General features: G+C 43.2%; 4 protein-coding genes across 6 annotated transcripts in view; 1 reads left to right on the top strand and 3 right to left on the bottom strand.

Moving 5' to 3' along the window:
- Positions 1–27844: 27844 nt before the first annotated feature.
- Positions 27845–28545, bottom strand: LOC143140930 (achaete-scute homolog 1b-like). Its single transcript, XM_076302094.1, has one exon. It carries the CDS (start codon positions 28445–28447, stop codon positions 27845–27847), a length of 603 nt encoding a protein of 200 aa, XP_076158209.1. The 5' UTR covers positions 28448–28545.
- Positions 28546–34812: 6267 nt separating this feature from the next.
- Positions 34813–38838, top strand: irf7 (interferon regulatory factor 7). Its single transcript, XM_076270214.1, has 9 exons — positions 34813–34973; positions 35233–35395; positions 35496–35676; positions 35763–35851; positions 36024–36075; positions 36234–36374; positions 37058–37444; positions 37702–37817; positions 38032–38838. Exons 1-9 carry the CDS (start codon positions 34930–34932, stop codon positions 38176–38178), a joined length of 1320 nt encoding a protein of 439 aa, XP_076126329.1. The 5' UTR covers positions 34813–34929; the 3' UTR covers positions 38179–38838.
- Positions 38839–38842: 4 nt separating this feature from the next.
- phrf1 (PHD and ring finger domains 1) lies at positions 38843–60362 on the bottom strand. Of its 3 annotated transcripts, none has more exons than XM_076270186.1 (18): positions 60286–60362; positions 59100–59248; positions 58803–58925; positions 57650–57837; positions 57241–57324; positions 55471–55604; positions 54192–54283; positions 53418–53614; positions 52739–52874; positions 51819–51943; positions 50462–50655; positions 50057–50179; positions 49093–49247; positions 45504–48809; positions 45105–45181; positions 42753–42881; positions 41711–41839; positions 38843–41139 (listed from the first exon to the last, which is right to left on the bottom strand). In XM_076270186.1, the coding sequence occupies exons 2-18, from the start codon at positions 59188–59190 to the stop codon at positions 40969–40971; spliced, it is 5454 nt and encodes a 1817-aa protein (XP_076126301.1). In that variant the 5' UTR covers positions 59191–59248; positions 60286–60362; the 3' UTR covers positions 38843–40968. The 3 variants fall into 3 exon arrangements, with proteins under 3 accessions (XP_076126301.1, XP_076126309.1, XP_076126317.1); XM_076270194.1 differs by lacking the exon at positions 60286–60362 and adding an exon at positions 60017–60208; XM_076270202.1 differs by lacking the exon at positions 60286–60362 and having other exon boundaries at positions 59100–59995.
- Positions 60363–64486: 4124 nt separating this feature from the next.
- The window catches only part of rassf7a (Ras association domain family member 7a), a 34980-nt gene continuing 27629 nt past the window's right edge, over positions 64487–71837 (bottom strand). Inside the window, exons 3-7 of the mRNA XM_076270224.1 lie at positions 71013–71183; positions 69200–70158; positions 67107–67290; positions 66232–66339; positions 64487–64772 (exon numbers count right to left, since the gene is read on the bottom strand). Of these exons, the coding sequence (XP_076126339.1) occupies positions 64741–64772; positions 66232–66339; positions 67107–67290; positions 69200–70158; positions 71013–71115 (1386 nt within the window). The 5' untranslated portion in view covers positions 71116–71183 and the 3' untranslated portion in view covers positions 64487–64740. The remainder of the gene's footprint in view (positions 64773–66231; positions 66340–67106; positions 67291–69199; positions 70159–71012; positions 71184–71837) is intronic.

Below are 71837 nucleotides of genomic sequence, written 5' to 3' on the forward strand. Positions count from 1 at the left end.
TAAGGGCCGATGTTAAGCACGATTTCAACAGTACCCCCAGTGCCGTCTCTGGATCCTATGGCCTTGCGGGGCTTATTGGTTAAATGAACAGCAGACCATAAACCACATTGAGCAAACTACAGTACACCTAATAATGACCATACTAGCACCAATCAGGAGCAGGAGCAAGGCTATAGGTGAATAAATGCAGTGAAGGAATAGGGTTACATTTCATTCACTGGCTAATAATCCTCATCAGCCTTAGACATTGTCAGTCTTCTGCATGCGTGAGTATGCTCAGAGAGGGATCACAACAGAACTCAAAAGGACAGAAAGACAAACCAAAAACGCACACATGAATGGGGACAACAGCACTCGTCTGAAAGGAGAAGGCTGTGCCTCGCTGAGTATTAAAGGAAAACCCATAAAGGAGGCAATAGCCACAGAAGACAAACAAGGGGTCAAGCCGATGAAACCCAACGTCACCAAAGACATCCGACTCCACAGACCTGTGTGTGGTGTGTGTGTGTGTGTGTGTGTGAGTGTGTGTGTGTGTGTGTGTGTGCAGAGTGGCTTGCCTCATGAAGAACCAAAAGCAGCCAGAGAGCAAAGTGCACGCCAAGTGCGCGCGCGCGCACACACACACACGCACACACACACACACACACACACACACACACACACACACACACACACACACACACACACACACAGGGCAGCGCTGTGTTTACACTCGCCCCTAAAGGTGTCTGTCGCCCACATCGTTGGGGCAATTTGCCTCTTAAGGGCTCGACTGACAGTTGCAAACTGTTGCGAGACAGTTTTTTTTATACTTTTTACGACGCCCAGCGAGTGCCTAAAGTGCCTAAGGTCACAACTGCTTGTTTTTTTATTGTTTTCCTCACGGATGACTTCCACTTATTCATTCACTCATTCTCTCACTCACTCATCAGTTCTCCAGTCGGTGGGCCGTGGGCGCTGGGAGAATGCCAGGCTGGCAGTGGTCTGAGATATACGATAGACATGCAAATGATATTCACGCACTGGCACGCCACCTCTCTTCATTCATCCCTATCCCCTGCCTCTCTCTCTTTCTCTCTCTCTCTCTCTCTCTCTCTCTTTCTCTTTCTCTCGTTCTCTCTGTCCTTTACGTCTTCCCACATTTAGCACAATGGAACGTCCCTACCTGCATAGCATTTGGCATGGCGGCTAAGATGAAGGGAATGTGGTGATCACCTATAATTACAATGACTGTCTGAGTGAGTAACAGCTTTTTAGCTGACACCTTAGTCATCTCCAGTCTGCTAAGCTGGTGGGTATGGAGGAGACAGTTATATGGTGTAGTTGGTCCATTTATGTTTTGCATTTGTTTTATTTTGGTGGATATATGCATTTGCATGTATGTGTGTGTTCATGCACGGATGTGTGTGTGTGTGTGTGTGTGTGTTTGTGTGTGTGTGTGTGTGTGTGTGAAAGGAATGAATGAAAGAGAGAGAGAGAGAGAGAGAGAGAGAGAGAGAGAGAGAGAAATGGTGGTTGGTGAGATGCCTGTAGTCTGTCAGAGAGTGAAGATATTCTCTGGAAGACAGCGAAAATATGCTGGGGCCGCCCGGCTCTCTGCTCAAAGGGCTTGAGCCTTTGTCCAACAATAACCCTCTCTTCATTACTGTCGCACTGAGCAGATGGTCTCTTTCACAATAGGGATACAGACACACACACACACACACACACATACACACACACACACACCCTAACACACATACACACCCTAACACAGAGACACACACACAAACATATGCACACACAGAGACCCACACAAAAAAAGACATGCACACAAACACACACACACATAAACACACACACAAATATACACACAGAGCCACAAACACTCTAATACTCACATTCACACATAAAACAAACAGTCATATGCACACACACACACATATTCATACACTCACCCATCCACACACACACACACACACACACACAAATATGTGCCTCTATCCTGTGGCAAGTTCATAATGAATTCGACTGTGTGCATCTCATTCAGCTTGGCCAATGCATTAGCATAACTAGCCTCTTTGGCATTGATCCAGGGGATCGGAGCGCAAGATTATGAAATGTTAAGCAAACGCAGCGCTGGCTAATTGAAAGAACTCCCTGACAAACACAGACTTGTGTTCTGATCTCCAAACGCTCATTCATCTCAGAGCTTGTGCCTCCAACAGCTACTCAAATCACACCTACACACTCAAATCACACCCACAACACACAAACACAATTCATATCTGTCGCCTCAGGTGCAGGACGTGTCATTAACTCAAACGGTTTCACGCCACGTATTCCTTAATTGAAATAGGGTAAATATTAGCTCATTTTTAATACAGGGATTTCTTCTGAGTTACGCTATGCAAACAACAGCACCAATGAAATCTGAGGAAAAATTCCCCATGCAAAGAATAATGGAAGCTAGAAATTCCCCTTGCCAGGGAACCTCCCTTCAACGGGCCTTGAGTCAAAAGTTCAACCTCTGCTCAAAGACAAACTATAGTAGCTTGAGCTGACCACTAAGGAGCTACAGCCAGATATATGTGATTTAAAATGGCCATTTAAACATAATAAACATAATACAAAAATAATGCACAATGTGCACACTATAATAGCCCTTTAATATGAGATTAAAATAAAATAAAACAAAAACAATCTTTGTAATCATAGTTTTGGTCTATTATACAGTTTGTGTGTGTGTGTGTGTGTGTGTGGTATATTATATTACTGTAACAGCTCGGACCTGACAGATACTGACATTCTTCCAGTCCTTCATATTTTTTCCTCAGTGAGTTGTTGGTGTTTTTACATGACTTTTACAGTTTTTATCCCTTTCTCAAACCTGAAAGATTTTATGTGTTCTCTTTACAGCAGCACGTGCACTCTGATGCCTCTGGCTATGCCTTTGAACAGGAGGGTGAAAACTGTGCCCTCCTGGGATCCCTGCAGCAGACCAAACTGACAGGTTTAGGAGATCAACTCCTACAACTCTAAGCTAAAGGAAAAAACATTTGGCTTTTGGCCTCACTGTGATGACACGTGAGCTGGAGAGAAAAATGTACTACTGTTTGAAAGAGAGAAAAGAGGAGGAAAACACATCAAAACTATTGCAAAGAATTGATTGATTTTTCTCCTTCCTGTCCACAAAACACCACAAATCCTTTGCAGTGGAGACAGATCATTTCTAAGACGTGGGTAACAAGGCAGAGACAATATATGACAGAAGCAGGAATACCTTTGTGTTTCTAGGCTACAGGCTTTGCAACCAGCTGCAAACACCTGCATTGTTGGAGAGTCACAGCTTTCTGATTGTCTTTAAACAAACAACATTTAAACATTCAAAACCTATAAAGAACTACAGAACACTGTCCTCACAAACATGTACAACCAAAGCATGTGCACACACACACACACACACACACACACACACACACACACACACTCATGAACCGACACACAAAGAACAAACACATCACTACCCCTATACGCTCACCCCAGCATTTGTGACACAAGACTTTATCTAACTGAAAATCAGAGGCGGAGATATGGAGGCTTAAGACATGCACCCCTTCTGTGGGCAATCAGGGCCTTATCTGTGGCGGGCAGTGTGTGGGGTGGCCTCAGAGATGCCTGTCCATATCTTATTGGTTTAACACTGAGCACACTGACACACACACAGACCCACAAGCAATCGGTTCCGCTTTACTTTATGGTATTGCTGTTTACCCTTCTTCTGCTATCACAAAGGACCATTAAAAACACTTACATCCTTATAAACACACACACACACACCAGTAGGACATTGTGAGTGTGTGTGGGCATGATTTTATACAAATTTTAGCGAATGTAATTCAGACAATAGGTAGCTGATGTTGTTATGTATGTGTGTGTGTGTATGTGTGTGTGAGAGAGAGAGTTTATTCAATTGTATTTGACATGGATATAAATGTGGCAGAAGTAGTCAAAATGGCTATTTTGCATCTGTTGTCCATGGACCGATGTTAAAAGGTCAGATACACCTAAAAACACATCATGGTAAAAGTAGATGGTAAAAGAATGGTAAACATGTGTGTGTGAGTGTGTGTGTGTCTGTGTCGCTAACCCTCTCAGGAATGTCCTCACAATTGTGTTATCGGCACAACTGCTCAACAAAAAAACCCCCAGAAATTTTAATTATGTGAAATCAAATTACATCCACATTACCTTCTCATTGTGATGTACGGTACGTGTCACAAAGGGAAGATCAATGATGAGGGAAAGTTGTTGCGGACAAACAACCAGGCTGAGGTCTGAAAGAAGAGGAGGCCTGACTGATCAGCAGGTCAGGGCAGCATGCCCCACTGAGTGCCAGTATTGTCCAGCCACTGACACTAATTGGAAGGGCAAACTCATACGGCTCCAGTAGCACCCTGCTCTGCTGCTGCTCTGCCGCTGTCTGACTGCTGCCACTGATGGAGCACAGGGACTCCGGCCATGCAACAAGGTTTTACACACACACACACACACACACACACACACATACACACACACCTCCACACACACACACACACACACACACACACACACACACACACACACACACACACACACACAGACACATACACACACACACACACACACACACACACACACACACACACACACACACACACACACACACAGACACATACACACACACACACACACACACACACACACACACATACACACACACACACACACACACACACATACACACACACACACATACACACACACACAGACACATACACACACACACACACACACACACACACACACACACACACACACACACACACACACACACATACACATACACATACACACACACACGAACATGGATACGGACACAGACACAAACAGACACATACACACACACACACATTAGTTTACACAGACACATACAGAGACAGACAAATAGACACAGACACACACACACACACACACACACACACACACACACACACACACACACACACACACACACACGTGCGGTATGAATGTTCCTATTTTCACTTGAGCCAGCGGCAGGGACAGCAGGAGCCTCCCTCCATCAGGACCTCCCGGTGGAGGACGAGAAATCAAAAGTGACATTCCTCTGTCCCCCAATGAGATTAGCTATCAGTGGCAGTGACAGTTATCTGTGGACCACCAGGCAGTGGCTCACACACATACACCTAATGAGGACAGATGGAGAAGACCTCTCTCCCCTCAGTCACCTTGTCCCATGAGTTTTGCTCAGACTCCTGTCAGTTGTGTGTACAAGCTTAAGTCAGGTATACAATAAAAAACAAGATTTAGGTTTAAGCTATGATAAAAGTTAAGGGGAGGGGGTCATCCTAAGTGGCAAACTCCTTGCATCATCAATATCCCTTCATAGAGCCACCCAAAAAACATGGTACAAAAAATGATGTACTGTTTAGGTGTACAGTACACACGATGCTTCCACGCAAATCTCTGTAAATTTTGATTTATATAGGGTCTTTATCACATGTTTATTTCACTAATCACAAACCAGCAGAATCACTATTAAGCACCTTTGACCTGTGATTGAAATCATAACATACAAATAAGGAAACGAGTTGCGCTGCCGCATACACCGATGGAAGAAAATTCAACTGGGCTTGAAAGCTTTTAGGGCTTTTTTTCAGTATGACCACAATAATTATCAATTATCACCTGTTGTGTTCAATTAGTCTTCCATTAATTGTGTTACTTCTTTTTGACCTCCATCTACTAATCTCAACAGAAACTCGTTTGCTTCCAATGCATAAGGATGATCAGATATAGGAGACATACAGCATGTCTACATGGATGACCTGCTGAGAGAGGGATGTTCTGTTCCTGGAACTCGAAGATAACTGTTTGTCACTCAAGCCATTAAAAAGCCTTCTCCTCCCCACTGGCATATTTTATTAGCCAATCTGGGTGTGATGCTTCAAGCCTGATAACTAAGAAGAAGCACACAAATCTAGGCATTCCAAAAAACAATACACTGCATATGTAGCCCACCATTGCCCATATTGCAGTGCAATCTGAATATGAAAACAACAAGCATCAAAATGTATGTTTTGTTAGTGAACCCTAATGTTATGCTCGCTAACGTTCTGACTTTTATGGCCCTCGTGTTTCAGCCAGGGGTCTGGTGTCCTCCTGTCATGCCGTGCCGTCTCTCCTCTCCCTGGACTCTGCCCCGACCCAGCAGGACAGTCGTAGGCAGAAGAGTCTCCCTCCTTTTATTACCCATAAGCCCCCAGGAGTGGCGACACTCGGCCCCGCTGTAAAAAAAGCGCCTGGCACCTGCCTCAATGTTGACTTAAAATCTCCTGCACAATATCTAATCACTCGTGGCCCCGCCACCCCCCATCCCCCACCAATCCTAGTGATAAATAGCCTCATTGCAGGAATTTTTACTCGGACTAAAGTGACTATGCTAAACACACAGATTGTTATCTGCTGGGATAGCCTATGGCCTGGCTAATGGTTAGACAAGCGAGCGCGGCAAAGCAGCCATTTGCTGGGGGCTTGGGGGGGGGGGGGTGGTGCAGAGGGTGGGTTGTCCGCTCGTGCCAGAAGACATAAAGAGGCCCAGCATGTGTGTGTGTGTGTGTGTGTGTATGAGTGTGTGTGTGTACCTAAGGTAACTAATAACTAATGGACGTGTGCTGTCCAATAATGCCATCCTTGTTTTATCAGTGTATGCTGTGTACAGTGTAAGGTGAAGCCACTGTGTGATAGACCTGAATGGCCGAGCGATGTGATACTGTGCCCTATACATAGACGTGTTGATTTTAACAACACAAACGAATAAAAGAGCCTATCACTATTCAAAATGGTGTTTTTGTAACTTTGATCATTTATTTCTGATTGTGATCATGATAATGATGAATACAGTTGTTGTTGTTACTGTGGTAACTGGTGCTGCTGTTGTTAACCTCATAACATGGCATATGTTTGAAAAAAGCTGCTTCATGCATCAGGACTGAAGCAGAGGTGCTGAGGCCCAGTGGCCACTGCAGCCCTTACAGTAGCTGATATACAGTATATGTTGTATACATTGGTGATTGTAATGGCTGAGCAACGCAACGTATGTTAGGACTTCCTCTTTCATGGTGACTGTCCTCATTATACCCCTCCAAATCCTCTTCATAAAGACAGGCAGTTTATTTAAACAAAGTCAACTTATGCAAACCATGTGAAAGGATGAAACTGCCATAAGCCACAACTGAAGCAAGTCACAACTTAGGTATCACTCAATTGTTTTAACTGAATACACAACTGTTGTGTATTCAAATTGTCACACAGGCCCAAAGTTAATACCCTTCACCCTCACTCAGATAAAACATTCTAGCCAATTATTAATATTATTAATATATTAGATATGATTAATATCCGCTTTGTCCTTTTAAATCTCTAATTTAGGTCCATGGTGCCTGCTTGATAATCCGAGTGAAATGTCCTCAAAGTCTGTTCTGTTTGTGACGTTTTTGTCCACAAAAGTCGCCTTGTTGGTTATCTTGTTTTTGATAGTAAATAGCCTGCTGTGAGAATTCCCCTACCTTATAGCAGTAGGAATTCAACATCTCTCCTGTGTACATCTGAAATGATCTGTAACTTGTTTTGCTGTGAAGAGAACAACATAAATCCTGACTGCACAATTTTTTTCACAATTCCACATTACCCTGGCATCGGCTTAACAAGGCGTCTCTGAAGCCAGTCATTGTATTGAGCTCATTTTGATTCTCAGAGACATACAGCATCCTGTAATGAGCTAAGCTGCTGAAGTGACTATTTAGGTGTAGTGGTAGAGAGAGAGAGTGCTGAGGGGGAAAAAGAACAACCAAGGCACTTTCCCCCTTTTCTCCTTTGCATGAAAAGCCACCCTGATTCAAGTGGCAATCACCTCACTAATGCTGTCTGCAGGCAGAAAAGCCCAGAGGAATGAGCCTAGAGAACTCTCACTGTCAGATTTAATGAACACACACACACACACATGCGCACACACAATGTGTGTGTGTCTGTGTGTGTGTGTGTGTGTGTGTGTGTATGAGAGAGAGAGAGAGAGAAAGAGTGAGTGAGTGAGTGAGTGAGTGAGACACAAAGTAGGGAGACAGCAATAATTACATACACTGACCCCTTGCTTAGCAAAAGTAGGTCTCGGCAGTCCCCTCTCCCCTCCTTACAACTTTAGACCCCCCCCCTCCAGCCACCAATCAGCCCAATCAATCAGCGGCTGCTTTCCCCGGCCCTCATCTCCATCTCTCTTTGAAAAGGTGCGCTGGCAGCTCCCTTCCTCCTGCATTGTGCCAAAGAGACTGATTAGGGGGCTCTCTGCCTGACTGCCTCTCCTCCTCCTCCTCCTCCTCCTCTTCGTCCGCCACTGCCGCTCCCGATGGCTCGGGCGAGGGGTTAAAGGTGCCACGCTTGAAAGCGTCCTGTTCTGAGGTTCCTGGACACCTGCTTCCAAAATGATGCTTGTCCTCTGCACTGAAGCACTTTTTTTTCTATATTGAAATTTGAGGTGGCCTGAGGGTGGGGGGTGTGGGGGTCGGGATACTTGTTGGGTTGGTGTGTGTGTGTGTGTGGTGTGTGTGTGTGTGTGTGTGTGTGTGTGTGTGTGTGTGTGTGTGTGTGCGTGTGTCTGTAGGCTGGAGTGGTGCATGTGTGGAGAGTGGTGGGGCATTGGGGTTGTGGTGGGAGGGTTGGTGGGGGTGGGGCCTGCAGAAGAATAAGAGTGGGACTGTGTGTATGTGTATGTGTAAACAAGTGTGTGTGTGTGTGTGTGTATGTGTGTGTCTGTGTATGTGTGTGTGTGTGTGTGTGTGTGTGTGTGTGTGTGTGTGTGTGTGTGTGTGTGTGTGTGTGTGTGTCTGTGTGAGAGTGTCTGTGTGTGTGTGTGTGTGTGTGTGTGTGTGTGTGTGTGTGTGTGTGTTAGTGAGAGTGTGTGAGTGAGTGTGAAAGTTTTGAAGGGGGACGCTTGGCACTTGGCCATGAACTAAATAAAAAGGAGACGCTCTTTATATGCATAGCCAGACAGCTAGGAGCTCACTGCCTTCCAGTAAATACACACAATGAGAGAGAGAGAGAGAGAGAGAGAGAGAGAGGGAGAGAGAGAGAACAGGGAATGTTAGGAGGACAAGTGATTTTATAAAACGAAGGATAAACATGGTCATCCCCTCTCCTTTAACATCTCCCTTTTGGAGTTGAGTTTAATATTGTCATATTTGCCTAGAGTGCCGTGCGGAGACTGAGAGCACAATCTGTTCAGATTTTGATTATGTTTGCGTTCAATATGGGCCGCGTTGGCCGTGGGCAAACAAATGCGATCCCTTCGCAAACACCGACGGAGAGAGCAAATAAGTGAGTCTTGAGCAGCACAGAACCAGGTGGGGAGAGGGGGAAGCAACACATCGGGGCCGATGAATGTAAATCGGACTGAGGAAGGAAGGGGGTGGGGGGGGGGTGGGGGGGTGGTAGGATGGTGTTAGACCAGGTGGGACAGGGCTCTTTGCCCCCCCACCCCCCTTCCAAAAAAAGAGCTGCTCCACCTCTAACTCTATCAAAGGCCCAAAGCAGGTGAATAAACCTGCAGGCCCTCTCACACCTCGCCCTCGTCTCTGTCCACAACCGACCTGCCACAAAGGCACGAGTGTGGAAAAGAGCCTTTGGTTTTTTCCCCTTTAAAGAACAATGAAAAAGTACATGATTGACACTTTTGACGTAATTGCAGTAGCTAGTAGTATGTTTTGCATAGTTTTGAATACTTATCAGCCTGACACTTGAACAACCTGTATATGCTGTCTTAAATGTTTCAATCATTGCCAGACCATGAGTTGATTATTTAACTAATTGATGTCATTGTTCACACAGATCTCGGGGGTTTTACACACTAATATTACTGTATATTTCATCTCACAGTAACGTTTTAACCCGAAGGTAGGAAAGTCCCAATCAGATGGTTCTACAGCAGTCCTCCTGTGCAGTGGCTGCTTTTTCTAAGATCTTATTTAGGAGGTGCAACCATTTCTCTGTCGTCAATCTTTTCACCCTGACACAGCTTTCACAAGAAACACTGCAATTTTGCTCTTTAAAAAAGGACCCACTCCATCAATGTGGAACAATACCATATTCTGACAAAAGTCTGCGGACGTTTAGCCGCCCCTAGGAGATCAGCCTTCCCCTCAATACAGACAGGCTTTGGCTGGTAAATGCCACTTTCAATATCTCCTGTCCCACTCTCTCTGTCTCTCTTTCTCTTTTCATCTGCCTTTTCTTCCTCCTTGTGGTGTGTTAACCATTGTGTGTCCATTCCTGGGTGCATTTTGGTGTCACTCAGGATCATTAAAAGCAGACCCAGCCTGTGGCCCGATCGGGATAATTAACTGGGGAGGTCAGCCACTAATGTAATGAAAGGAGGCCCTGAATGGCCTGCCTCTAATCCTGGTGATTTTAACAGGGGGTGAGGAGGGGGTGACCACAGGAAGGACAGGGCAGCTGTGCTCCTCACGATGGACTGGAGATTTGCTGTGTAAAGTTTTTGTGTTGTTGTTGCAGAAAATAGCAAAACTGGATGCATGTGTAGGTGTAGTTTGTTGATGTAGGTGTCTGTGGATGTACATGGAGATGTAGGAGGGACGTGTGTTTGTGTGTGTGTGTCTGTGTGTCTGTGTGTGTATGGATGTATGGTGTGAGAGCATGCAAGCCTATTAGTCCATGAGCCACAGGCCCAAAAAGTGGCGTGTCACTATATTTCTCACTATATTTTTCTGAAAGCTACATATCTCTGGAGTATAAAATGGTATGATAGCAAGTTGGATCTTGTAGCTTTGTGGCTGTACAGGCCTTCAAAGTTGACCTCTGACTTGAAAAAAGGAAATTCTGCCTATTGGCTTTTTTTTGTTAAACCACTCATAAGAGCCCAGAAAAGAATCCAAACCTCATTATTACTGATGCATATGTGGTGTTTGATGTTGGCATACATATTTTGAATCATTATGTGATTTTGCCTTTCATTTTGGTTGATAAAATTCAAGATTTATGTGTAATAATGAGCAAATCTACGTTTTCAGAGACACAACGTGTTGCAGCACTACTTGAAATGCCCACTACCTCATTGATAAATTTACTGTATACCTTCCTACCTCCCAGCAGAGACTTGAAATACAAATGATTAGGTCTGCATTGCTATGCTATTTACTATTTGTAAATGTACTATTCGGAAACACCCCAAAATTCAGTAAATTAGTATTGTATTGAAACTACCCATAAGAGATATTCCAAGAGATCAAAACATCATGATTACCAATCACATATTACCTTTACATTCAAGGAATACCATATTAAAATTGTTCACATCACCACATGTACCCAGCTTAACATAAATATCTAGGGCACATGAAATACATACAGTAATTTCCTGTGTATTAGCCGTATTGTGTATAAGCCACAGGACAGTGTTTTATGCAAGTTAAAAGAAACAAAACCATATATCATATTAACTGCCCCCGTGTATTAACCTCATAGCTGAAGAAATTTTGCAAAATCAATGTATAAGCTGCAGCTAATAGTTGTGAAATTATGGTAATTGCAAAATGATCTACATTATACATTTCAGTGGTACTTTTGACTAGTAAGAAAGTGGGAATGAGATGCAGATGAACTGGTTGGTGAAAATATTCATACTTTACACATTGTTATCATTATGTACAATTATTATTATTATTATTATGACCGCCGCTAGCGAAGCTAGCGAAGCGGTCATATAGTGATTGCCAAAGTGGTCCCCGGGGGCCACTACCCCCCCCCCCCCCCGCGCTGGGCCCCCCGAGCTGGGCCCCCCGAAACCCAAAAAATGCAGTTTTTCCTAAATAACTACCTGAACCGTGGCACCGATGATGAAGAAATTTTTATGGTATGTTGGTCTCAAGGGCCCACATCAACCTAGCCCATAATCACTCATTTGTGATTTGCATCCCCCCGGTAAAAAATGAAAATGCAATATCATTCTGCTTTAATCGCCCCTCTCTTCAGTTAAGATGTTCAGAACTGCACCAGATTTTATGTGTATGATTAACCTGACATTCTCTGGGGGTATGCCAAGTTTCTAAAAAAATTGTTGTTATGTTGTTTCTAAAAAAAGTTATGTGTACATTTAGTGACTATACACTCATTGGCCTGTAGATGGTGGTGCACACATATACACACGCACACACACACACACAGGCACGCACATACCATTGGTATCGGCAATTAGAACGGCCGATACATAATTACAAATTCAGTAGGATTAAAGGAAAACCAAATATTCATCATAATAATTTGGCTGCATTTTCAGTATTGGCGTTATGTAGTTGTTTGTCCACCAGATGGTGCATCGTTGCAGTGAGACGTAATTTTGTTGGAAGTTAATCTAAAGTGGGTTGGAAAGACAATACGCTTCCTACAAGGACAAGACTGTAGTTTACCGCAGTACTGTAGTTTAACGTCTAATAAGGGTAGGATGATTTCTGCATGACATGTAATTCCAATTTCTTCTTGAAGCTGAAATAAATCTGAGAATGTTTATCGGACATGCTTGGTTTTTACTGTAGGTAGGCTACGTTAATCTTAAACTAGATGTACCGCAGAGCGGTACAAAATATGACCGCCGCCCAGTCCAGCACATTTTTTCCACAAAAATAAATCACGCTGAAAGGCCTATATGATTCTAACTGTCTCACTAAATTGCATTATCCACACTCAATTCTCACTGATATCTGCTAGACAACAAGTACCAAAACATGATTAGTTCATAGATTTCACATGAATTAATTTTATACAACCCCACCTCCATCTTGCCTGTTCATAATTCTGAGAAATTCTTGAATTGTGTGCATGTACATGTTTATGTTATGCGTGTGTGTGTGTGTGTGTGTGTGTGTGTGCGTGCTTGTGTGTGTGCCTGCATATGTGCCTGTGCATGCAAGCGTACATATGTCTACTGTGTGAGTATGTGTCATACGTATGATTACTGTGAATGTATGTGTGTGTGTGTGTGTGTGTATCTGTTTGTGCACATGTGTGCACATTAAATGGGTTAACATGACCCCTGGAGGCAAACATACGGAAAGAAAATGGTCATCCTAGGCCCTACAGTTCTCAAGATATTCACAGAGAACTGTGTCTGCCCTACCCTTCTTTCGGGGGGTCCAGTCCAGCGGGGGGGCTACAGATCAAAACGAAAAATTACGGTTCCATGCTATCCATGTGGGGGTACATGCCCACCAAGTTTTGTGTACCCCGGTCTTTCAGTGTCCCGGGAATCCTTGTTGGTGTACGTCACTAAATGTACACATAAATTATTTTATTGTAAGGCCCCCCATGAACGAAAGTACACAAAACTTAGCATGCATTCGGAGGGGGTGTTATAATGATCCTACACTTTTAATTTCGTGCAGTTTTGACCTTGTCAGCCAGAGATATTGTGATGAAAACACCTAATTTTTTGCTTTTTCATTTTTAACTAGGTGGCGCTATACATAAAATAAGTGGTAATGGGATGGGTTGACATGCCCCCTTAAGACCAACATACATAAAAAAGGTGGACCTCCTAGGCCCTACGGTTATCGAGATATTCACAGAAAACTGTCTCCGGCCACCTACAGGCCAGTTGGTGTATAGTAACATAAATTAATTTATTGTGTGGCCCCCCATGAACGGAATTCCACGAAACTTGGCGTGCATACAGAGGGTGTCATAATGATCCTACACTTCCAATTTTGTACAGTTTTGACTTTGTTAGGTCACAGATACCTTCAATTACAACACCTCATTTTTACTTTTTTGTGTTTAACTAGGTGGCGCTATACATGAAATGAGTGGTTATGGAATGGGTTGACATGGCCCCTTGAGATCAACATACAAAAACAAAATGGTCCTCCTAAACCCTACGGTTTTCGAGATATTCACAGAAAACTGTGTCTGCCCTACCCTCCTTTCGGGGGGTCCAGTCCAGCGGGGGGGCTACAGATCAAAACGAAAAACGATGGTTCCATGCTATCCATGTGGGGTTACATGCCCACCAAGTTTCGTGTACCCCGGTCTTTCAGTGTCCCGGGAATCATTGACAGAAATTTGGGCATGCGAAAAAGAAAAAAAAAAAAAAGAAAAAAAAATCTGACTAAACCTATATGACCGCCGCTTCGCTGCGCGGCGGTCATAATTATATCAATAGCCTAGGACGTAGGTTACCGTTAGCATTGGTTGAGTGATGGAGGCCAATTTGATGTATTTGTAGAAAACCATATAGGCTACCGAGCAAATTGATAACAGCACTAATTGAATCTTTCGACTGTCATCTCATTTGCTTATGACCATAACCTAGGCTACTAACAGGAGAAGTGAGTTAGCCACAACACGTTCGCTACGTGATGGTTTTCTAATGGAAAATATAGGCTATCTGAAAGATAACCTGTTAATGATGCATCCTAATCAGTGGGCTGGGACATTTCTGCTCAAAGTCTCAAAAAGCATCGAATCGAAACCAGAATTGTTTGTGTGGACTGATGGTGAACTGTCAACTGTAGTCAACTGTAAAACTAATAAACTTTATTTTACGGTTTGTGAAGGGTGCAGTCCCGTCCTTTATTTGGCTAACGCAGGTAGGCCTACTAATCACCTTTACTTTCTTTGGTTGTAGGATAGTCTGTGATTCACATTAGTTTTGGCTATCACCGCAATTAGGCTACTAAACGCAAGGCTTACCCAAGTTCTAGGCTATTCTGTCGCCACATTTATAATATTGCTATAAAACCAGTCAATACTTTTGCCTGCATCAAATCGTGCATTCGCATTCAGTGTGCTACCATCGGCTTAACGTGAGTTCTAAGCGTCTTTGTATGCTTATATCTGATTTCACTCGACTGTGAATGCATGTATATATGTTGTAAGACATGTAAAATAAATGAATGACACTGGCACTACGCACAAATTAATGTAGCCTAAACTTACACCGCACTTTCCTAATAACTTAAGTTCTCTCGCGTCACTGACAGTAGCTAGAATGCATAAAAAAAACACCGGGAAAAACAGTGTTCAGTCCACCAAGTCATAAGCTATCGGCGCTGCGCAGCACCAGTTGTGATATTTATCTTACGGAGTGTAATCGTAGGTAATGTCATGTATGAAAACTAGTATTGTTAGGCAATACTATAAGTGCAAGTCCAGGGCAGCTGAGGTGTGGCGATGACATCATTGATACGCAAGCAGGATGTGCGGTTTCGCTGTCTAAACGAATTCAAACAGGCTACGGTTTCAGATTTCTCCACTCTGGGACCAGGTTTCAGAAAAGTGCGGTTTCGGGCAGTGCGTTTACAGGATTCGTTTGGACGCTCAGCCAAGACGAAGCAAAACCTCTGCGTTTAACCTAAAAAGCGTCTCCGTGTGGACAGGCCCTGAAACTACATAAATTCGTCAAAGTGAATAATTTGTGTCAACTCGCCGCAATGTAGATTTATTAACGCACCCGTGATGATCTACATCTCCATTTAAACCAAATGTTTTAGAGGGCACGTTGAGAGATGTATCCAGGGCAGGGCTGTAGGCTACCTACACATATTTGTTGCACGTGCTACAAAAATCATTCTTTGCGAATTGCGATGGATGATTTAGTACCAACGTTACACCAGTCCGATACAGTTTTGCCTATAGCTATACCGTGAGACGACTGTATCATGAAATGTATTACTACTGATATGCAAAACTATTAACTTTTCGCCAATAGGTGGCAGCTTAAGTCCGCTTGATACTGTAAGCCATTGGTTCCCAAAGGAGATTTTATTTGGGTCGCCAGCATAGCCTAGTGACAATTTATGTTGTGTAATAGGCCTAGCATAGGGCCTACCTTATATAGCTTATATAGTTTGTTAACAGTCACGGTTTTGTCATAACTCCCTCTATGCATTTTTGCATTTAGAATAGCTCTGAAACCGGGGGCGAACACGTTGCAGGGGGGCGCCAGTGCGTGGATATCTCAATAGACGCCAGTAGGCTATTTTGTGTGCAGCCCGCAAACACACATTCCAAACAAGCATAGGCTACACAAAAGTTTCAAGAGTGGGGGAGTAGAAAATGGAGACAAATTCATTAATATGATTTATTTTCGCGGAATGGATGTACAGGACTGAGCGGCGGTCATTTTTTGTACCGCTATGCGGTACATCTAGTTATTATTATTATTATTATTATTATTATTATCATAATTAAAATTGTCTTTCATCTGATGTTAAAATCATTTCCATTGAAAAGAAATAATAACTATTTTCCAAGACTTGATCTACAAGTACATACATTTACAACAGTTTTAAAAATTCTACACAGTTAGATCTGATGAGACAGAAACTGAAATTGGATCAATCCATTTTCAGAGGAACATGAGTTCATTTGCATATCTACAGCAGGCAAAGCAACACAAGAGGTTAGGGAGTGAGAACAGTCTTTGATGATGCGTGCCTTACGCAAGAATCGCTTGCCCTGGATGGCCTCGATGGAGGGGATTGAGGAACCGGTGATGTGTTGGGCAGTTTTCACCACCCTCTGCAGTGCTTTCCGGTCGTGGGCAGAGCAGTTGCCATACCAAACTGTGACACAGTTGGTGAGGATGCTCTCGATGTTGCAGCGGTAGACATTCACCAGGATCTGAGGAGACAGATGGACCTCAGAAAGAAGAGACGCTGGTGAGCCTTTTTGATCAGGGTAGAGGTGTTGAGCGTCCAAGAGAGGTCCTCAGAGATATGGACACCCAGAAACATGAAGCTGGTGACATGCTCCACCTCAGTCCTGTTGATGAGAATGGGTGTGTGTGTGCTAGCTTTAGACTTCCTGAAGTCCACAATGAGCTCTTTGGTCTTCTTGGTGTTGAGAGCCCGGTTGTTATCAGTGCACCACGATGTTAGGTGCTGGACCTCCTCCCTGTAGGCCATCTCTGCATGCCAGAGTCATTAAGCAGGAGAACAACCGATACCACCGCTGGATAAAGGAGGCGATTGAAATAAGAAAGCAGAGCCCAAAGACGATGAACAGAGATGAGGGAGCGTATATGCTCTCCCATACCTGGAGTGCCGTCCTGGGGGGCGGCTGACTGACAGCAGGAGGTGTGGTCCACCTGTCAAAAAACTGACAGGTGGATCACACCTCCGTAACAACATCAGCTGATAAAAACGTGTCACACTACTCCACCGTGTGACCTTCTGATAAAGATGGAAGTATACGTCGAAACATGTCAAGGTAAAGAAAAAACATCTACCAATATATGTGTATGTGATAAAAGAAAAACCAAACTTATTTATCTCAAGTGTAGACACAATGAATGCAATACAAGTAGTCCAGAATCCAGTTACAGAGGGAGGTATTGATGCCCAGTTCACTGAGTTTGGTGATCAGTTTGGAGGGGATGATGGTGTTGAACGCTGAGCTGAAGTCAATGAACAGCATTCTTAAATAGGTGTTGCTATTGTCAAGGTGGGACAGGGCTGAGTGAAGTGCCATAGAGATGGCATCCTCAGTGCTCCTGTTCTGACGATGATAAATTCAATGAATAGATTAAAGATCCTTTGTACTCGTTTCAGCTACAATTTAAAAAACATTTGTACTGCAGACCTATGTATTTCATCATTTAACATTAATTTCAACTCGCAATTGAAAGTAAGGAAGGTAGAATAGTAATGATGAATAAGGTCTGCGTTCAGGTATTGCCATAGCATGTTGCTCTGAAAACTCAAATTTTTTTTTTTTTTGCACATAAATCTTGAATTTTATCAACCAAAATGAACAGCAAAATCACATAATGAGTCAAAATATGTATGCCAACATCAAACACCACATATGCATCAGTAATAATAAGATTTGGATTATTTTCTGGGCTCTTATGAGCGTTTTAACAAAAAAAAGCCAAAAGGCGGAATTTCCTTTTTTTTCAAATCAGAGGTCAACTTTGAAGGCCTGTACAGCCACAAAGCTACAAGATCCAACTTGCTATCATACCATTTTATACTCCAGAGATATGTAGCTTTCAGAAAAATATAGTGAGAATTTGCCCCCCCAAGTGGTATTGACGACCCCCTGTGGCTCATGGACTATATGTGTGTGCATGTATGAATATGTATGTATGTGTGTACGTGTGTGTGTGTGTGTGTGTGTGTGTGTGCATGTGTGTGTGTAGATGCATTGACAGAGATATTGACAACAGGTTTACATAGATAAGTGTTTATCTATCTGTGTGTTTATCTATGTCATCATGTCTTATTTTCAAACTATAGACAAGAGAAACCTACAGAGCCTGTATAGTACAGTACAGTCAGTCATGATGACTGTGAGGCTCTAAAGATGTTCAAAGACACTGCAGGGCAGGACCTTCATACAGTAAATGTAAGTCACAGTCCACTATACCCTTTCAACAAGAAAAACAAAAACAATGCTTGAACATTCTATTTTGTTGCGAATCTACTTCCGCTTCATTAAGATAACATATGGAATGTTAAAACGGAAGCCTTGTGGTAGTAATCAAGGATCTTTGGCCTTGTGGGAACAACTATGATGCTCATAATGGAACTCTTGAAACGGAGTAGGGACAAAGACTGGACGGAGGAGGAAACAGAAACAGAAGGCAAGAGGCTGATGCTAGAGAGAGGAAGAGGAAGATGAGCAGAGAATTTACTATAAAGAATGACTCCACACTGGAAAAGAGGGATGGGGAGAATGGGAATAGTAGGAAAGAAAGAATAGAGTGGTTATTTAGGCTAGCAGAAAACGTGGAAGAATATAATGGAAAAGTGAGTAATTTAAAGTGAGGAACTCTATAGAGACATGTCACTGAGAACATCCCATTTACCAAATACATACACACAATAAGGTGACATTTGCAACAGACAATACAGCACAATACAACACACTAGCAAATGTCAAACAAAGCTACATCATCATGGTTACCCTGCTCTAAACACACAACCGCAACCATGTCCCATCATTAATCAACTGAGCATCTCAAAGGAGAATGTGGGTTAGCCTATACTGGGCGGAGGCTGGCTAATAGACTGGTATTCAGAGAGACTCCCTCTGCTCTAGTCTGGCAGGTCCAAACACGCCCTTAGAAGGGGAAAACACTCAATTATGAAAGGATTATATCATACAGTCGATACATAACAGCTGTGAGGACAGGTCTGGTGCTATAACTGTACCGTTAAGGGCTACAGAAACTGGGGGGAGGAATCATTAGCACATAGCGTTAGTTAGCTGACACTTACGCAACTCCATATTGGCTTGTCAGCGTTAGCTAAGTGCAGCTTGGGGGTGGGGTGGGGTGGAGGTGTTGTCTGACTCAAGATCACAGTCCACAGAGCTCGGGGGAGATCCACCTGACCTGGATCTGCAGGTGCAGGAGGCTCTATACACCACAGGTGACAGCCCTCTGAGGCTCTGCAGCATCCCACAGACAGTCCTCAAGACACACACTCTCATGGTTTGAAAGACACACTCTCTCATGATTACAAGGACAATTTTGTAAATCAAAAAGTTATCAAAAAAATGGTCAAAGTCATTAACGAATCTTAAACAGCCCAGGTGTGTGCCTGAGTACTTCAAACCTAAAGTCAACAAAGAGGAATCCAACTGCCCCTCACTCTCCACACAAATGTAAGATTATTATAAAATAAAACATTGCAAATGTAATCATATAAACATGGAAAATAGTTATTCGTCATTTAATGGCACAGAGTGAGATATTTAAATTGTCTATAGTAGTAATAATAATAAATAATAGTCTATCAATGTTTTTGATTTAGTTAGTTAGTTTACAAGCTAATGTGGTCAGTATGGTAAAGCTAATGCAAGAGACTGTACAATCACTACAGGCTCTATTGCTAAATCTCAGTCCAAAAGGATCATTACACAAAAAGCAAGTCACATAGTCAGTTGTAATTAGCATGACCCATTTGAGTCCATGAAACAAGCAGGACGCTAAAGCTGTAAGGCCAGAACCATTGGAAAGGACTTCCAAATCTCAACCAAAAGACAAGCCCCTAGCAGCCCCAAAACCCCACCCCACCCCAAAACCCTACCTCCACACATCACCCCCACAAGCCCAGGCCCAGTTCCTGGATCTGACCCACTGAGGTCTGGAGGCCAGAATGAGAGCACAACAACATCCAGCACTGGACCTAATGGAGCACAATTAGCGGTTCCGCCACTGCAGAATTAGCCTGTAAATCAAGACGGGTCCAGACAAAGGGACTGACAGACCTCAGGATGAAAAGAGAGAGTGAGAGTAGGAGATAGTAAGTGGTAGTAAGAGAAACACAGAGAGAGAGAGAGAGAGAGAGAGAGTGGCAAGAGAAATAGAGGGAGATTAAAATAGTTTCAATAGAATCCACACTTGAACCATTCATTTGGTATTCCGCAGAAATCAGGGCTTTTGTTGGGGCCAAAGTAAAGTAGTGTCAATCATCTCGACCCCCTTTTTTGGGGAGGATGACTGAAGAATTTATTATGATTTTTTTCTCTTGAACATAATAACGACGACCCCCTCTTTCCTCTTCTTCAGTCCACCTCCCTGTCCTCCTCCCCTCTCCTGCGCTCCCTTCGACCCCGCCACCGTATCAGTGCAGAGGAGGGGAGCACAAGAGGAGTGAAGTTCGCCATAGCTCAGCCTCTCGCCCCTCTGGCCTCACATCAAAGTGACAGGAACGTCCAATCAGATTTGTCTTACAGGCCTTACATGATGAATATGGTGCGGCTGCAGCACAAAAGGGGCTTTGTGTGGCCCTGGAGCGGGGACTATTCACAGGCCGTAACAGCCAGCCAGACTGGAAGTAAATGGCCAAAAGACCCTCACGGGAAAAAAAGCATCTAAACTTGTGCGGCACAATGGTCCATGCAAATCACAGCTACCATGCCCCCCCCCCCCCCCCCCCCCCCACACACACACACACACCTCTCCCCACACACACACACACACCTCTCCCCACACACTCACACCCCTGGGCTACTCATCCCCCAATCAACACACAGCACCTCACCCAAATCAGGCACCCCAATCCTTCCTGGCCCATTCTAGGTTGTCTCAAGTTTAGGTTCTTTCAGTGCAACACAGTGGTGTGTCAGTTGACAGTGTGAGGTGAGGTTAAACATTTGACTGTGTGTGTGTGTGTGTGTGTGTGTGTGTGAGAGAGAGAGAGAGAGAGAGAGAGAGAGAGAGAGAGAAAGAGAGCAAGAAAAAGAGAGAGATTTAAATGATTACATTTAAAAAAGGCAGAAGTTCACTGACTGACTTACTTTTTGTCCTGCTTCAGGGCTTTTATCCCCCAGGAACAGAGCAGCTCTACACTGTAGTGACTTTCTGACATGATCTGGTAACATCAACTGAAACCTGTGCATTTGATAAGCCATCAAGTGCTGGACCTGGATATCGAAACCAAGCAAGGGACCCTCAGACCTAATTAAACAGATGTATGGCAAATGTATAAGCAAATAAGAACTCACATTCAATTCAGTCAAAATAAACACTTTCATGCATTAATGTTAAAAGAAACTGTGTTTGTTTGATTTTGATGCTTTTATGCTTTCAATAAACACAGTATGTCTCAAGTGGCTCATTCGTATAGCCTAGTATTTTCTACAATGTCTGTGTATGTGTGTTTGTGTGTTGTGGTTGTCCCCTAACTCCCTTATACTCTCTGACCTAAGACACGGGGCCAGGGGCCAGGTGCAAGAATGACAGACACCGGTATCTGATAAGTGGCCCCTGGACTGTGTTTAATAGTCACCCAGGCTAGCCTCTCTCTCTGCCCACCTTGTCTTCAACAACCAGCGGCAGTGTATTTGCACAGTGGAACGGGCAGTATTGTAACAGTGCCCAGACATTATAAATGGCCCCCTCCTGCAGCTATTTCTATACTGTGTATTTTCTTGGCTTAATCATTACCAGCCTAGGCATCCCAAGGCTACTTGAGTCATCTTTCTCTTTTCAGCTACTTTGATCACATACATCACAAAAGACCAATGAGTGAGCACTAGCAAAGTTTCCAATGTTGGTTAGTCGATTGATTAAAAAAAATGTTATAGTTCTTACAGTACCTCTGAGACTAAATGAATATGTACATAATACTGGTATGGCTTGTTCTCTTGTTTAATTTTGTGCGGATAAAAAAGGCCTCACTGGGCTTGTGAAATGGTTTGAATTCTTAAAATTAATCTATGCAATTAAAATCAAAATATTATAAAATATATTTAAATTGGCCATCTGTTTTATAGATCACTATCCATATAACTAATATTGTATCTTCATTATAGTGATATGAATCTTGAAACGTTTTTATTGCCTTGGCTCGATTTCCTCATGATATTCAAACATGCTCTGAAAACCCTATAGTGTAATTTCACGTAATTTCACGCACAGACAGGGGCGTGCAGAGACCTTTGAAGGAGCAGGGGCTCAAATTTAAAAAAAGGGCACATGGATCAAAATGTTCTTGTCTACACAGAGATCATAGGCTATAAGGCTACATCTTATTGATTAAATTCAAAGCTAATTTTAATAGCCTAGAAATCTAGACGCACCCTAGCGGCAGCAAATATGTTATTGCCTAGTCTGGCTTGTCAGGCTATAAATGTAATGTTTATCACAGTGAACTACCACCATTAGCAAGCTGATGTCTTGCAGATTCACGTGCTGTGCATGCAGAGCCGGACAGTAACGGAGTACATTTACTTGAGTACAGTACTTGAGTACAATTCTGAGGGATCTGTACTTTACTCGAGTATCATTTTTGGGGAGTACTCATGACTTTACTCAAGTACATTTGAGAGGAAAATATTGTACTCTTTACTCCACTACATTTCTGTCCATAACCGTGAGTACCCGTTACTTCTAAAAGAAAAGGAAAAAAGAAAAATCTCGGAAAACCTCAATTTGTTGTTTCCCTCTCAAACGTGATTGGATTGTGCAGGCGCCACTGATTGGGACAGCCTATCAGCAATCACCTTGAGCTTTCCGCCAAAGTCAACTCCATGGTCAAATTTAGATAAGAGACGAAACCATGGACGAAACAATTGATGAAGATGCAGCAGGTCCATCCTGGGAATGTGCCATCCTGTGGCGCCACCTCGCCAGACTATTTACATTTTCTGAACAAGTTAATGATAGTTTTCGCTTCAAGTGTTTCAATTACAAAATAGTATTTTGTATTTGAAATACGTATTTTAAATACATATATTAGAAATACTGCCCATCACTGGCAACATGGTAAAAATATGAAAATGACTTGATTTTACTTTCAATTCCTTTTACATTCTCCAACATTTTTCATAACTCCATGTAGGACGATTCTGTACATAAATGTGAGCACTGTGGCAGTAGTAATGCAATATTTAGAAAATGTACTCTTGTAATCTTGATACTCAAGTACTTTTAAAAACAAGTACTTTAGTACTTTTACTTAAGTAGACATCTGACTGTTGTACTTTTACTTGTACTTGAGTAAAATTTAGCAAAGGGTATCTGTACTTTTTACTCAAGTAATGAAGCTGTGTAGGCTACTCTGTCCGCCTCTGTGCGTGTGGCCACTGGGTGAAATGACGCATAATGTAGCCTACTGTAGTTGGGTTAGTTAAACAACTACAGTAGCCTATGTCGTCGGCTTATGACGATTTAGAAAAGGTTTGCCTACTCTGTTATATGAACTAGGTCTACCAACCTAAGCTACTATAACATAGTAACCTAAACAGAATATGTTATGAACGTTCAGCCTTAGATTTTCGAAGCTGCCACGTTATTGAAATGGATGGACCATGACATGGATAAAACGGGTTTGATAGCCTACTTCATTAAACATGAAACAACTTAACATTTTATTCTCTATCTCTAAGCTGAATACTATTGCATGTTCAGATAGGCTAACTGCCAAGTGACCTTACCGTGTTCCCAAACGTCTCCTACAGCACTGTGCCTGCGTGCACCTTCTGAGAGTTCACTGAATGTATGACGTCACGGATTGGTGGCCGCAAGGCATTTCAATTAACACAGACATTTTTTATTTTTGTAAATGTCTAATTTCACAAACTATTAATGAGACATTTTAGCGAATATTCACGTTGGAACTAGCGGAAGTATTACAAATTGTAAAAAGTAAAAAACGGGTCTTGTCAAAAGGGCACTTGGACATCAAAGGGATAAGCAACGGCAGCAAAAGGGCAGGTGCTAGAGCCCCTGTACTTCATTACAGTAAAATGACAATAACCATATATAGGCTAACATGACTTCGCTTAATCACGTAACTCTTCTCAATCAACATAAAATGACGGTTCTAGTGATACCAAGTGATAGAATTGATACACGTTTCTAATTCACCTGAGCTCTCTAAGACCATTTCCTTTCTATGGCCAGTACAGGCAGGTAAGGGAACAGTCAAATGAGAAAAGCCCTAGTCTCATCGACATAATCTTATTTAAAATGTAGCCGGAAAAAGGGAGGGGGGGGGGGGGTTATTTCCTGCGGCATGACCCCTTTATCGTAGCGTGTAAAATGGAGATGCCCAGGTGGGATTACATGGGATGGCAAGACCACAGCCAAAGTCCACAGCCCTCACTTTACAAGCACAGTGGCTCACTTATCTGCTTTATGACCATGCCACACCCCCACGCAAACAAACAGTGAGACTAAATGATGCACGCGAATTGGATAGCCTGTCAGCTCTTCCGTCCCTTTCCTGCAATTGCTGCAGGTGAGGACATCAGGTAAATGCTGAGCTCATGCCCTTGCTCTGTTCCTCGAATCAACGGCCCCCACTATCCTATTTCATGGAATTCCTATCTCATCTTACATACTAACCACTCCATTCAGCCTCTAGGGTTCTCATAGCATTACAGAATGAATGTAAAAATCTAAGTAGGATATCAAAAAGTAGCAAAATGTTTTTAATAGTTCTACCAAAAACTATTAAGTAGTAGTTACAAGAGGAAAAAATACTTGTCCTGTCTGTCAAAGGTATATACAAGAAACATCAACAACAACAACAAAAGATAATTATTTTATTAGAGAATTAACAAAAGCACATTATTTCATCAGGAAGCTTCTCCAACACACATCCCCAACATACTTACAGCACACTGCCCCCCCCCCCCCCATTACACAGCACATTGTCTCATGAGGAAGCTTCTCCAACACATATATTGCACACTGCCCTCTCCCCACATACACAGCACACTATCCCATCTCCCCTGTCATCCCCCCAACACACACACCAAGACCCCTGGCAGTTGGGTTAGCCCCTTGAGCCGTGGATCTGCCCAAGGTTTCTTCCTTGGTAAGAGAGTTTTGCCTTGCCCCTGTTGCTCTTGGGTGCTCCTTGTTGAGAAGTCCAATAAGATGGATTCAGATCCAGACTGTCCCATTTAACAATGTCTATTCTAAAAGTTGGCTAAGGTCTTTGACAAAAGATAAACCACTGGCTGTGAGTTGGCATTAGCTGTTGTATTGTAATGGTGAATTATTCTAAGAACTCAAAAGCTTAGGACATGTATCAAAGAGTAAAATGAGACTCTCTGAATTGACCGAGACTGATGGATGAGTAAGTGTATGATCATTGCGCTAAATGGTCACTACCCTTACTATTGAAAGTAGCCTATAAAACAATCACGCACCGGTCAAGAGACAAACATGACCGCATCAAACAAACAACATGAGGCCTTTAGTTCTTGTCTGGTAAGAGAAGGCATAAAATGCAGCTTTTCACATACTCAGTAAGACACTTACGCCACCGGGTGTTTTTTTTTTCACTCTCTATTCAATTGTGGGACATAGTTCTTCTATAAAGAAATGAGTAATTGGTACCATTAATCATTGACATATTATTTTTTAAGGTGGGCTGTCAGACTTCATGCAACCCGTGGACTGCCGCAAGCCATTAGCCAATGAGAGGCTGAGGATAGCGGTCACTAAGTGCAGGCACGTGGCACACACCTGCATCCACACTGATGCGTATGTGTGTGCGTGTGTGTGTGTGTGTGTGCGGCCTAAAGTATTATATTTCTGTGCGCTTGAGGCCGGTACTACCACACTTAAAACTAACATTTCTATGCATGACCTAAGCCTGGTCTATAATTTGCGATTGTCGTGTATGGCAGGACCATTTCTGGATAATTCCATGGGTCATTACTTACAGATTCGAGCTTTTCAAGTTGTTTTAACATCGCGTTTGAAATGCAAAAACTGCAGGTGGAATTAAACTCGTTATTCTTTTTTCTGCTTGATTGGACTTGGCATTGCTGTTTATTTACAATAGGGACCCATACTCCGCATAATGAGGCTAGTAGCCGGGCACAATGGCCCGCACAATGGGGTGTTGTGCTCTCCGTTTTGAGTGAGATGGACTGTTTGATTGGGCTGTGCGCGAGTTTGAAAAACACAGTCGGGGATACAAGTACCCTACATCCACGATTTCATTTAGATTGATCTCAGTCGGGCAATAAGAATTTTGACCCATTATTGTCCCCGCTGGCTTGTCCGAACCCTATTTCAAAGTGAATCATTATAAAAAGGGGAGGGATACCCCACCCGTAAAAGGTACTTTTGGGTTACTGAGCAAGAACAATAAATTCACAACACACTGAGCGAGACTGCATATTAATCTTACTCTTTGACTCAATAAGGGACGCACGTCTTTTCGACGCTTTTCTCCAGACAGCTGTGTCTTTGCATATTAGTCATATATCATTGTTGTAGGCTACCAGTTTGAAACCTTTCTGGAACTGGTCATAAATTCATTGACAGGTCACCCTCTGGCTCTATTTAGGGGCTCTTTAATTGTTCTGTGTTAATGATTTTTATGGTGTAAAAAATAGTCGTATTGCTTGACCACCATACTCATGTCATCATGGTCAGTAGAATATGGGCCTATAACATCTGGAAATAATTCAAACAATAATCAGACAATGGTGATATGTATAAATAGAGAAATCTTTATTTAGATTTTTTTACACAAAATATATCTGTAAAATCGAATATGTACACTTTAGTCTACAGAAAACGGAGAGCAAGTGCATACATTGTGAAAAAATCTCCATACCATGTACCCTTAATCTTTAACATGAAGAAATAGTATTAGGCTATTCGATACACTTCTCATACATCGACACAAACATGCCAAGTAGTATCCAGTTTGAACCAGTGGATTACCCGACTAGAAAAAGTGGTGCAGATCACTAATTCATTAGTAGTCCTCACTGACCGAGGGAGGCAGTGATAACTGTTGGATTTAATGTACAAAAATAAGTCTTCGTGTTTAACAATGCATCGTATAATACAGTTAAAAACAGTAGATCATTATTTTCTTTGATAAAAGGGAGAGTCATCCTCCAAAATGTTCACTGTCAAGGATGAAAAGTCTCTCAATTGTGCCGTGTTCCTTGTTCTCTGAAGTTTATAGTGAGCAATTTGTAGGACCACCATGTTGTGTAGGTTGAATTAAGTGTTCATTTCGGTTTCGGCTGACTGCCCTACTTGTCAATTGCACTTTAAAAAAATATAGATGTCAAGGAAAGACTCCAGGTCTTCATCCTAGCATCCTAGCCCTACAACTCCTGGACGAGCACTTTCTCTCTCCTGGTGGTTACGAAGGCAGTGCTGTAAATCCGCGACTGTAAGAGTGACAGAGAGTTGCCCAGTCTGGTTGTATCCTCCCACGAGTCCAAAGGAGGCATCTCATCTCATCACACTTGCAATGCCACAGTTGATTGAGTTCTTGTCATTTTTTCATAACAAAAAATAACATCAGTATCTGTCGAACCAAGTGGTGAAATCCAGGAGTTCCTGATCCTCCGAACTAAGGTGCTCATAACTTCCTTCGTCGGAGGAGTAAGATGACTGTGGCGACTCTGGGTCCGCAGAGTAGGTAGTGGAGAGAGTCGGCGACGGGACACCGCACTGGAACGCCGCCGAGACCGCGTCATGCTCGTCCAAGAGCTGCTGGAGCGCGCGGATGTACTCTACGGCGGAGCGAAGAGTCTCCACCTTGCTCATCTTCTTGTTGGCGGCCCCGTTCGGCACGTGCTGGCGCAGGGTCTGGAAGCCCATGTTGACCTGCTTGACCCGGTTCCTCTCGCGCTCATTGCGCCTGGCCACCGCCACGGGCTGCTGCTGCGGAATGGTGTAGCCAAGCCCATTGAAGCTGAGTCTCCTCTTACAGCGCAACAGCTCGGGCGACCTGGAGCGCTGTCTTTTCAGCACCTTCGTCTTGCTTTGGTATGCTGCCGCGGTTGGCAAAGTGCACTCTTGCGCTGGAGCGTGCAGAGTGATGGTGGCACGCCGCTCAGAGAGTCCGAAGGAACACACACCTGGTGCCATCTCCGTAGTTGTGATGGTGGTGCTCTCCATCCCGAGTTGCAGATAAAAAAAATCAGCAATCGCCGCCCAAGGAATTCCCGAGTACTGTGTTTTGGAAAGCCAACGTAGCTGTAGACTACACCGTACTTGTGCTGTGTGCGTAACGGGGGCTTTCTTTGTGTTATGGTCCAACTCTTGACGAGGCTCGCGTCAGTCGCCGATCTGATACAAACTTTGGCAGCACTCCGCTTTTTCAACACGCGTCTGACACCCCACCCCTTTAGAGATGCACGCTTCTGTGGGAGACCCCGCCCCGCTGGGTGATTCTTCTGCTCACCGACTCCGCGAGCCAGGCGCGTGGCTCCAGGAGCTCAATAAACAATCCAGCGCTTTCAGAGCACCGAGAGCACGCGCTGCGCTCATTTACATCCCAATATCTCCGAGCTGAAAGCCTATTGGTGGATTCAAACGCCTCACGACAAGGCGAAAAGACGGAGAGATAATAGCAGAGAATGAACAGTGAATGTGTTTGCTGCTTTGAAATGTCTTTTGAATTTGACAGTGTACTACTGGCAAAACTTCAGTTTATTCACCCTCCCCGCTTCTTTCGGTCTCATAAACCAAAAAATACCAAAGGAGCTGCATGTGGTATCCAGGTTACTGGGAAAAGAGAAATATGAAAACACAGCGTATGCGTTTATCCAGCTACATTGAGGCCTGAAGAAGCCCACAACATAGAATTAGTATAAGACTAAAAGTATACTCAGTGGGGTAATAATTTAGCCTGGGTGCCATTTCGAACTTAGTCCTGCCCCACATATTCTGAGTAGAATTTGAGTATGACAACGTCAGGCTAGTAATAATTACCATGTCATAGACTATCGTTTTGTTAACCAACACAAAATAGAGTAGCCTATTGGACATTCAATTATAGCCTGCAGTTCTTGCAATGGTGCTAATGTAGCCTAGGCTACACGTCATAATTTAGGCTAATATGTTTTGTGTTTTTTGTGTTTTCAGCCAATGGTAGTCCTTAAACCAACTGACCGTCAAACAAAAAATGCAGGTCTGCTGGCACTGAGACAAAATAATAGACTTCCGAATTCATCAAACCAGAAATTCACAGTCTCAACTGACTAAGCAGGGTTTCTCATACAGAATTTCGGAATTTAAGCAGTCATTCACTCATTACTAGTTCTTTTTTCTGCAGAAAAACTGTCTGGCTCGTCAGGCTATGGTGCACCAAAATACTGTCTACAACCCTAATTCTGTCCGAACTCTAACTTTTGCGCTTCTCGACAACTGAACAGGTGGCGCCCTCTGGCGACAATGTGATTTTGTACAAATCTTCAGAAATCGTTGCCGTTTTGTCCACAGCCGTTTATTGTAAAAAAAAAAAAAAAACACACGGCAGGAATTTGTGATCAAACAGTAATTCGTTTCTCTCGAAACTGCTCTCTAAATCATATTATTTATGCATCAAAATAGAGGTCTATGCCTTATGTTATCTGTCATGTGCTCCAATAGCCTACAAGACATGGTTACACAGGGCCACATGGGAGTGGTTTTTCACTTCAAATGATTTGGTGTTCATAAACTTAACCCATTAATGTCCATAATGGAAGTTTAAAATGCAATTTACAGCACATAAAGTACTAGCTGAGCAAAGCACAAATCAAAGCACTTTTTTTTTTAAATCAGTCAAAGTATTTTTAGGAGGTTAGCTGTTTTTTGTTTCCTCTAGAACACTAGGTTGGGAATTTCAGATCATTGAAAAAACTAATTACACACAAAGGCTAGACTCTTATAATACAAATTCTTTGATGAAAAATATGATAAAAAGTTATCCTATTTTACTTGTTCTTGGTTCAGTGTTGCAGTTTTGCAGTCCATATTGTTATTTATATAGCATTCCCGTGGGATTTCCCATTTCCCAAGTGTTTCCATCTCCAGATTTTATGTTTTGTTGTGACGGAGTGCCGTTGAGTATGCTATACCAATGAGCCTGGCTCTTTGGTGTTGCAGTCAAGCTGCACACGTTTACCCTGGAGACATAATTTAAGCCCTTAGTAGCTTGTCTCAACATACAGTAGTACATAACTCAATAGTCAAGAATTGAACCTGAGGGATAGGATAGGTTGTTGAATAAAAACTCAGACCAGTATGGTGTCATTACCAGTAATGACACCATTTCAGTGGTTGAAAGTCAAAATGGGTAAATCTACAACCCCAAATCAGAAAAAGTTGGGACGTTGTGTAAAATGCAAATAAAAACAGAATGTGTTAATATAGACTACAAGTCTCTTAAACCCATATTTAGCAGCAAAAGGACATACACAACATATCAAATGTTGAAAATTTGGACTATTTCATGGAAAATATATGTTCATTTTGAATTTGATGCCAGCAACATGTTTCAAAAAAAGTTGGGACAGGGAATGTTGCATTGTGCTGCTTCACCTCTTCATTTAACACAATTCAGTATATATACTCTTTTTGATCCCGTGAGGGAAATTTGGTCTCTGCATTTAACCCAATCCATGAATTTGTGAAACACACACAGCACACAGTGAACACACAGCGAGGTGAAGCACACACTAATCCCGGCACAGTGAGCTGTCTGTCACAACAGCGGCGCTCGGGGAGCAGTGAGGGGTTGGGTGCCTTGCTCAAGGGCACTTCAGCCGTGCCCACTGGTCGGGGCTCGAACCGGCAACCCTCCGGTTACAAGTCCAGAGTGCTAACCAGTGGGCCACGGCTGCCCAATTCTGTAAATGTTAAGGAACTCCGAAGACCAGTTGCTAGAGTTTTGAGAATGAAATGTTGTCCCATTACTTTGCCGATATAGGATTTCAGTTGCTCAACAGTATGGGGTATTCTTAGTCATATTTTTCATTCCATCCTAATTTGACAGGTCTGGACTGCAGACAGGCCATTTTACCACCTGTATGGAGAAATACTGTTTAAATATGTGCAGAATTTATTTTGGAATTTTTCCTGAAATATTCAAGGTCTTCCATGGGAAAATATATGTATACATCATTCAGAATTGATTGTGCTTTGCCAGATGTGCAAGATGTCCATGCTGTAGGCACTAATGCACCTCCACAGCATCATAAATGTTGGGTTTCAAACTGAGCACTAACACAAATTGGATAGGTTGGATACATGGATAGGCCCTCTCCTCTTTAGCCCAGATGAGTCCATGATTTCCAAAAATGGCAAATTTTGATTGGTCTAACCACAGGACCTTTTTCCATGTTACCTCAGTCCATTTTAAACAAGCTATATTATGACCTGTAGATGATGAACTCCCCAAATACTTCACAATTTCGTGTTAAGAAGCATTAAGATTACATTGTTTCATCTTTGTGCACACAGGTTTACGAGTGAATACCCCTACGTCTTTACTTCTAAGAGACCCTGCCTCTCTGGGATTATCTTTTTCATACCCACATGTTGCCAGTTACCCTAATTAGTTGTGAAACATTCCTCCTTTTGTTTTCTTTACCATTACACAACTTTTCCAGCATTTTGTCACCCCCGTCCCAACTTTTTTTGAAACTGTTGCTGGTATCACATTCAGAATTAACATATATTTTCCATGAAATAGTCAAATTGGTCATTTTCAACATTTGATATGTTGTCTGTGTCCTTTTTGCAATTAAATAGGAGCTTAAGAGATTTGCAGATTATTACATTCTGTTTTTATTCACATTTTACACAACGTCCCAACTTTTTCTGATTTGGGGTTGTAACCTACTAGTGAGAGGATCTTTTTCCTTGTGAAAAGCCAATGTGATTTTCCTTCTCAGTTTTTCCTTCACTTTATCCCTATAACCTCTAGTCAAATTGTTCAAATGATGGCATCATTTCTGACCACTTTAACCAGAGTAATTACCAGAAGCTGTTGCTTCCGTAGCACTTCCCTTTTGTCAGTGTCTGAACCTCTCGCTCTATCTCAGTGACTTGGTCACAAGAAGGGCTGCCAAACTAAGCTGTTGATACCAGTAAAAGCTGAACTGTGAATATTGTGGTGACTCAAAACTCACTGTTGAAATGTATTTAGAAACTTGATGCACAACTCCTGTTGTAACTCACTAAGCACTGAGTGCTTAAATTAAAATAACACAAAGTAGGAAATCCCCTTTTCATCAATTGTGTAATGTACTGGGTACCCATTAAATGCTAAGGCCAATGTGTCTAAAACTGACAAAGTGTCACGCTCCTATAGCCGTGACAACAGCGTTACATAGTGCAATACCAGGCGCTCCGGGTTAGCATCGGCAAGACTCCATTCTCCTGGTTTAAGTCAGTGTGGCATCAAAATGAGTTTGAAGCCGTTCATTTATGTAAAATAACTCCATGTTGTTGCTTTACAGGTGAAAAGTTCTATGAATGGTGCAGCGCGGAATAAGTTTGTATACATTTTCACCACAAGAGGGCACTAGTAGATCTCATGAGGTAGGTGTTGTGTGTGTGTTTTGTAGACCTAAGCAAGGACCTGAGTATTGAAAGCACTAGGCTCAGTGGCAAACAAGGGTAAATTAGCCTAACTCACCTTAGAGAAGAGCCTAATGGGTTTCTTTTGCTAAGATGAATGAGCACAGGGCTCTTCGGGGAGTTTCAGGCCTAAACACTTCCTCTGAGTTAATGGATCCACACTTGCTCTGGTGACCCAGGTCTGTCACAAAATCACATCACACTTGGTATACCCCAAAGATCAGTACAAGGGGAAATACCCCAAAGAGAAAGTAATAGAGGAAATACCCCACATCAAAACAACATTAGGCCAACAATTCCAGTGCATTTTCCCTGATACAAATTTAAAGCATATACATTCAACTTTTATGGAGCTATGCAGCCAAAGGATGGACTGAACTTCAGTAATAACACAGGTCATGAGATCGGTCAGATAACCCAGGTCTTTGCAATTCAAATCAAATGAATAAGTCTGATTTGATTTGAACTGTAAGAGATGCAATGTGTGCCCCTAATAAATAGCTACCCATTATGGTTCTGTGTATTCCTGTTTAAGGCTCAGTGCTGCACATGAATGCTAAATCTCTACAATATTTCCCTGCCAGCCCACTTCTAAAACTCCAGGGTGAATATGGACTTTTAGGGGATTTCATTTCATTGCTGAGCACTTTCTTCACCACATCTCTGTGAGAATGCCAATCACATAAAACTCCCTGATGAAACATAGGGTGGGTATCATAAAAATATATATATACTGTTAATTAGTGAACACTAACCCAGAGCAGTGAGCCTTGCTACAGCACGCTCGGGGAGCAGTGAGGGGTTAGGTGCCTTGCTCAAGGGCACTTTAGCCACTCCTACTGGTCAGGGATCGAATCGGCAACCCTTCAGTTGCAAGCCCGAAACCCGAATCAGTAGGCCATATATATATAGAGAGACAGAGAGAGGAAGAGAGAGAGAAAGAGAGAGAGAGAGAGAAAATAGCATCAATTTTGCAGATGCAATAAAGTAGCCTGCGCACAGATGGGGGGGACCTCTTTATGTAGGAACAGAGAAGTGCCCTGTAGGAAAGGATCACTTCTTTATTCCTGTGGTTTGTCTGTGGGGGGCCTTACGTGTGTGTGTGTGTGTGTGTGTGTGTGTGTGTGTGTGTGTGTGTGTGTGTGTGTGTGTGTGTGTGTGTTACTTAGGAATCACATGTTATCGGTTAACTCAGGCCAAACCATGGTAAAAATATCACTACAGTGTTAAATGAATCACACAACCACACACCTGTACCTTCCTCAGAACTGGTCATACCCGGTCATACTGCAGGACACCTGCAGATCAGATGGAGTATCATCTGAAAGAGAGACAAATATCAACAGCAGCAGAACTTCCCATTTTAAAATGGTACTTTCTCCTGTAATATATTATGTTTTAGATTAGTCATTGTCATTAGATTTTATTAAATAAGGCGGAGGTCAACACTATTGCCTACAGCCTATCACCCCAACTGTGTATCTTATTTTTCAGGAGAATCAATGACAAACGTAATTAAGGATCTTAACACTGAACATTGCAATGTTTGCTAGAGAAGAAACTAGTTCAAGACAGTTATCACTAAGATAAGTAAGTTGTCTTCTATCACATATTTCATGTTAATAGTGGTGTCATGTTACAAAAGTTTATATCACAAAGAGTCAAACAAATATCTGTCAGCAAGGTTAATTTTGCAAAAGCTGACTAACTTTATGTTTATGCATTGACTTACAATAGGCTACTCTTTTTATCTTAAAACAAACCCATTGGGTTGCTTTGGGGGATTCCCTTTAATCTTTTATGTGGCAGCAATCAGACACAACAAACGTTCCAGAGGATGATGCAATAGCGTTGGTATAGCACTTTCACTTTCGAGTATTAAAACTGCTATGCTCAGAAGCTCAGAAGTAAGAAGACTAGACTACTTAACCCGCCCACTGTTGAGCCCAGCCTACTAAGTCAAAGTCAACCTGGACTATATAATAGCAGCTCAACAGCTAAACACTGGGGAAAGTTTAAAGATCAACGCAATGCAAGTGACGATTTCGGAGGGACAGTCATCGACAATGCATAGGTAATTGTAGAATTGTCTGGTTAGGTTGCTGTGCTTAGAGTAGCCTAAGTCTGCAGCCTACATTGACTTAGCCTATGCCTTTTTGTAACATAATGACGTATTTTGTGATTCAGGAATTGTAGCGAATTATGAACAATCGAACTGTAGCAATTTTCTGAATAGGATTGAGATCGCATAACCTATGAGTTATGTGAAATGTGAAAGTATTGGAAACATAGCCTATTCCTAATGTAGCCTACTATACCTGTATTTGAGGCAGCTTCAACAACAGACCTCAGTTTGGTCGCTGGCTGATACAGCAAGTTAATAGTGGGCGGTATGAAGGCTTATGTTGGCTCGATGATCAGAGAACAACTTTCCGGATCCCATGGAAGCACAACTCCAGGAAAGACTGTAATGATGGAGATAACATGATATTTAAGGTAGGCCATAGCTTCTTTATGTTTTACTATCAGCAAATATTTTCCACATGTGAGCGCAATTTGTGGTGTTACATTAATGTTCAACTTACCTGTCTTAAAGGAATGGGCCATCGTCAGTGGGAAAATTTACGAGAATCCGAATGACAAAGCCAAGTGGAAGACAAATTTTCGCTGCGCGCTTTCTAGCCTCAAAACCCAGTTCAAACAGTTGCATGACCGCTCCAAAGAGTCAGACGACCCACATAAAGTGTATCAGCTTGTCGCTCAACCTGAGTACAGATGTAAGATCTAAGCTACCCCTTGAAATCTTGTTGCAATCTTGAATAGGCCTACCCATGTTCACGTATTAACGATTTTTCTTTTGTAGGCAGCTACGAAAATCTTCCGGTGAGTTATCCCATGATTGAGGACATCTACACTGAAAACCCAGCGGATTTCTCTCCTAATGATATCGTGGTAGGCTAATATACTTAATATTGAAACGAGTCCGAATATGTTAGGCTATTCCAATGCGCCAACAGATGCCCATTGGTCTGGATCAATGACTTGACTTGAATTTGCAGGAGTAATTTAAACACAGCCATGCAGCAGCATCAAGATAATAAGTGTATTATCTCATATTTTACAGGCTGATGAGCTGTTGAACCACATGATCACCCTAGATCTGAACCCGCAGGCAGGTAGGTCAACCAGCATATAACCTAACCATCTAAACATCTTCCTTCAGCATGATGCGAACTTCTGGGTAGTCAGATTACATCTAACCTAACATAAGTAGCCTTGGAAGCAACATTATGCTTGAAGACTAAGAGTAAATATGGTTGTGTTTTTCATTAAGATCTACAGCCTTGGGTTGAAGGCTATCCTCCAAACAATCAAGTTCTGCCAGAAAACTACCCTCTCCCACCTGTAGGTCTACCAGTGGAGCCTCCTCAGCAGGAAAACACACCTGTTGCAGTGGTAGAGCCATACTATCAAGGTAAATATGAGTGCATATCAATGTAAGCATCATAAAATTACTCGGTAACACTTTACTTGAAGGTATCTACATAAGAGTGACATGACACTGTCATAACCCTAACACTAACTTGTTATGACAAAAACCCAAATGACACTTGACAGAAGCGAGTGACAGAAGCATTGTCATAAACGTTAATGACTTGTTTATATTGTTTATAACACGTTCATAACACGACAGTGTCATGTCACTCTTATGTAGATACCTTCAAGTAAAGTGTAACCAATGACTCTTACCAGAAATCAAATAAAAGTCTCATAGGTGTTAAAGTCACGTCAGAGTTGCAGAAAGCAAACAGCTGCAACCCTATTGTTAATTACAGATTTATTAGAAAATTGTATCATATCCTAGTAGGCCCACATTGAACGATAGCCCCAGCTAGGTATGGAAAACATGAGCCAGCAGCTGTTGTACTGTATCTAGTGAGCAGTGCCATCATGCACATCATGCACTGTGTGAAGGTCACCAAGTGCTGGAGAGGGCACCATTTTTTCCAAATAAATCATATGAGTATGCATAGTTTCAATGTACACTGCTTTTCACTCTGCAACATTTACAACATAAGAATGTATTCACGCTTTGTTACATAGTGTGATACTTAGCCTACTTACCATGTTGTTACTTTTCCTTTATTGCATTCTCAGCTTCTCTTTTGCCCCCCATGGAAGAGCTGGAGATCTCCATACACTACCGCAGGAAAGAGGTGCTGAAGACGAGGGTGTCGGCACCTGTGGTCCTGCTCCACCACCAGCACGAGATCGGCAACCTGAGTGGCCAGGCTGTGTGTTTCCCCAGCACAGAGGGCCTCCTGGACCACAAGCAGATCATGTACACCAGTCGTCTGCTGGAGAGCATCCAGATGGGTCTGCTGCTGGAGGTGAATCACACGGGCATCTACGGGACCCGCCAAGACATCCCCTGCAAGGTGTTCGTCAGCACCAGTAATCCTGCCGAGAGCCAGGCCGAGGAACCCAGGAAGCTGGTGAAGAACGAGCGGGAGCCACTGCTCAGTTTTGAGAAATTTGGCAAAGGTGAAGGCCCTCATGGACACACATCTCAAAATAATGTGATGTCTTCAATCTAATAACATTCCTTTTTAAGTTTGTCTTTCTAATAATCTAAATAATGTGTTTTAAGCAGAAACACTATGAGGCCTTGCAAATTAAACTTGCATTATGAAAATAAGCTTGTGCCCAACTTTAGATAGTAGACTGAATGGTAGAAGGGATGTGCAGATACATGTTTATTTTCGATTTAACTGATTCAAAATATCTAAACCCCCCTGTAGACCTGATGGAATTTAAAGAGAATAAGCGGGGATCTCCAGATTACACCATCTACCTGTGCTTCGGGGAGAAATATCCAGATGGAAAGCCCCTGGAGAAGAAACTCATTGTTGTCAAGGTAACTTGTTGCTCTGGTGTTTGTACACGGTCTGTAGATACTGTAGAAAACAAAGTATATCGGATTGAGCTTCACACAATGCTAGTTGAGCAAGATGTTGTATCAGGAGCACAGAATGAAGCTGTGTAAACTGACTGTGAAGCTCAAACTCCCCCCCCCCCCCCCCATTTTTAACACACATTCCCTTCCCCTCTTCTCTCCTCTGCTGCGCCAGGTGGTGCCGGTGATCTGTCGTGAATTTCACGAGCGCGCTCAGATGGAAGGAGCCTCCTCACTCAACTCTGGCGTCAGCCTGCAGATCTCCCATAACAGCCTGTTTGACCTCATCAACTCCACCTTCAGCCTTCCTATGCAAGAGTGACCTGACTCGAAGGTCCACTCCAGACCGTTTTGGACCAATCTCATGCCATCTTCCACCATGCTTCTTGTACTAACAAATGATTATGAGGGCTATTTTCAATATATGAAATATCTAAAAAGATTCTAGATAAAAAAAAAAACACCTTCTGTCTTGTCACTGTAGTCTCACAGCAGCTGCTCTATCATAATCATATTTCACATACTATAAGTAATATACACATGGATACATATTAGAAAATTTTACATTGTGACCTTGTGTCCACTCCATAGATGTCAGACTAATGTTAATCAGCTGATCAATTATGCAAGGGGTGTGCAATGTTTATTGCATGCTAGAAGTGTTTCTATGACCTTTGTAATTTATAATGTTCTCTTTTGAAGAATTTCCTCTTTACCCTATGGGTTGTAAATATTTTTTTTACTTTTCAATCTCTGTTGTTGTTTTTTATAAGACCTCTGTTTTTTTTTTTATATATATAGTTATTTGAAAATGTCTGATGTGATAAACACATTCCACATTTTTTCTGCCTATTTTTCTTTATCTACTGAGTCTCACGTGTTGAGCTGTGTAACATATCATCTGACCTCTGTCAGTTCCTTATTGGCTCTCATGTGGATGTGTTTTTAGCACTGGCAGAACAATAAAGATGGAGAAGTATGACTCGTAGTTTCCATATGTCTTTTTTATTAAATACATAATTGAAGAAATATTTACAAAACACTTGGGTGGAACCTCCAGTTGCAAGCAGTTTGTACAGACACTGTTAATTGAGTGCAGAGGATGCAGAGTTTTGAGAAAAAGGGGGTGGTGGGAGGGAGTCCATTCTGGCTACCACTCCTTGGATGTTTGGGTAGGGATATCCAAATCCCCATTACTAACAATGTCACCTGCAAAACACACCCAGTCTACGTACAATTATTAACCATTCAATCAATGTAAAGGAACAATTTACTTCTATCTTCATCCAATCAAGCAGGAGGAAAAATACTAAGGAAATAAACATAACGGGCCGCGGTGTTACTAACTCACAATGATCATGTTCCCTCATCTTCATACTTTTGCCCTAAAAGGCAAACTTTCATGGAAAAAAAAGATACAAAAAAAAAAAAGACCAAATACATTCAAGTCACACCACACAAACTCCTCAATCCCTCCACACAATAATGTTAAAGGAAACACAGACACCGCTAAAAGAGAAATAAAAGGGCCTTCAACTAACCCCCACCTCTCATATTTACACACAACTTAGTGACTGTATAATCATGCAGTGTAACTGCACAATACACTACTCTGCCAGATGTGGTGATCTCAGTCAGAAAGTACTTTCAGCACGCTTAAAATGACAAAACAAAAAAGGCTCTCAAACTAGCATTTCAAGGTTGAGGTTTAATAATGAACCTGGGTCAATAAACTACCTACTTGAAATATACCTGAAACATGTTAGAACAATTTTACATGAGGCTGAGAAATGGTGGTTGGATACAACTCACAGAGCTGTAACTGAACATGACATTTCCTATGTAAATGACAGGCAATTTTACATAACTTCTTCCTGATCTGAAAGCAACCATGTCCAATTAGGATAGATTAACAGTGTTGTTAAGACCAAAGCTATGCTAAATAAGTGAAGATAATTAATATTGCACATTCTGACTGAGTTATCACTCAATTGAGTAAAGTCTCAAAGAAATACATGCATTCAGTGAAGAGACACCCAGAGTAGATTATTCAAACAGAAAAGACAAACAGAAATCAACTACTTTTTAAAAAGTTATAAAATGTGCTGTCCACTAAAATATGAACAGTAATAGTGGGTGTTGGAACACTGCTGGCCTAGCTATGCTAGATTAAGTGTGTTCTTGATCATAGTCATGAGTATCAGTGTGAAGCTGCTGTTGTTGAGATCCAGCACACAAACTATGCTTCAAAAAAAGGCCAGTTTGGGTAAGCACAAACATCTCCTTTCCAGAGCCGTATCCAGATATTGCAATGTCTCAGTAAATACATCTTTTCTTCCTCATCTCACACTGCAGAGACATACTTTGGATGTGGACACCCTAGCAGAGTAAAGACTTCTAGACATGGTGGTGATTTATCCAGAGAAGTAAAAACCACAGCAGATGCTCAGACAAGTCTACATCCACTGATGGTAAACCATGGGCAAGACAATCGGTGCTCCACACGAGCATTTATGCCTTAGGGATCCAAAGAGGTGGAACCAAAAGAACGAGTTGGTACATGTCATTTCTCATTGAGACTAAGGGGAAAGTTATTGTGGTAATAAACAGGATCTCCTTACATTTATAAAGGCATGGATTAAGTGTGAAGTGTGGTGCTATCACATGCAGTTGTCATTTCTTCAACATGCGGTGGGGTATTATTTTACAGAATTTTTTTATAATTGTATGAATTGGGTTTTCTTACAAATGGTGTACAGATGGGGTGTTTCTTAAGGATCTTTACACATACACACAGACACAGACACACACACACACACACACAGCTGACAAAGCAGTTGTGACCCCTGTGTTAACAGATGCATGAACACACGTACGCACACACTCCGTCTCACACACATACACACACACACAGAAAAGGGGAAAGGTGGGGGAGAGCTTATGCAATAGCGGACATGGTTTCTCAAAGCCCTTAAGTCACCCAACAGGGTTATATGGTGGGAGCAGTGATATACAAAAAACCCTATTAAACAAACAAACAGGTCAATTAGAATTTGATCGTATGAATAAGAAGACTTCCTGTCCTCGTGTGGGGAGGGATCACTCAGAGCACTTAAGAGTCTTCATCCTCTGGCTGGTCTGTGCCAACTCCACTCCCACTTCCGCTGGATGTGCCCTCCTCTGGCTTCCTGTGTTTCCGGGCATGCTTGTATTTATCCACGTAGGCCTTCACCAGGTTGGCCACCTTCACTGGGTTGATTTCACCGCTCTTGCTGTGGCACACCTAGAATGTAGAGCCAACAAAAGAGACGTCAACAATTGCCTGAACAAAAGTTGTAAAGTTGCCTGAACACGAGGGTCATAAAACAAACATTATCACATATATGGATATTACATACAAAACGTCTCACTTAATGATCAACTTTGAACAGAGAAAAGGGCAACATGTTGACCTAAATAATAAGAATCTACAGTAATTTCCTGTGTATTAGCCACATTGTGTATAAACCGCAGGACAGTGATTTATGCAAGTTAAAAGAAACAAAACCATATTAATACCATAAACCTCGGCTAATAGTTGGGAAATTACAGTACACAAATTGCATTATAGTGCTAATAGGGATTGGTTAAAAAAAAAAGATTTTTTGATTTTTGATTTTTTTTCCCGGAAGTGTGAATAAAACAGATATTAAAGTAACAATTCTTAATGTAAAGATTAATAAATAATAATTTAATAATGCTTCAAGTTCCAAGTACAATGTAGGCTACAGAATCATTTCTTTGTGAATGTATTTCATATCCAAGCGAAATTGGTCTTGTAACTGAAACATCACTAAAAAAAAACCCTTGCTTACCTTCTGCACAGCTTTCCGCAGGATGTCCTTGTACTCCTCCTTGGTGATGTCTCTCTTCTGGTAGAAGGGCTTGATAGCCAGCTTCACCTCCTCAATGGCTCTCTCCTGCATGTGAAGCTTCTTCATGTACTGCGGACGGGACACAAAGGAGACACGCTCAGAGAGACCGCTCTGGGACAGCCATAGGTAATTCCTAAGATAAACTGTAGTGGGGGAAACCATATCAGTTGGCCTGTTAAGGTCAACAGATCGGTTTTCCACACCAGTATTTCTAAGGGGAAAAAAGTCCAGCACAAACAAGTTCATGCTTTAGATAGATAGATAGATAGATAGATAGATAGATAGATAGATCGATAGATCGATAGATCGATAGATACTTTATTGATCCCCAAGAGGAATTTCAAGCTTTACCTGTGAATTGAGCAATTAATTTAACAAATGGCTTTCTCTGATTGGTCAAATACATATAATTGTGACATACTGTGCCAAAATAATCTTGAAGTTATTTTTTGCTACACCTTGGTCTTTCATAGGTAAATACTTTTGAGTTTTTTTATGTAACTATGTAACTTTTTGTTAATGTGTTCTATCAGTTGATGGCTAAATACATTATTCAGCATGTCAAGTCAAGCAATTTTCTCTGTGCTATATTTATGGAATTTTAGCCTCACCTGTCTCATTTTAGAGACTTATAATAAGTGACAACATTATCATTTATATTGTGGATGGATGAAGTGTTCCACTGCAACTATAAATAAATTCTATCAGTGAGGTCACTATGTTTGAAATAGAATCATTGCTACACGCCATCAAGAAATAACACAAACAACACACCTGATCAGAGATTAACCTTTGACCAGTGAAAGCGCTTTGTATCGTTCCTTTTACCTTATCAAGAGAGCATAGGTCACATATTCCATCCTATTATGAAGACTGTGCCAATAACAACATAGAGTAACATTACTCCGGTTGAGCTTTTCCCAGTTTTCCCAGTGGTTAACTCCTACATCAAGTAAAATTCCAGGGATTTCCATCTCCTCACCATGTCATTGCGGGAGGCTTCTTCCTCATCTCCAGGAGCAGATGCCCCCTGTCCCGAGCCTGGTACTTCCTCTTGGGCCAGGGAGGCTGAGGAGGGGGTGGGGGTCACGGCACTGGCTCCCACAATTTCCTGTGGGACCATGACAGACGTACAGAGAGACAGGTCAGATCAAGTGCAAATCTAATCACACCACTGGTCAGGTTTACAGTGTTCCCAGATCAGCCAAAATCACAATCACAATTAAAAGGTGGTCCTGTAGATTAACTGATAGAGCAAGGGGCTAAGAATGTTATGGTTATCAGGTTGACACAGAAGGGACAGACATACATCCATACATATTATATTTTCCTAAAATATTATATTTTAACTTCAATTGTTCTGTTTTCATTTGTGTTATGCTCACTGTGCATGTAGGTTTAGCAGACAAATGGGTAGATCCACCGAAACCAAAACCAAAAAGACTTTCCATGACCATGCTTTTTTTTTTTATTCAGAAAACTAAAAATGTTACGAACATAGCAGCATATCTGAAACCAGTTCCTGTCACATGTCACATTTCCTTAGCTTTGAGATTTGTGAATTGTGTGTGGTCTGCAGTGCTGACAGATTCTCTGGAATAGGCACACATACACACATGTCTTTTCTTTTTTCATTAAGCATTCCTGAGGGCCAGGCTCTTCCCATTTCTGTGTCAGGTGCAAGTTTCGTTTTATCTGAAACGCTACTTAGATTGCTTCCGCCTCGCGTGTGCATGCAGTCTGCTGCCAAGGGCTAGAGCTGCAAGCAGGATCGTCAGACAGCGTCTTGTTAATACTGCCACCCCATGGTCAATAAGAGGTAAAGCAATAAGCCCGCAAATGTAAGAAACTGGCTTATGGTAAACCAGTTTCTACCCCAGGAATCCTAAAAGAGTTCAGTTTCATGCGAGTTCAAGGGGAAATTCCCTTAATCGGAGGCGGTAGATGTCCCAACACATAATTGATGGTGGATAACAATGAAGGCTTGATCAGGGGAATGAAGGCTTAAAGCAGGGGTACATTTTGCACCTGAAGTTTTCTGAAAAGCCATTATATATTTTATCATCCATTTTTGCATCTTAAATGGCCTGTCCCACACATGAATTCAGGCACAGTGTCTGAGAACGTAACAGTAGTTTTGTAATGGTTCACAAAAATCACCTCGGTTAATTACGGTTCAGTTAATTGTCGGTATGGTAAGCCTGTAGGTACTGCAAGCCTAATTCACTGACAAAATTACTGGTGCGCAACGGAAATAGTATTTTGAAAAGGTGTCAAATGTTTTTTTGCAATTAATTGACTAAATTGACATGGTCTGGCATTTAAAATGTTTGTGTATGAACTCAAATTTGAAATATGGTCCAAAGGCAAAAAAGCCTACTGTTGATTACTATTAAAGACTGCACTCGATACACATCTGTATTGAACCTACGGTGTAATGTCCTGTACCAAAATGGTTAGGTATGAACACCTGTACCTATACACCCCTACTTAACAGCCCTGTGAAGATGGGGGTACAGCATTAAGAGAACGTAACCTCGGAGTTGGGTTGTAACATTGTGTTTCAGATAGCTGAATTTTGGGAAGTTTTAAAAGCAGGTGTTCCTAGGCATCTGCCAAATAACACAAACATAAACACAAACATAGATGTATCTAAAGGCTAGCCACAAACAAGAACAAAACCTAGTACTGTTTCCCTTTCTTTGAAAGCTCTCCTCTCATATCCTGTTAAAAAGGTCCTGGTGTTCTTACTTACTATTTGCAGACCCACAGAGACCTACCTATGGATGGAGCTGCTAACACTCTGTCAGGAAGGACAATGTAGTGTCAAGAATAGAGAGATAAAAATCTGTTTACTCTACTCACTGGGGATTATTTGTGGCACCAAAGTACAGTGCTAGCATGCTGTGTAGTGCAGTGCTAGCAACTTCGCAATCCACTTCAAGATTTGTTTTTCATCAATAATGTGGTTTAGTTAATCACTTTTTTCTTGAACGGTTTCTTGACAGCTATCCTCACTGGTATCCTATTTAGATTAAGCCCTACTGAAGGGCTAATTTTAGGACTAAGAATTCCCATTTTCATTTTATCTCCCAATGCCAGGGCTCTACACTAAAAAAAAATCCAGGAGCACTTGTGTGCCCAAGTTAGTTTTTATGCTGGATTCGTGACGTGATTCTATGGTTCGCACCAGTAATGTTTTTCAATGTTGCGGTGTATTTTGTAGACAAACACTGACATGGTTAGAAGATATTCGCACCAGTGTGCCTAAATATTTTTTACACTCGCACGCAATCATTTTTACTTAAAGGTTTCATGGGCAAAAACACCTCACCTGGTTAGACATCTGTGTGGTGTTGGCTGCCTTCCTAGCGCCCTCCAGTTTCTGCTTCTGTTTATAAAGAGCGAGCTCTGGAGACAAGATACAACAAAGAGGACAGTCTCTCATTAAAAATGACCAAAAAGGATTCATTTGAAGTCATAACCTTTCAGCCATCCACCAAAGAATTTGAAAAGATGAAAGGATAGATTAGGCAACACTTGTATCTAGTTTAGGAGTTGCACACCTATGTTGTGCAACTGTGACATAGTTAGCATAAGTATACTATACTTATACTTATGTTGTGCAACTGTGACATAGTTGCTCAGATATGTCTATCAGCATTAAAAGCAGACATGTCTATCAGCATTAAAGGCAGATATGTCTATGAGCATTAAAGGCATTGACACTCACTGCTGATTTTCTCTCCTTGAGGCCCATCAGGTTCTTGTATGTTCCAAGTGACCCTCTTGACTGGAGGTTTTGACTTAGAACCCAGCAGGTCCGCAGCATCCTCCGTGTCCTGCTTGTCCGAGCCCTCCACTTCCTGCTTTTCCACGGCCTGAGTGACGACAGTGACATGGCCTTCCGGTTTTTCTGAGAGGGCGTCCGAAGTAGCACCTGTCCCGCTCCCGTCAGTACCCGCCCGCTCTCCCATCTCCTTGAGGTAAAGGCTGTCGAGCATGTAGTCCACATTGAAGTCTTCGTCGGCTGATGACTCCTCCTCCTCTTTCACAAGGTCCATTTGGACCTCCATCTTGTCCTCTGGGTCTGGAGGACGTGAGGAGATGATGGCAGAGGGGGTGTTGAGAGGAGGTGGCAGAGAGGCTTTCTGAAGGCTCAGACTGTGTTCAGGAGTGTCTGTACCTGGAGGAGGTGGGGGTGGGGGAGGTGGCGGGGGAACCTCCTCAGGCCAAATGCTCTCCACTTCGATAGACTTGGCTACGCTTGCAGACTGAACTTCACTCTTCATCGTCTCTCCCTGAACAGAAGCGGTGCCAACTCTGCAGTCAACAAGAGAAGACTTCCCTGGATTAAGGTCCAGTGGTATGGTTGGGTGAATCCTCTCCTCCTTGATTTCTTTGTGGTGAAGCAAATCCTGCTTGAAGGCATAAGGAGAACACACGTCCTCTTGCTCAGACTCGCCCACATGAGGGGACCAAGGTTTTTCCTGCTTGATTTCTTTCAGCAGAGCCAAACAGTGCTTGCTGTCCTGCTCCTTAGGGTCTTCCAATTCTTTGACAATCCTGAGAGCCCCTGAGAAAGCAATCTGTGTCCCCGTCTCCTTCTTGACCGAGAAAGGAAGTTCCTGTTTCACGTCTTTAGCTGCCTTCTCCTCTTTGGCAGTGCCAGTTGAGGCCAGTCTCTTGTGCAAGATCTGAGCAGGGTCCTTATGGTCTCTGGAAGAGGAGGACGACAATAACAACGAAGATGAGGATGTAGATGATGTTTTTTTTTGGAGGCCTCTGTCTTTCAGGTGAGTGCCCTGTGAAAATGGCTCTCCTTTCTTCCTCTCCCTGGATCGTGATCTTGACCGAGGTCTCTTTCTGTCTTTGGATCTAACTTCACTTGCTCGCTCCTTTGACCTCGAAGAAGGAGGAGAGGGAGTCCTCCTCCTCCTTCTTTCCCTGGAAGAAGACTTGGACCTGGATCTGGACCTTGAGCGTGATCGAGATCGACTGTGCCTCCTGTTTTGGACGCGTCTCTGGTTGTGGTTGACTCTGCCATCATTCCTTTCTCGGTTATCCTGGCGGTGTCTCCTCCTTCGTTCTGCACTGTTGGAGCGTGAACGCCTCTTTTCTCTGGATCGGGAACGCGATCGAGATCGCCTTCTGTCCTTCGAACGAGAGCGCGAGTGTCGTTTGTCCCTTGATCGAGAATGTGATGTGGAACTTGTGTGTTTTTTCTCTCGGGATCTCGATCGCGACCTCCTCTTATCTCTCGACCTCGAACGTGATCGCGAGTGGGATCTCCTCTTCTCTCTAGATCGAGAACGAGATCGAGAGTGAGAACGCCTTTTGTCTCGAGATCGCGAACGTGACCGCCGCCTGTCCCTGGATCGGGAGCCTGACCGAGAGCGTGAGTGCCTCCTCTTCCGCTCTGAAGCCTTTGGGGCTGGGCTGTCCCCTTTCTTCCTCTCCCTGGAGGAGGACCGCTGGTCGCTCCTCCGCACCTCTTCTCCCCTCCTTCCACTTCCACTGTCAGAGCTGTTTGCAGGGGGCAGTTGATGATCCTGTGCCGGCCCATGGCTCCTAGAGGGCGACTTTGATTTGTCGGGGCGTGCACCATCCTCGGGCTCTGATTTGACCTCCGTCTTGACCTTCTGGTCACTGGTGTTGGTGTGACTGGGTGAGGGATCCGAACTGGAGCTGGAGCTGGAGCTAGAGCTGCTGCTGGAAGGGGAGCTGGGTACAGAGGTGTGCTGGTGGGCTTCCTCTTTCTCCCGATTGTTGTCAGGAGTGTTACTGCAGTTGATCACCTGAGGAATTTCACAGAGTTGTTCAGGGTGTTCTGGTACTTCAGATATGTTTGCGAACATGTCTTCATAATCGTGATCATCATCTTCTGACTCAGGCTCGTTCTTCATCTGAACAGCAGTGCCTATGTGATCCTCGACCTTCACCGAAACTTCTTCCAGAGGCTCTTTTTTCACTTCATCCTTAGCTCCCTCTTTGCGTAATAACCTAGGCTTCTTCAGCCAAAATCCGGGTCTCTCACTGTCTGAGTCCGAGTCCGAGTTAGAGTTTGTGGGGTTCGAAGGGTCGTACACATCTGGCTTGGCTGAAGTGTCTTTGCTGTTAGGTTTTGAGAAGAGTATTATGGGTTTGCCCTGTTGTTTCTTCAGTGTCCCCGTTTGCGTTGGATCTAAGGGGTTAGATAACCTTCGGGACTGCCATGAACTCCCACTGGCGTTGATGCGAAAGCTCACTGAGGACGATGATGATGCTCCCGAAGAGCTGGCAGAAGAAAAAGAGGAGGTAGAGGAAGACATAGCAGATGAGGAGTTCAAGCTGGTGAAAGATGACGACGTCGATGATGACGACGACGATGCCCCCACCCGCTCTGGCCTCTGCTTGGGTGCCTCTGTGGTTCTACCCTGCTGGCCTGAGCTCGCCCCCTGCTGGTCGGCGGTCTGCTGCCGCACCTGGTTTCCTGTGAGGCTGTGGAGGGCGTCTGGGAAGCCATTACTACTGCTGCTACTGCTGCCGCCGCTGCTGCACCTGTTGCGGCTGCTAGTGCTACTGCTACTGCTCTCTGCCTGGCCACTGCCACCACTGCCGTCTCGCCTGATTTTTGGTATCCTAGGTAACACAGACACATCCACCCACACGGGCTTGGGAGGGGCTTTTTTGGATGCTGGTGGGCCGTCTTCCCTGTGTCTGTCCACCCTATCCCTGCTGGATGACCGAGGGTGAGTGTGAGCGTGGGCGTTTCTGGGGCCAGGAGACGCGACTGAGCCCTGAGAGAAGCCGGGCCTGGGGATGAGGCCGGGCGGGTGTAGGCTGGAGTGCGTATGAGCGGAAGGAGACCGGAGACCGGGCGACGAGGCCGGAGTGAGAGGAGGGAGGATGGGGCCTGCGGCGGAGCTGTGAGGTGGAGAGGTGCTACTGTGAGGGAACTGCGAAAGATCGGCTTCCCCGTTGGGCAGGAAGTGACTTGGACCACCTTCACTCACGCTGCCGCTCCGAGTAGGCGTGGATTTTGGTGATTCAACACTCACTGCGGGACCAATATAAACATATATAGAGTAAGAATGGAAATGCATGCCTGCTCTGAATCAAAAATTAAGCACACTGTAACACCTCTCTGTTATTTCAGAGCACAGGAAGTCACTACTTTTATAAAAGTAAGGATTTTAAATCACTACAGCAAAAACATGCACTTTCAGGTTTCTTTTTCCCTGAGCAATATCACATCACGTCATACGAAGATATCAAGTGATTGATGACAGTATCAAACATAACACTAACATCAAGATGATAAGATTGACAGAATGACTAACCGGCTTTGATAGCTTTGAGGGTGCCGTCTCTGTTGATGACCACGTCAGAGCTGTCCATCATCAGCATGCTCTGGCTGGAGAGGATGCTGCCCAGTAGGTCAGGGACCGGGGCCGCCTCTGCCACCTCCTCCCCCTGAGGCATACTCAGGCCACGCCTGCAGAACAAGAACAGCCTGTGTCAGCTTTTCAAGAAACTCTACTTGGATGTATTTATGCTTTACATTTGTATGGGGAGATGGTGGTGTTGTAGCTAAGGAACTGGACAAACGAGTGGTGGCCAGAAAGTTCTAAGTTTAAACATTATATATTAAAACTCTGAGATGGTGCGGCAACCATTTTCCTGGATTATGTCTGGCACAGAATGACCCAAATGTCTTACTCCTTTTTTTTTTTTAAGTATATTTTTGGGGCTTTTGCCTTTCTTCAGATATGACAGTGAAAAGAGACAGGAAGTAAGTGGGAGAGAGAGAGATGGGCTGTGATCGGGTTGTATGGGCTGTAACCTGTTGCGCTACAGTACCCCCCTCACACATCTTAGTCTGAAAGAGCCCAACACCATTACACAGATTCAGGCTTAATGTTGTTTGTGGACTTAAGTTAAGTAGCATTATGCATGAGAGCGTGTGCATGTGTGTGTGTGCGTGTGTGAGAGCATGTGTACAGTAATTTCCTATGTATTAGCCGCATTGTGTATAAGCCGCAGGACAGTGTTTTATGCAAGTTAAAAGAAACAAAAAAACATACTGCATACATAGCTGAAGAAATGTATAGACCCTTTCAACAATAAAAACAAAAACAATGCTTGAACGTTCTATTTGGTTCCCAATCTACTTCCTCTGCACTAAGATAACATATGGAATGTTAAAACGGAAGCCTTGTGGGGCCAACTATGATGCTGAACTCTTTTGAAAGGGTCTATACGGCGCGGCTATTAGTTGGGAATTGCCGGTATGTGTGGCTCTACCTGGACATGCCTGCAGCCACAGGTCTGGCCACAGGTTGGTGAGAGCGCATGGCGGATCGGGACAGGCCCCGGCGCTTCAGCTCCAGCAGGGATGGGGCAACAGGGGCAGGCTCCTCCTCCTCACTGCACACACACAGCAGCATTGGACACACTCACATTACATTTACATTTATTCTTTAACTAACGCTTTTATCCAAAGAAACTTACTCATGAGGAGTAACTTTCAAACTACAGTGCAATAGGGGACCAATTCAACTTAAATGTAATACTATTACTACATACTATTACTACACCCATAACTTATACTAAGTATGGGTGTTTCATGAATAAACTATTCCCATTTGGATACAGCACTTCAGGCTAACTTTGACAAGTGATGCTGTTGTTCCAGTGTTGTTAACATACACTTGATCAAAGTCGTCCAGATCGTACGGGTCCCCGTAGATGGACAGAGAGGCGGCCCCGATGTCAGCCCGCATGCTGCCCAGCGTGGTCTCTGAGGGACGGTAGACCGAGGGGAGCGAGGAACCGTTCTTGGCCTTCTTGATCCCTAGATTACGGGCGATGCGTCCACGTGAGGTGGGCTGCTTTTTAGCAACCTGGAAAAAAAACGTGTTGAGTATGCTTAATGAAATGATCATCAAGACTCTGAAAGGCAGATAAACATCATACTACCCTGATAGCACAGGGGCGTTGAATCCACGTTGAATCAACCTCCGCCGCTTCAAACAAACGTGGATTCAACGCCCCTTTGCTATCTGGGTACAACTTGTCAAGTATAGTACAAGATAAGATGGAGTTTTGGTCGTAAGGTCTGGTATAATTTGCGAACCATTAGTATTATGTGTGTCTTTTGTTACAGAAAAGTGATGTGTATGCAATGTAAATATAATGCAATGACTACATTCCTGAAGGCACAATGATGTAGACAATCAAAATCCCTGTGCATTCTACAGTTAGTTTTTGTACATTTTTTCTGGTTTTAACAACTAGAACAAAGACACACATAGGCCTGTCACGATAACAAATTTTGCTGGACGATAAATTGTCTCAGAAATGATTGCGATAAGCGATAATATTGTCGTTCTGAGAATTTTCCTCGGGAAGAGGAAGACGGCCCACTTGTTGTGTTTTTTTTCCCCCAACTGGGAAAACTGCAGCGGATGATTGTGTTTTAGATGCATATGCATGTTTGTTGTGTTGCCGCTTTTAATTGCGACTGTTTTCCAACAAATGCGACACACCGACTCGCACGCGTTCAGTGGTTCACCACGGGCATTCGGTTTAAATCCGAAATGCTCCCACACTGCAGCTGTCGCGTTTGGCTTAGAAACAATTCCATCTTTTTTGTCTTTATTAGGCGTAGCCTACTGGAACTCGCAACTAGCTTTCTCTCTGCCTAGTGCCTACCGGTATACTTCTCACGCGGCTTTTTAGCTGCACTCTGTGGTAGGATACGCCAGTAGTCCCGCCTCCCCACACACCATGCGACTGACAAGTGACTGATATGAGGGTTCACTCATCGTTACTCTAAGGACCCGAGAGAGGGAGAGAGAGAGACGAGGAAAACAAACAAGCAAATGGCATTTATCGCGGCCAGAAAAATTATCGAGCTAATTTTAATTATCATGCGATTAATTGATTTATTGAATATCGCGACAGGCCTAGACACACACAAAAAAAACAACAGATATTCACCTTCAGAGCACTGCTGCTATTTTTTTCATACAAGTTCCTTTGCTACTAAGCAAAAGTTGCTCACCAGTTTCCTTCTGGACTTGGTCCTCCTAACTCGCCGTTTTCTCCTCTTCACCCTGGTTCCTGTAGCTTTGCCTTTTTTACCATCGCCATCACAGGACTTGCCACTTTTGGTGCTCTTGCGCTTCACTGGAAAAGGAAAGCAGTTAAATTACTCAGTGGTGCTGCACGGGTCAACCCATAACCCGCTGGTTGACCTGCGTTCGGGTAAGATGTCCAGATAATATTGTGGATGGGTCGGGTCAAAATCACATATATAGCAGTGTTGTAAATATCCATGTTCAGAATTGCTTGTGAATTGCTAGGCTTTGTAGCCTATTAGGCTAAAGTAGGATTGTGTTTTCCTTAAGTGCCAGCCTATCCAGTAGATCTTGTTCAGATTACACCACCAAAACTTTTTTGATGACCAGCAAGAGAGATAAGAAATGTGAGGAGTGTGTCCAGATGAAATTACTAAGCTAGATAGGATTGTCCCATTAATTGAAAAGGGCTCTTATTTGTTCTTGTAAAATAAGGAAACATTATCACATATTCATAGGTCGGTTTTGGGTCTATGTTTAATGCATATTTTGGGATGAGGCGGATTGGATCTCCTAATGGGTGGTGTGGGTGCAGATCATAAACCCCCCCCAAATCCTGCATTTCTATCCCGCCGACTAAAAGCTGAAAAGGATGAACAAAACTACTGCAATACTACTGTAAAAACTCAACAACACCAACAGGACATCACAAAAAAGCTCAAATTAAGAGCAGTCATTTGATGCAGAACAGATCAGAGACTCATAGAACACAACAGAGACTCATAGAACACTACAGAGACTCATAGAACACTACAGAGACTCATAGAACACAACAGAGACTCATAGAACACAACAGAGACTCATAGAACACAACAGAGACTCATAGAACACAACAGAGACTCACCTGTCCTCCTTCTCCTCCTGCGACGGGCGGGCCGCGGGGTGAGGTCACGCACGTACACAGCTGTGCTCAGACCAGCCACCACAGCATTGATGGTCTCATCCAGCCAGGTAGACTGAATCCGGTACCTGGGTGTAAACTGCACACACCAACACACATCACTCTCCATGCCATATTACACCAGTCATGCACATGCCATGTACATCAACATATTACAGAACAATTATCAATAGACTAAACTCACATAGGAGGGTCAAGGTGCTGACGGTCACAAACATCTATGCAATTGAACACACAAGCTCCCATGATCATAGAATCCATTCAACACACTCCAGATCACTCCATATGCAATTCTAAGCAATTCCAATTTGTTATTGAAAAGTAAACTCTCTAAAAGCACATCTAAACTTCCAGTGGAGAATTTTAATACATTCTCCAAACATTAGTGGTTTTCACTATAAGTAACTATACTACAGTGAGCTCTTTTCCAGAACACAAGAACAACAACAACAACAACAGACTGTAAAACCAAATCGAATCTCCTCTGGGTGCAGACTCAAACAGGCGCTCTACTGCATCTGACCTTAGGGCAGTACAAACGAACACCCCAGCCCAGTGAGTTGCTGAGCCAGTTAGTGGAGTTAGAGACTAGTTGGGGAAGCAGCAAAAGCGTCATGCAAACCTGTCCGTTGCCGGCGGCACGTGCAGAGGCTGCGGTGCGTGCCTGGGTGATGCGGTGGCGGTTCACACTGGCCCGGACCCGCTCACTCTGCTGCGTGCGGGCGATGGCGCGCATGGGCCGCGCGGCGGGTGGATGCGATCGGCTTGTGGTTGGTCGGGCGATAGACAGAGACTCCTCCTCACTGTCAGGAGCAGCTCCTGAAACAATGGTAACAAGCGGAGTCAAAGAGGAACCTTGCTGGATAAGTGGAGGCAGCTCTAGTTCTAGTTCATCCCACTCTTTCTTCAACATCAAATTCAAGAACTTTTCAAAACCTTTTCCAAAATATTAACGACTTAACACGGCATATTTTGAGACAAAAGTGAAGGTACATTTTATCAACATGACAATTGATAGAGAATTCTATGGCGATAAAATTGGCACTATTGCTAAGGATCCACAACAGTTACGTAATTCAGTAATAGGACACGTCCCATTATGACCACTGCATCGGTGGTACAGTAGTTAGCTTTGCTGATTTCCAAGCAAATTACCTGGGTCATTAGCAGACACTGTTGTCCAAAGTGACTATTATGTCAACTATATTACTTTTTGAAGCCATGTCAAGGGGGCACCCCGATGTACTGAAATGTACGTATATGTATTCGGTATGAACCCATTATAAAAATCATGCTTCAGATTCCATCACACGATATGTGAGAGCATATAAAAATAATACTGTGCTAAATGTTATGATCACACTGCATTAGCAAATTTTATTTTCCATATACTTACTTGAGTTGCGGTTGTTGGCAGCACACTCTGGGCAGAACCATTCTTCCACAGGCACGGTGTCCAGTGGAGGGGTCAGACACTCCATGTGGTACCTGCCACCACGGGGGAAGACTTTACAGGTAAGCATTTTAGAGGGAATAGAAAGAGACTTTGTAATGAGGAGAGACAGCACTCAAAGAATCTCCCATAGAAATGTATGATGTTATTTCGTAATGCCAAGATGGCAGTTGTCTACACATATTCTGGCCCCTACGCTGCCAAAGTGAATACATTGTGCCAATTGTGTGGTATGTTCTGAATACATCGTGCCAATCATGAGTTGTGATGTCGCAGCTGGAGTGAGGTTGGTGTTGTATAGCCTTGTGCACGTGCAGTACTGCCCGAAATAAATGCCTGATAAGTGCCCAAAATGCGTTGCGATAGGGCCACCGAGTGGTGAGCAAGGAACATTTCTGTCTAGTCTGAAATAAGACTGAAACTTTGAACCCTGATAGTACCAAATCATCTGAATCTCAATAGTCCAGTCTTTTGAAAACAAAACAAACTATTTTGTTCATATTCTGTAAGTTGCTCTGGACAAAAGCGTTCGCAAAAAAACTATGACACATGTACTGTAGGAATTATTATTTCACAGTGAGATTTGTTCTCAAGATGTTTTTTTCCAGCATGTCTGATAAATCATTTAGCATCTTGCAACACTTTTAACATCACAGACCTGTTCCTATCAAAACATCCCCACAGACAACAGATGAGATGAGAGATGAGTATTGTGAAGAACATTTTGTAACCCTTGTGTCTCTTTCCTGTCAGAAGCAATTACTCTACGGATTACGGAACAGTCTTTTCACTCTCTTACATTACTGCACAACTCCCTGGAGGGGATCTAACAAATTTGATACACACAGATGTAAGTCATTTCCTGTATGGATGAGGAAGGCTGCACAGGGCCTGATGCATAGATATTAGAAAGCTAGATACCTCATTGGGCTCCAGAACGTACGTAAATAGCGACGCCATCTTGGTGGGGGCAACAATCACTGGAGGCCAATGGAGGAGCATGTGACTCTGACTGGAAATCTCTGTGTGTGTCTCTGATTGCCGGCAAGTGTTGCCCATAGACAGTAAACGTGTTGCCCCCACCAATATGGCGGCCGCGTTTACGATGCCTCCTAATAGAACTCGACGGACAATGCGGTATCTAGCTTTCTAATACCTATGGCCTGGAGTGTATGAGTGACAGCAGGAAAGAAGATTAACGGCAGTGGAGCGAGTCACTCACCCGGCGTCACAGCCATCACACAGCAGCAGCCGGTCCTCACGGTCGCTACCACCACACACCTCACAGCTGGTCTGCTCCAGGTCCAGATCCACCTGCTCCTCCTGACCAGCCTTTATAGGCTTCTGGACAGTGATCTACACACACACAAACACAAACACACACACACACACACACACACAAACCCACACACACAAACCCACACACACACACACACACACCCACACAAACCCACACACACACACACACACACACACACAAACCCACACACACACACACACACACAAGCATGCACACACGCACATGACATATAAACAAGCACATACACAAACCCCAAATCCACCATTTATTGTTTATGAAGGTGAACACAGTGAGTCTACACCTCTGATTAAAGGGAGGCTAATAAATGTTTTCTTTGAGTCTGACTGACAACCAGTCAGACTTAAGAAAGCAAGGCTGATGCACAAAGGATGCCATATAAATAAAATATATAGGCCTTTATAATGAAAACTAAATGTTTTACACATTATAATACATATTTCCCGTTAGGCGTATGACATCTGTCTCTTGATTGTTGGATGGCATGAGATTCAGTTATTGTACATTCTGAACAGGATAGTTCCTGTTTTCAACTATGAGTAATCAATCATGCCAAACAATGTCGTAAACACAATGAAGAAAAGATGAAGTTCAGTTCATGTCAATACTGAATTAAGGGCTGTTCACACCAAGAACAATAACTATAGTGATAACAGCAAAAAAGTCCACACATAAAATATAACAATAATGACATGAACGAGATCACTGGGGATCATTGTCAGATTCTGAGAAAAAGCTGACAGCCAATCAGAATCCATCAAATTTTAGACATCACATTCATCAACACAAGAAGTAACTTTCCTCATCATTGGTCAGTGTGGACGCTAATGTTGTTATAGTTATCGTTCCTAATTAAAGGTACTGTAAGCGATTCTAAGCGAGTTCTAAGTCATAACACTTTTTGTCACATGCAGGGAATATCTCATCATCCGCTGACTGTCCATTCTGTAAGTCCACTGTAAAAAACACAGCCCTTGCTACTGGAATAAGGGCTTCTACACACAGTTGTGTTCCGTCAAAGCATGCCAGTGGGTGTTCCCGATGGTAGCTATGCAAATGACTTGAAGTATAACCGCAATTTGATTGGTTGGTGCCGTCCGTCGATTGGCTTGATTGGCCGGTGCCGTCTGTCGGTGCAGCAACAGCTGAACTTCTTAACACGAGCGACGGGAGAAACGTGACGCAACTGACCCACAATTCAGTTTGACAACGGATGACGTGAGCCCATGCAAAGTGATTGGGATGTGTCTCCAGCACTGCAACGCACGCAACTGTGTGTAGGAGTCGTAAGCCTGTCCCCGAAACTATAACAACATTCTTCTATCCCACCACTGACAGGAGGAGGTTCATGCTCTGGAAAATGTCTACAAAATGTTGACAAAGCTAATTGCCACCACACTGGTTTCCTTTTCCACCAGCTGTGCAGTGGCACATTCTAGAAGTGTCCCAGATAGTCTGCTTCGCTTCAAATATGCACCAAGTCTATTGTCTATGGATGTTGCCTCTGGGACGCCTCTGATTGGTGGAAATGAGGGGTAGGCTTTCCCCCATGATCATTCTACTGATTCTGGTCTGTTTACCATCTCACACAATAAATAACCAATTACCTCATCTCGTTACCTAAATTGATTATCTGAAGACATCAGAACTGTATATAAACCAACAAATACTTACAGCTTTCTGAACTTTCCCTCCAAAACATTTCCTTAGACAGATGGTCTTGAAGACTATCCTGTCTACTGGGCAGGAGTTTGCATTCTGACAAGAAAGGAAAACAGTAGTGTAAACTATTTGAATGGTCATGATATAAATTCAAAACATTTAACAATGTCCATGCTATTAACTCTATTACAAAGGCTATAGCACAGCTGACAAATATCATGCATCAGAAGATGTTCTCAAACATCTTCTAAAAACAAATCAAGAAAATGATTACAATCAAACTCGGACAAAGGGTTAATGAATATTATATTATTCCTGGTTAATAATGAAGACACCCCACCACACACAGCATTTCCACATGGGCATAGTGTTGCTTGGACTGGTTATGTGAGAGGCTCGTGAGTGAGGTGGGGAGACGCACCTTAGACCACTCCAGAATGCAGTCCAGACAGAAGTAGTGCTCACAGCTCTCAGGCGTGGCCACAGGCTGCTCATGGAAGGAGTTGAGGCAGATGGGGCATTTCTCTGAGTCCTCGTCTGAGCTTAGGCCAGCCAGATCCACAGCAGTTCCCCCAACTGCCCCCTCCAGCTCATTTCCAACCTCCTCAACTGGCGAGGAAGAGAGAGTACATTAATGGCTGTATGAGGAAAGAAAACTTATAATTGAGGCATTGACTGCAGCGGTATGCTGACGACACCCAGCTCTACTTATCTACAAAACCCACTGCCACTCTTCCGCCAGCTGCAATTACTGCCTGCCTCCATGACATACACTTGTGGATGACACAAAACTACCTGAAGCTGAATAGCAGTAAGACTGAGCTGCTAGTGGTTGGCTCCAAATCAGCTCTTGCTAAGATGGAACCTTTCACCCTTTGTGTAGATGGCTTGCTCCAACCAGGTCAAGAGCCTTGGTGTCATACTGGACAATGCACTTTCATTTAGTGCGCACATAAACAGAATGTCTCGAAGTGCCTTTTTCCATCTAAGGAACATTGCACGGCTTCGCCCAGTGCTCACTCAGCAGAGTGCAGAAGTCCTTGTAAATGCCTATGTGACATCCCGCCTTGACTACTATCTTGTCTGGAATCCCTAATAAGCTACTCCATCGGCTCCGACTGATTCAGAATTCTGCAGCTAGGATTATAATGGGCTCCAAATCCACTAGCCATGTAACACCATTGCTTATGCAACTGCACTGGATTCCAGTTGCCTACAGAATACGTTTCAGGCCCCAGCTGTGGCGCAACTGGCTGGGGCACCTGCACTGGACTGACTGACTTTTACTTTAATTTTCATGTTATGAGATGACTATAATTTTAACAACCTTTTTGTTTGTGAAGTGACCTTGGGTGTCATGAAAGCCGCTTTAAATAAAATGTATTATTATTATTATTATTATTATTATTATTATTATCTACACTGTGTCTACTAAACACATCATCGCACCTCAAGGTAAAAAGGATAGGTATACTTTCACTGTGTTGTTAGTTGGCAGGTTTCACTAATCATTTCTAATAATGTACTAATGTGGCAATGCAAAAGAATCTCAGCTGCTTGCAGCTGTCTCATACCATCACTGTCGTCCTCATCCTCCTCATCTACTTCTCCATCAAGGATATCTTCCTCGTCTTCATCACTCCCTTCACTGTCAGTCTCTTCCTCCTCCGATTCTTCCCCCTCATCAGAATTGTCCTCTGAAAAGAAGGCAAGGAGTCATTTAACACAGAGGCCTCAAACCACTCACGAATATTTCTCTTAACATGACTGAGAGAGAGCAAAAATGGAGAACTGTTCATAGATTATTTTATGACCATAGCTGTTAAATGGGCCTGATGAGAAGGTCTACCCACCAGGACTGAAGAACTAACCGTCAGAAATAATAGAAGTTGCCGGTCGCTTGCCCTTGCCATGGGAAGCATTTCGGTTGATCAGCTCGTCCTGGCTGTCCTCCTCGTCCATAGCTACTCATCAGAAAACCTTCGCTGCACTATTTCACCAGTCTGGGTGACAACGGCCACTACAATAAGGAGATTGTATGCATTAGTTCTACTTGTCTATTGTCAAACTGCTGGTCATCAACCTATGGTGTGCATCTGTCAATAAAATCCGAGGTAGAAAAAGATATTGAGAACTACTGGGTCATTTGATGTAATGAATAGTCTGTTACGTTTACACAACAATAAACGTTACTTTGAATACTACACTTCTGGTCTTTCATAACTCTTGGGATAACAAGCTAACATCTAGTACTGTTAGTGTGATTATTGTAACTATACCTACCAACTAACATGGGCATTGCCTTTACCAGTAATTAAACAATTGTAAAGAAATCAAACAAGTTTGTGGTTGAGGCGCGTGTCAACAAAACAAAACAAATTTGTTGTCATACGGGTCAGTTCGAGGACAGCTAGGTTCGATGTACCCAGACTGCTAACGCTAGCTAAAATTTGCGTGTAGTTGAACGTGCGCTATTTTTTACTTACACACTCGAAGCAGTGCATACGGTGCAACAGAAACACCTGACATCACAATATAAATACATAAATCATATGCAAAATCGAATTATCCTCAAGCTGTTTATACCCTTTTAGCAAGAGGCTAACCACTGGGCCCAGCAAACACTTTTGACAAAGTACCGTCAGCTAATGCTAACTAGCAAAAGAGCTAGCATCTACCCAACCATATTTGTTAGTCATTTTGTTAGCCTTGGGAAGGTGAAACATTGAGAGTTAAATAGCTTAACTGTTTTCGCTAACATAACTGGACGAGAGATATATTCACATACCTCGCCAACAGGATATACTATGATCTAAACACGGACACCAGTTAAAGCATCTCGGCTGACAGGACTAGACAACACGAGAGCTTGATAGCAGGCTAGCTCGCTAACGTTAGCAGTTACCCATGTTTTCAGACCTGACTTGAATCTAATTTTAACTCAGGTACGCCTGATATCATGCTGATTTGTAACGTGGGTACTTTATTCAAAAGGTATTACGTATATTTTTTACTTAAGGAACATTTAATTCATTTGTCCATATGCCAAGCACCTACCCTAAATAGTTGTGTTAGTAATTTATTTGTTTTAATAAGGAAAGTCCGCGATTTGTGCGTTGACTGACGCTGCCGGCTGGGAATAACGACGGAAATGGCTGATCGCACGCAAATCACTGTGACACCCTTAAAGGGAAAGTACTTAAACGCATTGGCGTCTAAAAACGCGACTCACATCTGATTGTGAATTATTTTCCATTTTTGTCATGTTGCCACCGCAATTCCAAATAATATTGCAATTTATATAATATTGCAAATTGCATTTTGTTACTGATTTTCTCACGTCAAACTGTTGAATCCACCCTCTCATCCACAAAACATATGTTATGTAATAGTCTGCGGAGAATGTGTTGATGTGAGAATGGCCCACCCCCATACTGATGTACCCCCCCCCCCCCTTCTTATGTATTCACTTTTTTAGTGAATTTATTATTATTATTTATGCTATGTTGTATGTTACTATCAACAATAGCTTTGGCAACACTGCTCCCATACAGTCATGCTAATAAAGCAACTTTGAATTGAAGTGTTGCCCCCTGCAGGTGAATTATTGGAAGTCTGCCTTCAGTCTGTTGGTAGAACAAGTGTACACAATGTCCTAGAGAAGAGATGTCATATTCTGCATTCTCTCTTTCTTTCTCTCTCTCTCTCTCTCTCTCTCTCTCTCTCTCACACACACACACACACACACACACTAGCCATACATGCATACAACCCCAACATGTATGTTACATTCAGCCTTATTCTATAAAGGGTAAAGTTGTTGTAGGCTTATTGAGTTTTTACTTTTGCTTAGATTAAACATGATCCATGATAAACTACAATTAACGTAGGGTATTTTATGTGATTTATTTTGCCAATATTATAGCCTAAGCGATGGTATTAGGCTATTCTACAAAGCAGATAGATAGATAGATAGATAGATAGATAGATAGATAGATAGATAGATAGATAGATACTTTATTCATCCCGAGGGAAATTTTAGAATAAAGATAGGTCTCTCTCTCTCTCTCTCTCTCTCCCTCTCTTTCTCTCTCTCGCTCACTGGCTGAACTGTCATGCTGCATCCTTGGTACGTGCACATCCACACCAGCCTCATGGCAACGTTGTACACAAGCGAACAGAGTGCAACCACTATGGGAACAGCGGGTAGGGTTGTCTTTCTTTAAAACAGTTTTAACTATTGGTCAGCAGCATTAGTCATATCCAACTGTACCAAATTCTATGGCATAGTGGTTTGAGAAATTTGAAAATTGTCCAGAGGTGACGAAGAGTGGGCAATGGCAGGAAATTGATGACGCGGGAATGGTTCATTCCTAAAGCAAGACGTGCAAAAACGAACGCGCCGCACCCCAACTATAACTCAACGCACTCCACCAAACCCATTGGTGGTAATAAGCACGCCCTCCAAGAGCAGTTATACGGCAGTGGTGAGCGATGGGAGGAGTGCACCACCATGTCGATATAATGTATTGGTCAAGTGCAATGCCAGTAGACTCGTAATTTGCATAACCAGGTCAGGTTGCAGAGACAGGGGAGTGGGCTGGGTTGGAATACAGCAAGTGAGCTGCTGAACTTCTACACTGGTGTCCACAACCAATCTCTTGATGTACTTTGTTGAAATACTTTATTTTTTGTAGAAAAAAAAATGTGATGTTTCATTGGCACTGACCAAGCGTGCTCGACTGATTGGGATTTCCCCCCTTCAATCAAAAATGTTTCAAAAATGGAACACTGACTGATGGTAAGTGACTGAATGCACATCACTGATATTGAATGTTTTCCTTAAAATATTATTAAAATGTAATGTTTTTGATTGATTTCAGCCGTTCTTATTATAGATTACCTTTGTGTAAAAAGGTTGGATAAGTCAGTTTGTATAAAGCTATTTTACAGATCTATTCATTCTCAATATAGCATTAGGCTGTTATTATTTTGTATTGCAAGTGTTTGAGTTCGGGATGAATAAAACAAAGAAAGGTGTCAATCGTGTGCTTTTAAATTAAGCCTAAATATATTGGGCTTGTCCAAAGTTGTTATCAACCAGGAGGCCCAGCTTGTCAGCTTCCTATAGCTAAATCTAGCAGCCTATTTTGAATCACGTGGGCTTTCATTACCTATCAAGTATTTGAATTAGGAAGTTATTTTCCCAAGCAGTGATTTATTGTTCTAAATTAGTCATCGACAAGTCAAACAATGGAAAAAACTCTGACAGCAATCTGCTCCATGTTATCAACATTATTTATTTTAACTGTTTTTTAGTTCCGTTTTTGTGCTCCCGTTGAAAATCTGAAAGCAGGTAAGCCACTGACTAACGCACATTGCGCAAATACCCAGTTCCACTGTGCGTGTGACAGCGGCTAACCAGCTTTTGGGGGTTCTTCAGAGCTCCTGACGCGGGAACGCACAGTCCAGAGAGGGAAGGCCCCGAGTGAGACGTGCCGGATCCACTGTACAGTATCTGTGTCTGAGTAAAGTCAATTCATTTGGGGAGTCACATCCCAGTTGCTATTGGTCATTGTCTGTTGGCCTACTTTGTTGATTACAATGTCGTGAACTGACTTATGTGAACACTGAATTATGTTTAAATCATTTAAAAACAACTGTTAATAGAACGCATGGGTTTAGATGTATGGATTTATTGGCACACATTAAACATACACTTAAATAAAATTTTATCTGTGTTTGCAGTATGTATGCATGCATAGCTATATATGATCATCTGCATAACCAGTTCAGACAGGAAATGCTGGCATGACAGACATATAGGCCAGTGACAATGACCTTTGTTTCCAGTGTTCAGTGACCTGAGTCACAGAATAGCCTATAATTAAAAACAGGAAATTATGCTTAAATTAGTACTTCCGAGATGATAAGATTTGTTATAATAGATCATAAATATGAGGTGTCATAGGACTACATATTGTTAAGCACCTGAGTAATCTGTTTCTTGTGTATTCACTGCAACCTTTTAGTTGGCTGCTGAAATGTGATATATTTGCCCAGGTGAAGTCAGTTGTAGGCTACTGAAGAACATTCCCTCTGGGAATATATATCAGTCAAGTTCTGACAACAGTCTTACTTGTGTACATTTATGATGTGTTATGTGTGGATTATGTTAGCAACCTCTGTGTTTGCTCCAAGTGGGTGATGAGGGTGTGTCTGCTTGTGATAGTTGTTAATGGCAGTGATCCACAGAGAAGAATATAAAGGAGCCTGGATCTACAGTAGGCTTGATTGGATTAACATGCCTCTGTGCCCATCTGGCAATTGACATATATAAGTCACATATGAGGGTAATATAATATTCAGACACACTTATGTTCTCTGTATTTATAACTGGGAACAGATAGAAAGAGAAGAGTCACATGGCCCGGGACTTCCTGTTAATGTGCTGCACCCAATAGGTCTATGTGTGTGAGGTGTGTTTGCAGTGAGTACGTGTGGCCCTGCACACTGCAAGTGTGTGAGCAACTGTTGCCTTATCACAAACCCAGACGTTTCCCAGACAAGCCAGATCACTCCCCTGAACTGCAGGGATTTGTGGCTTATCTGACCATAGCCACGCCGGTCCAGGGCTGATCTTATCATGGTAATCCAATTTGACACAATTAATCTTAATATCAAAACTGCCCAGCCATTTCAAACAGCTCAGTTGCGTGCATCAGCGTGCCTTCAGATTAACATTAAAATGAAACTTCAGGATCTTCAGGTATTGCTCAGAAAATCATTTATATGTGCACAACAATATATACCCCTTGGGTAATTTATTTAGTCACAGTAAAAATCTTAAATGTTGTTAAGAAAAGTAATCTAGCAGAATGCCACACTGGAGGCAGCCAGCAATCATATTTGGCCTGCTTCTTACATAAATGCGGCACGGAGTCAGAGGGCAACATGCTGCTGAGCACTTACACTCAGCACTGCCTACATGCAAATCTCCATGTGTGTTAATGGACCAGCTGCTGTGTATCATCAACGTCTTCACACACACACGCACACAGTCACTCATGCGTATGGGTCATCAGGATGTACTGTTTGCATCACTTTCTTTATAAGGTAATGGTGCTTCTGAAGCATGTTTCATCATTCTGTGTCAGACATCCTTAAGCATCATTCACTTCCTGTGGACGCATTTGGTTGGGTGATAAAACATTAACGGGTGATTTGACTCAGGTAACAAACCGACGTCACACTTGGCTTATCTAAAACACAGCGCACATCTTTATTGTATTTAAATACAAGACATACTTCTAAAGATAATAAACTTTCTGGTCATATCTTACAGTAGATACATAATTTGCAATGTAGCAAAATGTAAATATATATTTCTATGTACAGTTTATATATGTATGGTTGTTACAACAAGACGGACAGACATTAGCACAAGATGGGTTAAATAGATGTGGTCACAAGAACAAAGGGGATAAATTCCCCATTCCAGTGGTCCAGGTTTTATCTCCATGACGACTCCCTGGATGTGAGGACTGCAAGACACATGGAAAAAAAAATAAATGGAGTGATGGAGTGGTCCTATCAATACTTTTGGTTTGGAGAAAAGACAGCAAGAATACATGGTAAAGCAAAAGAAACATACAGAAAGTAAAAAATGTACATTATGTTCATGCATTATGATCTCTCTGTTTGGCCCCGTACCATGCACACACGATTACACACACAGCTCAAATGCCCCACAACAACCACCAGAAGAGGGAAGAAAGCACCCTTTTCTCCTTTGAGCTGTCCAGACGATTGGTAGGTCATGACTCCTAAAAGTGGGGGGACTGTCCCTACATCACTTCACTGGTGAGTGCTGTTTGTGTTTCAGTGTTAACTCTACAGACATTGCTAATACATTCAATAAAACTGCTGTGCTCATGTTTGAATCAGATTGTGCTGGATTTTTGACCAGTTGAGTCTCCACCATCAGGACAGCTCAAATTGAAAATGCATTCAGCTTCACAAGCTTAGGCAACCCATTCACTGTGTAAACAACAACAAACCCCACCAACAGGGCACAAAAGTGATGTCTTAAGAGACATCAGACATGGCAGTACATTGTGCTACACAGCACACATGCACAGCCATATGCTTTATTTGTTTGGCTGTGCCAATCCAACCAAAACAAACAAATAACAACAAAAAACAGACAAATATTTACTCACACATACACACTACTGTAATACTGTAGTTCACAGATAAGAGCTGGTCGATACACAAAACAATAATAACTGTTGTGTCTTGTTTTTTTTGTACAACAAGGCTTTTGATAATGAGATTATTGTCTACTCAGCAGCGCACACTGGCTCCTTCTATTGATGAGCAGCTGAGGAGACAGGTGTCTGTCAGTCTCAGCCACCCCGTGTCAAGTGAGCAAATAAAAAAAAAAAAACTGCCCTGCAGCAGTGAGCAGAGGTCAGTGTCACTGTCCGCACTGCACTGTCTCAATGACTCTACGGTTGGTCTGCAACCACAACACCCCCAGAGGAAGTAATGACAACAACAAACACAGGAAGGAGAGGCAAAAGACAGGAGAAAAGGCTGGCAGCCTGGAGGGACTGACGTCTCCCCATGGAGAGGCCAGCGGGTAAGTAAAGGCAGATTAGAGAAGACAGGGGCAAAGTAAGAGGAGAGGCAAAGGGGCCGGGTGTATCAGGGGTGTTCAATAAATTAACCAGGGGGACTGAGAGGGTTGGGCAATGATATCAGAAGCCAATGATATGGAAGCCAGTCCAGTTAGAGGAGACACCATGCGAGGGCAGAGGAGGGTCCCTTTCACCACTGGTTCCGTCCCACCATGAGGCCAGGGTCTTCGCTGGACATGGGGGATGGCAGAGGCGTGGGGGGGGGGGGGGGGGGGGCTAGGAACAAAGGTAGGGGTTGGGGTAGGGGTGGAGCAAGGACGCAGGGCAGGGCTGCGGGCAGCAGGCTATCACACATACACACCCTCAGGGTTGAGGCTGGACACCAGTGGGTTCTGCAGGTTGCGTGGGTGACCCAGGAAGTGCTTGGCCGTGGGACGCGGAGGGGACTCCAGCGGCGGAGACATAGGACCTGTGAAGTGGACACACACACAGATGGGGTTTGGTCAGTAATTAAGGCACTGATTATTATGACCGCCGCTAGCGAAGCTCATATTTTGTACCGCTATACGGTACATCTAGTTACAGGGGGGTTCTCTGATGGGTTCACCTTTCAAGGCAACTACGTTTTAAAATCCAATCTTTCCCAGATTTCAGGGAGATCTGTTTTTGCCTGTTTGTGTTTCTGACAGAGACACAGCTTATAAGCCTTCTAAGAGATGCCTTATAAGCTGTGCCTGTTTGTGTTTCTGACAGAGACACAGCTTATAAGCCTGTTTCTATATCTCTACATTGGATTATGCATGTATATGTTCATGTGTGTGCTTATGAACATAAGTGCATCTGTGTATCTTTTTGACTATGTTTTGCATGGGGATCCGGGCCCAAGGGTTTAAATACTGATGTTTAGGTAAGTATGTACGTGTGCATGTCTGGCTATGCTGTTCCAGTATGACCCTGTGGAACCTATGGCAACGACAAAGAATTTGTTGGTGTACACGTGCTCAGAGCATGTGTTCATTTTTGTATGTTTCCTTATGTTGTTATATTGTAACATCATGCAAAATCCGTGCCATCATATGCATGTGCACATTAATATGTGCATGTATCTGCATTTGCCTATACCTTATATTTGCTCACACATCTGTGTGTGTGTGTGTGTGTGTGTGCGTGTGTGTGTGTGTGTGCGTGTGTGTGTGTGCATGCAGGCATGTGCGTGTGTGCATGTGAGTAACATACTCCTCATGCCGTAGCGCTCCTTGAGCAGCTGAGCGAGCTCGATGTGCTGCTCCAGCTCCATTGGCTCGTTGAGGTCGGAGTGGGAGCTGGTGTGACCGGGCAGCACCCCAGCCTGCTGGATGAACTGCTGCAGGTTGCACTGCCTCAGCTCCTTATTCAGCTCCTCCAGCTCCTCCTGACGCGCCTGCCAACGGGTGGGAGTGAGGGCGCAGGAAAGAGGAGGGGTGGGGTGGGGCAGAGACAAATTATCAGTATTGGCCTTGGAGTCACCCTCCCTATTACCAATGGATTTACTTAGTTTAGTTCCATCAGTTGACATCCAAACTTAACCGATTTAAGGCTGAGGACACTGAACATTTGGATTTTGTGCACTCTGTGCAAAGTTCTATTGACAACATTGTGCTGCTGGGCCACCATTAGTCACTCTTAAAAGAGTTTTAAAAGGGCAAAGCGTGAAATTTATCACTATGTAACTAGTAGCCTGCACTTGAAAGTACTCAAGTACTCAAACACACAAAATACATTCAAAACAATAGATAGACTATTTCAATTCCTTTCCAGGCAACTGTCTGGAAAGGATTTATTTGCCTAAATCATCATTCAATTTTTGGTTAACTTTTTTGTGTTTTCTGAAAAACCTGAAATATGACTTATGCCATTATTTTAGGTTATTATACGTTATTATACTTTATTTATGATCTGGTAAAAGGTTGTATTTTAGGTTGTCATATAACCATAACCATAACGAGTTATAGTGTTAGACTGGAATGTTAGACCTGAAACTTTCTGCATTTCTCCCTGACACCGCAAGTGCTGTCCACTAGAGGGCACCCTTGAATACTAAACGATTCTAGGTGGAGGACTCTGCCTTGAAGCTCAGTTTGTGTAATCCTTCCTAATCTATTGCAGGAATGTTTCACCACCTGCAGGCATCACTTCATTATAGAGAACTCCAGAACTCCAGATCAAAGGCCTATAAACCAGGAACAAGCCCAGGCTAATGATGTGCTGCCGAGTGCCAACACTAAATAAACACATTATTTCAAAGATTAAAACAATTAAAAGGCCATTTGTTCACATATCTGAACAAGATCTTTACCACCATACATTTGGAATCTGTTGACACCCATGCCCACCTAACAAACTTTGACCACATTTTTTTTAATCCTTGTATTTATGAGTAAATATTCCTTAAGAATTGCAGTCTTTTTTTAAACAAATCCTCATTCTATTTAAGAAAAAAACATGCGCTTAATTGCTTCAACAAGCAATGGACCCCTACAAGTGGACACATAGTCCAAAGCGACTCCAAGTCGTTCTTCACATGAAGTGGAGATATGCAAACCTATCACATTCAAACAAAGCCCTAAGCCACTGGACAAATATTATGTAAAGGTCACAGCAAAACCCTTCTGCAGGATCTCAAAGAGAGATATGGAGACACAAACGTATCCTGCTCAGAGATTTGTGAGGGATCTATTTACACCAACCGCCATGACAGGTGACTAACAGCATGGTTACCAAAGGCTTTGTGTTACACCTAAAGGTCTAAATGTTCAGAATGCGGTCTTTCAGCGATCGGATATGAGTCATATCTACAGAAAGATCGAGTGGAGGAGCCTCGGGTTGGTGTTCTTGCCGAGACATGTTCAAACTTAGACCACACTTATGTCGTCGTAACAGTCCAACAATGACCTTTGTGAAAATGTGTCAATGTAAGACATGGGAAGGTGATTCATCTTTATTACATCTTTATTCTACGACACCCACACATGTATTGGCCAACACATTGCAATTAACAAACTGTACAATTTTACACCCACATAAATGTCGGAACATGTCGATGCTGTGCATTGTGAACGTATTATATATGTGTGTTCACTTCATGGACATATCAAATACTGGTAACAAAACTGACAGACACTGTTGGATTAAAATACACAAAATGGTTTGAATTTATGCTTTTGAGAGAATAGCTTTTGGCTTCTTTTATTTTCTCCATAGTTGATGACCCCTCACCACACATAGTCCTTATTGTTTAGTGGGAGGGAGGGTTACATCCCCCTCTCCAGGGCTACGCCAATCCTCCTTACCTGCAGCAGCGACTCGGTCTTCCCCAGCGTGCTCTCCGTCTGGCTCAACTCCGCCTCTAGCTCCACCCCTTGCCTCTGTCGGCTCTGGATCTCCGCCCTCATCATGCCCAGAGACTCCTCCGGCGAAGAGGCGGCATTGGCGTTGGCCGCGGCAGCCTGGCTCTCCTTCTGCAGCTCGCGCGCCAGGTAGTCGGCGCGCTCGTTGAAGTCCTGCAGCCGGCGGCCGCAGTCGTCCAGCTTGGCGTGCAGCTCGCCCAGACGCCGGCGCATGCTGCGCTCGTGCTCCAGCTCCACGCGCAGCTCCTCCTCCCAGTAGTCCTCGTGCGCCAGTTCTGCCTGGTTGCGCCGCAGCGTCTCTTCCAGGCGCTCCAGCTCCCCCTGCAGGGCTGGAGGCTCCCCGTTGTCGGAGCCTGAGGGAGACGGCGACGGCGACTGCGACTGCTGCTCCCAAGGCCGGCTCTCCCGCTCCAGGGCCTCCAGCTGGGCCTCCAGAGCCGCTAGGCGCTCCTGCTGCTGCAGCACGTGCCGGAAGACCTCCTCTTTGGGGGGTCCGCTGGAGGTTGGGGGCTGGGGCGTTGGTGAGGGTGTGTGGGAGACAGGGGAAGGGGACGCCCTCTGCTCTGGGCAGTCTCTAGCGGGCAGGGACTTGCGGGCCTGCTTGGGCTTGGCTCGGGGGGAGCTGGAGGGGCCCAGATTGAAGGTGAGCGACTTCTTGGGCTCCCTGCGTTTCGGGAGGTCGCCATCACTGTTGGAGGACGACGACGGCGGTTTGGTCAGCGTGAGGCTGCGCTCAGAGCCAAGGGAATCGCTGCTGCTGGGGCCAGTCCGACGCAGGAAGAACTGCACCTCACTCCCGTGCTGACCCAGCTTGGCCAATGACTCCAGTGGCCGCTCGTTGGCCAGAAGCTGGCGCTCTGTGTCCCTCAGTTTCTGAACGAGCACATAGCGACCTGTCTGACCTGTAAGAGTAGAGGAACAGAGGGAATAGATCTTATTACTCTGGGAGGATTGAATATCAAAACAGTTGACCATATAACTACTGCGAAGTAAAGTTAATTGATGAAGAAGAAATATATTGAAATTGGAAATAGTATGAAACCTATTTCATCAGTGCTATAAACATGGGACCATTCATCAAAATCTGCATTATCTAGAAATACCTATAGACTACTGGTTTTGAAACTGTGAATGCAAGCACTAAGCACTGACATATGGGCCCCAATTTAAATGACAGGCATGTCTAAACTCGAACTAAAGCTCATTTATTAAGAAGGTAGAATCTATTTGATCATTTCATATCATGAGAAGGATCCTAAAGCATAAACACTGGTGGGTCAGTTCAATATTCCCACACACCACATAAGTGACTTAAGTCAATGCAGGTGTCACTTTACTGATTGAGTGACTTTGTACTTTGCCCATCATGTAAATTAGGGCCCTTGGTGTGTCAACCTCAATGAAGTAGATCAAGCAGGAAAAGGCATTGGTAATGATACTGCTAGTATTGATATAAGTAAGTATATAAGTATATAAATGTGAAATGCAAATGTTGCCCATTTATTGAGTATTCCCAGCTACAGTTGCATTTACATTTATTCATTTAGCAGACACTTTTCATCCAAAGTGACCTACATGTCAATTATATTACAAGGGACTACATTGTCTCCGAAACAACTCGGGGTTGAGTGCCTTGCTCAAGGGCACAATGCTGGAAGCCGGGAATTGAACCCACAACTTTTCAGGCAACTGCATGCTAGCCCAGCTCCTTAACCACTACGCTACCACCAGTTGAGTAGAACGGAAGAACACAGACCGATGGCCTGAGCGAGGGCGATGACAACATCCTGGCAGGACGTCTCCTGGGACAGGCCACACACCACGCGCACCACCCCGTCCACCCACACCTTCAGCTCCATCCTCTGGCCTGTGCTTCAGCGACAGCTCAGATCAGCGCTGGTCACCACTGCATGGCACACACTCTGGTCTGCAGAGAGAGAGAGAGAGAGAAAGAGAGAGAGAGAAAGAAAAGAAAGAAAGAGAGAGAAAGAGATAAGGACAATGCTGGTACAAAGGTACAGAGTGACACACACAGACAGATAAGCAGGCAGATCCACAAATGTAAAACACTCCATGAATCTTTTGTTAAACACATACACACACACTCCTGATCTGACAAAGACATACACACACAGATACAGACACACACACACACAGTCTGACAAAAGAATTGCCATAATGGTGTGAGAGTGTGAGACAAAGTTATATGGGCAACATAATTGGTTTATTGTTTGTATGTCTGGTGTTAAGCCTCCACCTTTTATAAAGGAAACATTCAGCACACAAGTGCATTCGTATTCATTCATTCATTCATTAAATGACTCAGAGAATCCACAGTCAGTGGGACAACGTAGATAAATATTCAACACTGTCCGCTACACACACACACACACACACACACACACACACACACACACACACACATCACACACACACACACACACATACATACACCTTCCCCGGCCGCTATATTTGTGTACCAAACGCCCCAGCTGGCCAATCATGCCTCAGCTGTGCTCATGCGTGTGTGCTTGTGACTGGCATATGCGTTGTGGCTGACTGGCGTTGGTTCTGTTCCAGA

The sequence above is a fragment of the Alosa pseudoharengus genome, unplaced genomic scaffold (genome assembly GCF_046254945.1).
Source record: "Alosa pseudoharengus isolate Yale_2024_CS ecotype anadromous, Long Island Sound unplaced genomic scaffold, YU_APseudo_1.1 YU_APseudo_1.1_scf_10, whole genome shotgun sequence".
In the NCBI taxonomy this organism is placed as follows: Eukaryota; Metazoa; Chordata; class Actinopteri; order Clupeiformes; family Clupeidae; genus Alosa; species Alosa pseudoharengus.

Excerpts from the sequence above, each read along its gene's own strand:
- LOC143140930 (XM_076302094.1), bottom strand. The coding sequence starts at position 28,447 with ATGGAGAGCACCACCATCACAACTACGGAGATGGCACCAGGTGTGTGT.
- irf7 (XM_076270214.1), top strand. The coding sequence starts at position 34,930 with ATGCAAGTGACGATTTCGGAGGGACAGTCATCGACAATGCATAG. Across the intron at positions 34,974-35,232 it reads CAGTCATCGACAATGCATAG|CTTCAACAACAGACCTCAGT; the intron begins GTAATTGTAGAA and ends TATTTGAGGCAG. Across the intron at positions 36,375-37,057 it reads GGTAGAGCCATACTATCAAG|CTTCTCTTTTGCCCCCCATG; the intron begins GTAAATATGAGT and ends TTGCATTCTCAG.
- phrf1 (XM_076270186.1), bottom strand. The coding sequence starts at position 59,190 with ATGGACGAGGAGGACAGCCAGGACGAGCTGATCAACCGAAATGCTTCC. Across the intron at positions 53,615-54,191 it reads TGCCAACAACCGCAACTCAA|GAGCTGCTCCTGACAGTGAG; the intron begins GTAAGTATATGG and ends CCATTGTTTCAG. Across the intron at positions 45,182-45,503 it reads TCAAGGAGAGAAAATCAGCA|AGCTCGCTCTTTATAAACAG; the intron begins GTGAGTGTCAAT and ends TCTTGTCTCCAG.